Raw genomic sequence first — 71,539 nt, forward strand, 5'->3', positions numbered from 1 at the left:
AACAAAATCCAAAACTAAAACTCAAGTTTTGTCACAAAAGAAGTCAAAGAAGACGATGAAGAAAAAAAGGACAAAAAATTATAAACGAGTGATTAAACGAAACAGACAACAGATTGCCGATTGTGAGGGTTGTCGTCTAAATGTCACCACAACTACTACTGAACCATCAATTGAAGATTTGGATGAACCGACAACTGAAATGGTCGACGATATTGAATTGACGAGTGAAGTCACTGGCGGTGATGATGGCACTGATGGTGTCACTGAAGAACCTGAGGCGCAAACCGAAGAAGAACCAGATGTCAGTACTCAAGAACCAACAGAAGCGTCAGATTTCGATGAAATGGATGAAGATATGACTACTGCTACTACTAGTAGTACAACACCGATGACTACATCGATAGCTACTACAGAAGCACCGGTAGATGAACCGCCTGATAGTGAAGACGAGGAAACTGAAATTCAAAACATTACACAAACGGTGCCAATAAAACAAGTATTCATCTATCAATCACCCGGTCTTCTACACCATTCGCCTCCTTTTCCAATAAATCCATTTCCACTTCAGCAAATCCCTGCCCATCCTTTATCTCCACCACAAGTTGGTCATATCTATCCGTCACCAGTACCACAATCACATTACATTCATTTGCCCCAACCATTACCACCTCAACAACATCCCATTCCCTATATACCTGTGCAGCATCATCCATCACAGATACATATAAATACTTCACCCAATTATCCAATAGTACCGGTACAGACACATCAGCAAACAATACATCCAATTTTAGAGCAATTATATATTAAAAAATTAATTGACAACCGGTTTAATTATGATATGTCTGGTTATCAAATGCCATTGATTAAATTGTTAGCCACACAACCATTTAATTACCAACAAAACCAACAACAGTGCCCATTCATACCAGTGCCACACGACCATCAAAACAATGGATTGTGTAAATTAATTAAATTAATACAATGTCTAAATTATCCCAATAGCCAATGTTAATCTATCACTTAATATAATAGTTTAAATTGTAGCAAATATTGTAATAAAATGTAGTAAATATATAATAATATTAATTTTTTAAAAAAATAAAAGTTAAAATTTTGTAGTATAATATTTATATCGAAAATAATTTTTTTATATAGGTGATAATTATCAATAAAGATTATACTTATAAAAATATTTTTTTTAAAAGTTTTAATTATTATAATTAATTTCTTAAATTGACAGTTTATAATTTTTTTAAAAAATGATACCTAACATGTTTGGATAAAAATGTTTGGATTGAAAACTAAAATATTACCGGTAGATATAAAATTCAAACATTATCTATAATATTAAATTTCATTATACAGTACTCCTAAGTTTAATAAGAGAAACTTTTTTTCATATAATTAGATAATAATCATAATATTTTGATTTAATATACAGTAGTTTTCCTGATTAAAGTGTAATTGAATGAAAAAACTTGATTCCTGTATTAGTTTACAAAATAAAAGGGTTATTATAAAAAAACAAATAAAATTATTTACTGTATTTCAATTGTAATCATTAGTTGATTAGTAAAAGTTTTATTCAAAATGACATTTCATTTCAAAAGTTATTTTATTTGATATATTGTTTTATTTAAAATTATTTAATTTTAATAATATTATTTATAATATTCAATAGTGTATTCAATTTTTTGTAATTATGTTAATTTTTATTATTCAATCAAAATTGAACAAATAAGTTTTAAGTTTTATTGTAATTTACCAATTGTCAACTAAATGTTAATAATTTACACTATGTATTATTTTTATAGAGTATAATTTTATTTTATTAATCAGTTTGTAAATTATAAATTAGTTATTAATAAATAAAAATGCGTTTAATTTTGTTTAATATGCTTTTATATTTATTACTATTATTATGTAGTGTTATTAATAGTAAGCCCATTAGACAAAGTGTTATTAAAAGTAATAATAATAATAAATTAAAGCCGCCATCAATTAAGGCATTTTTATTAAATACATCTAAATATAAATCAAATAACATTATGTTATATGCAATAGTATACCGTAAATATGTTTTTTAATATTACTTCAAATTTGTTTTATATTTATATAACTTATTATTATTATTATTATTATTATTATTATCAATATATTGATTTAATTTATTTTAGCTAAATCACTATCTAATAAAAATGCCAAAAATGATAAAGGTAACATTAATTTATATCATAATTATTTTATTTGCTAACTCTTAAGTAAAAAATAATCAATTAATAAAATTTAATTGTTATTTAAAATTATTACTAATTAATATCTAATTTTGATAAGTTATAGGTAAAAACATTAGAAATATTAATAAAAGGGCTGATAATATGAAAAATAATAATAATACTAAATTGATTAATGATTGCGATGACAATGGATTTGAAATAAGCACTGAACCGGCGATGAAATCAAAGATAAATGTGAGACAAAGTAATACTAATAACAACTGTGAGACCTGTAGTGATGGTAAACAAGTTAGTGAAGAGCAGACAAATAAATCAACAAAAGCTAAACCAAAAGCTTCAAAACAATCAACTGTTGAATACGTCGACAACGACGACGAAGATACTGAACAATCTAATGGTGACAGTGTTGACGATAATGAAGATAATAGTAATAGTGATGAAAACAGTGAAACCAATTCAGAGGAAGAGATAACAGACGATCAATCAACTGAAGAGCAACCAGCAGAAGGTGATGACAACGACGACGATAATGTATCAGATTTTGATAGCTCTGCTGATAGCGATAATGATAGAGAAGATAACGGTTCAGATGAGACAACCGAATTGGATGGCGAAGATCCACAACAAATCACTACAACAGAAGGTACTGTCGATTACGAGACGGTACCGGACGATGAAGTAGAGACTACTACTACAACATCAATACAATCAACCCCTCCATCAGATGATAGCCCAGATGATGAAGAGGATGATGAAGAGGATGATGATGACGATAATGATGATGATAATGAAGATACCACTGATGCAAGAACTACTGAAGTACCTATAATTACAACGGCAACCGAATCGCCTGTTTTTAGATCGCCAGAAATACCTATTGATTTTAGTCCATCACCTGAAATAGTTGGTGTTCCTCGTGTGTACGTACAAACCATACCCACACTAACCGAGTCTTCATATGCAGACACACCTAAATTTGTATCTGACATTCACCCCTTGGTGTCTGCATCCCCAGCACCAGTACCTACAATTGGTGGACCGTTACGTGTGATTACAATTAATGTTTATTTAGTTCATAATTAAAAAGATATATTTTTTGAAAAATAAAATTTAATTTTGATATTTAATTATATGTTTATTAACAACAAAAAAACAAGTTGAGTGCAATTTTTTATTTAATTAATATTTAAAACTAACTTAGTTTTCAATTAGCTATAATTTTCAATACATAAGCCCAGAGTAGGCCACTTTCAGGATTGACTACAGGAAATGTGACCCGAGTTGAGCCAGTTTTGCTGTCCTCACTATAATTCAATGCACCTGTAGTAGTGCCCAGCATTGTAACAGAGCTAACAGTGCTATATTTGACAGAACCTAACACTACTTGTCCAGTTTGAGGCCAATCCAATACAACTGCATAAACAGCTGTTTTGTTGCTATTAGTTGTATACCTAAGTAATAGAAAATCTAAGTTTTATGTCTTAAATTTGATATTATATAATATATAAAGTTTTGGCAAATGGTTTACCAAATATTATGAGTAATAGTATCGTTTTGATGTATCCATATCTTAGAACCGTATATGGCTTCACCGTTAATTGAAAGCCATTGACCCATTTGTTGTAGGCGTTCCTCAAATATGGGTGCTATGCGTCCATCATGTGTTGGACCGACATTTACCAGAATATTTCCACCGCAACTATAATATATTATGGGATAATTAACTAAAATATTTTATTAATAATCACATTATATTGCATTACCTGACTGTCTGGACAATAGTTGCAATCAACTCATGGGGTGTCAAAAAGTCTTGGAGTTGAGCCTCGCGTCTATAGGTCCACGCGTTTCGGTCAATAGTCATAGCGTTTTCCCATTTGCGCGGTTGTAGTGTTCCCGGATTGTAGCGGTCGGCACAACTAAAATAGCCGCCGTGTTTGCAGGATATGCCCGCACCTATATATAATGTATTGTGTAATAATTTTTATTATAATATATCTTAAAATAATGTTATTATTATTATTGAATATTACATACCCCACCTATCATTGGTAACCACTTTATCTTTAATTGGACTAATAAAATAAAAATTATTTTTATCAAAATTTATTATTTTTAAATAGTTTACTGATATATATAAAATACTGTTACCTATCATTATAAAGCCATGCTAAAAAATCTGTACTTTGCCAATAGCTATCGGGTGCCTCCCAGTCCCCATCGGACCAAATAACGTCCGGTTCATACAAGTTCACCAATTCCTTTAATTCAGGCATTGTTTTGTGCTAATTTTTTTTATATATACAAATATTATATATATTATTGTAAATAATTAAAATTATGGTAAATAGATATAAATAGCATTTACAGTAACAAATCTATTTGTTGTCCAATTGTTAGCCTTGTCCTCCAAATACAATGGATTAAACCATTCATACAGTGAATGATAGACACCAAATCTGATGTTAGCTTTTCGTACGGCTATTGCTAAATCACCTAATATTAAGATAACAAAAATATACTGTTGTTTAATAAACTGTATTTAGACGACAAAATAATCATCACTTTTACCCAACAAATCACGATTAGGTCCGACATCTTTGGCGTTCCAATTAAACGACACTTTTGACGGCCATAATGTATATCCTTCGTGATGTTTACTGGTAAGCACCACATATTTGGCACCCGATGCTCTGTTGAGAGAAAGATAGAAAAAAATGCCATAATTTTATACTGTATAACACCATATTAAATGCAATAGCAAAAAATAGGTAGGTGGCACCTACTTGAATATCTGTGCCCAACGGGACGGGTCATAAAACTCGGCGCTAAACTGATGGGCAAAGTCGGCGTACGTAAAGTCTGGCCTATAGTTTTTGGTCATAAAATCAATGAACGCTTGACTTTTGTCGTGTTTCCAACTGTACCTGAATTTGTATATTAAAAAATAGATATTAATACAGATTGTCATTACAATACTATAAAAAAAATGTCAGAATCTATTGTATAATACTAACCAAAACCAGGCATTTATATGTGACGGCACTGAAAATACACCCCAATGTAGGAAAATACCGATTTTCTGGTCGTCAAACCAATCGGGAAGTGGTCGCGAGTCAAGCGATGTCCAGTTGGGCTCATATTTTGTTACGGATAATGTGTTGCTAATAAACAATACATTAACTAAATTAAATAACAAAATTGTTAATAATTTCATATTAGCAAAAAACAAATAAACTATAAATACAATTATGATTAATATTTATAGTTATCAAATACAGTAATATTTATATAATTTTTTTATAGACATAATGTCAAATTAAAATGTTATTTAAGACATTATCAAATTTGATATATTAATGACTAATAAACTATTTATTATATATATCTTAATTAATCAATATTAATATTATTTTGATTCAAGTGTCCTTAAATCCATTATATCTTAGTATAAGTTATATTTATATTGAAATAGATAGAAAATTGAACAATAATTTGTGTAAAACAATAACTACTAAAAAGTTTATTATTTTTAAGTACAAAAGTTTCTGATTACATAAATATATTTTTTATTTATGTATAAAATACAGTATATTAGTAGTAATGATATAAGAAAATAAATATTATTAATTATTTTTATTTAAATACTAAAAATATTATAAAATAATTATTATTACTTAAATACTTTATACACTACATACTATAAAACACGTATACAGTATATTATAATGTATTAAACTTATAGAGCCTCAAGAAACGTTATCTATATTACAATCAACAAATACAACAAATAAATTTTTTGCATAAATATTTATAATTTTATTAATAAAATTTGAGAGCTGATATGTTTATAACCCATGTTTTTTTTTGTAAAAATATATTATTAAAGTTATTGTTAAATTAAATTTTAACTACATATACAGTACATTAATAATTGTAAAATATGCACATCATTTTATAAAAATGTATTGATAACTAAATAAATAATATAAACAAATAATTAAGTTTTTTAGTGCAAATGCTCCCAAAATTATAAAAACGATTATAAATGTTAATAAATACAGATATAAATTTTTCAAAATTCATTATTTATAATAAATTTTGTTTAGATGTTTAAAAATGTCTAAATTTGTGGGAAAAGTAGTTATTATCACCGGTTCGAGCAGTGGTATCGGCACTGGTATTGCTCTTAAATTTTCCAATGCCGGAGCACATGTAGTAGTGCACGGCTTAGAAAAAGACAAAGTGGCCGATGTTGCCAATCAATGCCAACTGTGCTCTCCTACTGGCCTCAGACCACTTGAAGTGGTCTGCGATATAGCACAACCCGATCAATGCCAACGAATAATAGATATGACTATAGAAGCGTTTGGACGGTTAGATATATTGATCAATAATGCCGGCATTGGTATGCTATCGACAATTGAAGACAAAGATATTTTGGATAAATATGACAAAGTTATGGACATAAATCTTAAAGCAATTATTTATTTATCTCATCTAAGTGTTGAACATTTGATCAAAACTAGAGGCAATATAATCAATATATCGAGTGTCGCCAGTCGTAAGATTGTATGAATTATTTTTATTATTTATACGAAATTTTATTTATAGTTTTCTTCGCTATTTTTATTTATTATTTTAGTTCAATAATTGCATGATTTATAATATGTCAAAGTGTGCGGTAGATATGCTAACTAAATGTTTGTCACTGGAGTTGGCCTCCAAACAGATACGGGTTAACTCAGTCAAGTAATTATCATTTTAAATATTTTTATAAATATTTAAAAAGAATAAATCATAGATATTTAATATTTAAAATTTTTTTTAATGCACATACAGTCCGGCATCTGTTAAGACAAACATCGCTATAGCTATGGGTTTACCGAAAGAATATATTGATCGGGCCTTTGATGAAGGCGGCCGTAAACTACCGCTTCAACGGTGCGGTACACCCGAGGACACGGCTAATGCAGTTTTATTTTTGGCTTCTGACCACTTGTGCTCCTTTATTACCGGTTGTAATATGTTTGTTGACGGCGGCGATCAATTGGGATCAGTTAATTAGATATATAATAAATTTATAATAATAAGATTCATAATTATTTACTCAAAGTATAAATATAACTTTAAATATTCAATATTTAAAATTATAATCTTATTTAACCTTATATATATTATATTTAACTGTTTATACAAAAATTATCATGTTATTTGTTTAAAATAAATATATTGTATGCATACTATAAATATATAATATAAATTATTAATAACCTTGGTTAGTGCAAATGTTATCAAAAGTTATCAATTATTATTATTATTTACAATCATTTATTAAAAAGTGCACTTAAAGTGTATTTAAAAAATATTGTATAAAATTGTATAAAAAGCAAAACATATGTTATTTTACTTTACAGCATATATAAAGTTATTATTATTAATTTTAAAATATTTTAGAAAATAATTAAATATGTCGTCTCGTGGATGGAATTACAGCAATAAAGTAGTTTTGGTTAGCGGTTCCAGTAGTGGTATCGGTGCAGTCATTGCAGTAGAGTTTGCCAGAGCAGGTGCTCATGTAGTGATTACCGGTAGAAATGGTGAAAATCTGACAAAAGTAGCCAAAGAGTGTCAACAGGTCTCACCTAATGGTCAGACACCTCTAGTAGTGGTGGCCGACGTCAGCAAAGAGGAGGACTGTCGACGACTTGTTGCCGAAACTATTACGACATTTAAACAGTTAGATGTTTTGGTCAATAATGCCGGGTATGGTCTGAGATGTCCTATCAATGATCCACAGATTCTCAGCAAATATGATCAGCTAATGAATACTAATCTGAAAGCAGTTATCTATTTGTGTCACTTATGTGTCGAACATTTGGAGAAAACTAAAGGCAATATAATTAACATTTCAAGCGTTGCCGGCATTAAACCGGTTTGTATTAATAAATATATCATTATTATTGAAAATATACTAAATTTAACATAATATCTATAATATCTGTATTTTCATATGTCTAATGTTATAGTTTGGTTCATCATTTTTATACTGTATGTCCAAAGCAGCACTCGATATGTTTTCCCGATGTTTGGCACTTGAGTTGGGACCTAAAGGCATAAGAGTTAATATAGTAAAGTAATTGAAATATTTAAATACATTTTTATTGAGCAATAATTTCTAAAAATTATAAAATAAAATTATTAATTTATCTAAATTTTTTGATAGTCCGGCTGCTGTGCGGACAAATTTTTTGCAAATTGTTGGCCTAACCGATGAAGAAGCAAATAAAAGGTATAATGAATTGGCGACAACTTATCCCGTCAGACGAGTCGGTGAATCCATTGATATTGCAAACGCCGTACTATTTTTGGCCTCAAACGAGGCCTCATTTGTTACGGGAATCAACTTTGTGTCCGACGGCGGATCACTAAACGCTTCCAAATAATCTAATTAATATCCTATGAATTAAATGTTATCTTATATTATATTATTACATATATTGTTAAGATAGAAAATTATTTACAATTTAAAAAAAACTTAAATATATTACAATTTTATAACAAATAAAGTATATATATATTTGAATGATTATACAAGTAATAAGTGAAGTAATATATTATAATTTTTAAATATCATGATATAATTTATTAAAAATACATTAAATTAATTAAAATTAATAAATGATTGGCAACAAAGTTAACAGCAAAATATGTAAACTCCAAGTTATTCATTGAAAATATATTAAGACAATAGAAACCAATCTCCGGTTCGGTTAAATGTTCAACAAATAGCAATAATTTATATTTATTTTTCAGTGAATATGAATTCCTAGCAAAAGCCCTGAAAAGTTGAATGTATGGTTTGTGGGCGTAAGTCGATAGCCAAGTGGACATCATATTTATCATAAATAATACGCTAAATAATATAACAAATGCAGCGCTCAATACCAATCGTGACACTGGTGTTGAATTTTCATCAAATATTAAAAATAAAATCAATTCAAAACCAGGAACCGACATATAATACAATATGAATAATACATATTTATAGGTGTGATTATATTTAACAACCAAATTGCATAACATATTATGTTCAATAATTGCTTGGTTTAGATCTTTATAATTATCAGTATTAATAGCGTTAACTATTGTATTGTGAACTTCAATAAATTTATATTTCAAATAACAGCATATCATAAACCAGAGCACAACACCACAGATAGCCAGTGAAGCCAATTGTTGGGCCCAGAAATAGTTGGTTAACATACCAAACATTATGCCTAAAATAGTGAATCCAGATGTGGGATCCATATATGCAATAACCAGTGGATATAACATATAGAAAAAGACCAAAGCTAACTGTGCCCAATAGGTTTGATTCAAATAGTATTTAACTAAAAATACTAAATACATATTAAATTGTTTTTCGTGTTTTTTATTTAAAGCTAATTTCAATTTGCTGTGTTTATAATCGTAAATAAAGTCCAAAATATACCATTGATTTTTCAATTCATGATATTGATAGGTAATACCAATGAGACACATAACCAGAGCACAGTCACTAAATGATGCGGATATAAGTTTAGAATTGCCCAATAAATATGAGCCATCGGCTACCAGTGCCCAGACTTGTGGTCGGTTAGCAATCGATGAAATTAAAAATCTTAAAAATACTACAAATACCATAAATTTGACAAAAATGTTATAAAACTCGCGTAAAACATGTCTTTTATGTTCGACATAATCATCTACTGTCCGATGAATTACACATTGTTTTAATAGAAATATTTCTAAGTTATTAAAAATATATTCAGATGTCATTTTGAGAAATATATTTTTATAATATAATTAATATTAATAAATAGAGATTCAATATTTTTTTTTGTTATTTATATTTAAAATAATTAGTTAACTTCAATAAGTTTAAGCAATTAATTAAAATAATCAGTTGTCTAAAATATCTTATTATAATATAAGATGAAAAATAGTCATATTATTTTATTTGGCAATAATATAAAATAAAATCTAATGAATTATATATTTAAAAATTTTATATTTGAGATAGAATTAATGTTGGGTGCATTTTAATGTTTTTATACATAACAATAAATTTTAATAATTTCATAGATGAATTTAATTAATGATTTTATTTTTATTTATTATTATTTATGACATATTTAAATGACAATATTAATGATTTAATATAAAAAATATATATATGTTATTACTATTTATAGTTACATTGAACTATAATATTAATATATAGTATCATAACACGATAATTATTTGCATAAATACTGTATAGATTACATACATTATTATAATTTATAATCAATATTTTTATTAAAACATTTTTTTAATTTTTATATTAGATTAATGCTTATGTACTACTTTAGAAATTATGATTATATGATTAAATTAAATAAATCAACATTTAGGATAAAACGTTTACTTGTATTGATGTAAACAGTTAACTGTTAACAGTTAATATACAGTACTGTAGAAAGGGATTCAAAGTTTTAATTTCAAATATATTATAATTTTTGATAATATATTGATTTATTATTTCAAAGGTAAACAACAATTTTTGAAATATATCTACAGTACATTTGATGCATATTTATATAATATATGAATAATAATTAAAATATTATTTTATGAATTCATGTCATTAATAGGTAAATAATATCAAAAGTAATTAGAAAATAAAATAAAAATTATTTTTTCAAGTTAATTAAAAACATTGTAGAATATCAATACATCCAATGAATCATTAAATCAAAAATAATTATCTATAATTATATTTTGTTTAATTTAACTTAAACTTTTTTAAAAACAAATAAAATATTAATGAGTTTATGCAATTTATTATAATAATAAATCATTTAAATTATATATATATATTGTATATATATTATATATAAATATTAAAAAATAATTATCTAAATATCTAATAATATTAAAAAATATTATAAATAATTAATAAGCTTTAATAACTTTATTATCTAAATATCGTATAATTACATAATGTTTGATTATATAGTCATAAATGACTCATAATTAAGTAAATATATATATATTTTTATAAATAAATAGATATTTTTAGTAATTTAAATTAAAATATTGATATAAATTATTTTTTAATACATTTTAATTAAATTAAGTTTATATATACAAATAAATATGTTTCTCATTTGATTGTTGAACTAATTTGTTACAAAAATATTGATAGAAAAAGTTGTATTGTAATAGTCTATGATCGGGAATCGGTATGTTTTGAATCGATTGTTTGTATAGATTTAAACGTCTATTCATTTCACTTGTTTTGATACAATCCAACATATATTCAACTAACTGATCGTGTTTTATGAAATAACCAAGATCAATTTCAATTTGATGATATATTGCCAGTATCTCATTGCATGTCAATCTTTTATCGATTGTTATTTTGCACATTGATTTAAATAAATTTTTTAGCATGGGCAATTTTTTTCGTAGTATCAAACTATTTGAACTAAAGAAAAAAACAAACATTGATTATAATTTTTTTTTGTATTATTTTTAAAAAAAATATTTGTAAATCTAATATTGTTTTATTTTGTTTGAATTTTATTATAGATTTATAGTATATTAAATAAATTGATGACTTACTCAAACGGTTTATTAATATCCAATTGAAATATTTCTTGTCCGATAAGAAACAGGCTATAGATATCAGCTTTAGTACTATATCTTCCGCCAACTCTAACTTCGGGTGCCATATACATAACAGTGCCGGTGGCCGCTGAATGATTATGATTGGGACCGTAATGCTCAACAAGTAGCCCAAAATCACAAAGTTTTATTAGTCTATTGTTTGCCAAACTATCGCTAATTAATATATTAAGCGGTTTGAGATCGCGATGGATAACTGGAGGTTTCAGATTATGTAGATATTGGACACATTGTATCAGTTCTTTAAACATATGATACGATATAAAATAGTCGATCAAATATATGCATTCATTTTCCTCTCTTTCCATAAAAATCTCTTTTTTCAAATCAATAATATTTCGTAGACTTTGTGAACATAACTCCATTTGTAGATATAGTCGACTGTTTTCAATCCATGAGTCCACATAATTGACTACAAACTCGGAATTTTTAAACTCATTCATGTACACTAAAAACATAATCTAATTTCGTATCGTAAAAATATTGATATCATTAACTTTAAACTTTAATAACTTTTTTATTTTTTAACTTAAATAAACAAATTTGATATCAAATAATAGAGTAATAAATCACAATTAAATTGATATACTAGATGGTCAAAACAATGGTTTAAATAACAAAATATATCAAGGTAAAGTTATAGGTGTTAATAATTTAGGTACAAAAATTATTTTCGTGTTTTTAAAACGCGCGTGATTTCAGACACATTGTTGGGACCAATTGATTCCAATGCATTGTTATTAATTTGAATACACGTAAATAAACAGTAAATGCAGTGATTATCATAAAAATGGTTAAAATACAAGAATTTTCAGATGCAATTCGCCAACAAATGTATGATATGAGAGTCAGCACCGGAAAGTCATACGCAAAAATAGCGGAACTGTTTACAACAACTGATAATACTGTCCGATCAATTGTAAAGAAAGTCGAAAAGTACGGGACAGTTAGAAATCTCGCAAGAAGTGGTCGAAAAAGATGTACCAGTGCTAAACAGGACAGGATATTGAGTCGAATTGTGGCAAAAAATAAGAAGTTGACCACCGATGAGATTAAGGAAGAGTTGGCCGCCAGAAACATTTTGTGTCACCGAAACACTATTAGACACCGGATTCAAGAAATGGGTTATTACAGTGGTATTGCGCGAAGACGTCCAATGATAAGCCTAACAAATCAGAGAAAACGATTAGACTTTGCACGAAAGTACATCCGGATGCCTATGTCATACTGGAGGAAGGTCTTGTGGTCAGATGAGTCAAAATTTGAGATTATTAGTACTAAACGTCGCCAACGAGTGTTTAAAAAGAGAGGCGAAAGCATTAATCCTGATAATATATGTCCAACTGTGAAGCACTCGAAATCAGTTATGGTATGGGGGTGTATGACAGGCCAGGGAGTTGGCCATTTGGTCGAAATTCCATCAACTATGGACCGCTACATTTACGTTAACGATATTTTGACCCCACATTTGCTTCAGAGTGCCAGAGATCTACAAATAAGCGATGATTTTTTATTTCAAGCGGACAACGACCCAAAGCACACATCAAAATTGGCAAAGAAATGGTTGTCTGACAATCAAATTGAGACACTTGAGTGGCCGCCACAGAGCCCTGACCTCAATATTATTGAACATCTATGGGATGAATTGGACAGACGTGTGCCAAAGAGCGAAAGAAAAAGTTTTTCTGCGTTTAAAGAGTCGTTATTTAATGTCTGGAAAAATATACCTGAAGAAGTCACAGAAAAGCTGATCCAAAGTGTTCCAAGAAGATTGCAGGCTGTGATTGATGCCAACGGAGGCAATACTCGATATTAATATTGTTTTTACTAAATTAATAGCTTTATTTTGTTAATAATATTTAAAGTTTTGATTTCACGAAAATACTTTTTGTACATAACTTTTTTTACCATTTCTTACTTCTTATGCTTTTTTATAGATAATATGATAATTAATGCAATTTTATTTATTGACTTATAAACTTTGAAAAGTGTTCTTTCATTTGATATCAAATTTGTTTATTTAAGTTAAAAAATAAAAAAGTTATTAAAGTTCAAAGTTAATGATATCAATATTTTTGCGATACGAAATTAAATTATGTTTGTAGTTTTACGTATTTGGCATCTGTTGGCAGTTTTGTTGCGTCTGATTATATCATATTATATATGATTTTTTTTATTGAAATAATAATTATAATCAAATTGAATATAATTTAACTAAACAAATAATATTTACCAATTAATTCAATTATCTTAACAGCATATTCTTGTTTAGTCCGTTTGTCCTTAATTTTCAGGACCAACCCAAATGAACCCATACCTAATTTTTCAATTGTTTCAAAGTTTTTGGTAAATTTACTGCTATTATTCATAATATACAACGCTATTCCTATGGATACTGTGAATATGACAATCGATGATATTATTATTATCGATAAATTGTTTTTAATATTCTTTGGAGGTTCAGGTGTTGTTGTTGTTGTTGTTAATACTAAAAAAATAAAAAAAGTTTTTAATTTAAACAAATTATTATTACATTTAGTTGATATCAATTATTAACAAATAGTTGTAAAGTTATTTTAATAAAATTAAACTACATATTAAATGACTATAATTTAAAAAAGAGTATTATAACTTTTAAAATATAAATATAACTAATATTTACATAATTATAATATTTGTATTAAAATATTTATAAATAAAAAATTAAAAAAGTTTTCACCTGACTCAGTAGTAACGGGTATCGTTGGTATACATTTCAAGCCATTAGAATTATCGACCATAAAATTATTTGAACAAGTACAGTTACCTTGATGACACAATCTATTTCTATCATAAGTGCTACATAACGTTCCCTCAACACAATAATCTGGTACAGACACACACTTTCTATTACTGTCATCATAAGTGAATCCATTTTTACATTGACAATAGCCATCCACACATACCATATCACTATCTTTGCAGTCACTATTAGTACGACACCATTGATGATATTTGGATCCACTATAATAGACATCTTCAATACATTTGTTGCCATTTAGTGGATCTTTTTTATAGCCGGTGTCACTACACTGGCAATCATTGCCACCGATAGCGCACTCCAAACGTTTGTCTAATTGTTGGCAATTTTGATCGTTGTATAGACACTGTGAGGAACAGGTTTTCACACCATTACCACCTTTACTGTCCTCTAATACGTGCATACATTTGCATTGGCTATCAATGCATTCAAAACCAGATCCGCTATAGAAAGCCAAACAATCGTCGCGATTAAAGCATTGTATTGTTAGGGAACTGTCTATGGGATGACATAACAATAAAAACAAACAATATATTAAAATAATTATATTAATAGTAATCATAATTTGAATTTTGAAATAATTTTTCTATTAAATTGCTATTTAATATTTTTGCAATTACTATTTATTTATATTATTTAACTAATTAATTGCACTATTCATAAAATAAAAATTAATATTATGAATGTTATCATTATTATCATCAATTTTAACTTATCATCAGTGTACATTTAGTTTATATAAAAATAAATATCTACTAAATGTGACATTAAATTATAGCGTTTGTTTATTTAAGTAAATATTTTGAAAATCTCAATAGAAATGAATTAAAAAAAATTGTTATACTTATTATATAATATATATTTATATAATTTATATCTATATAAACAAAAAGAAATTTTTTGTATTACGGTATTATAATATTAATAGTCATTAACTTAGTTATATTATTTTCATATAAATTTGAAGTAAAATAAGATTATATGATTTCCTGTTTTAATTTAAGTAAAATATTATTTAATCTTAGTTAATTAGGCTAAATCTTAATAAAAGTAAATTATTATTTTAAAGTTATTAGGCGTGGTTCACATATTACGTTCGCACTTGAGGGGAGGGGGGTTAGCCAAAGCGAACTTTTGCGAACGAAGGGGAGAGGAGGGGTAGAGACTCTAAGAACGTTCGCATTTAGATATTTTATTTCTTGTGGATGATGGGGGGGTAGCGGTTAGGGAATTTTTTTTTAATGATTGCATTCGAACAATTGCGAACATAGGGGAGGGAGGGGGTCTAGATTTCTTAAAAAGTGCGAACGTAATATGTGAACAACGCCTTATAGATCTAGAAAACATTCTTTAAACTTAATTAATTTTATTATATTAATATTAATCAATAAAGTAGTATTTTTAATTCAAATATTGATACATAATACTATAATTAGTATTTTATTATTTTCTGTTATTAATAAACTGTTTATTTTATATTTAATAAGTAATGATATATAATTTACAAAAATAATTTATATTATACAACATATTTCTATTATTTATTATAGCTTAGATAAATAACTATAATAAATAGTTTTAAATTAAAAAAGTCACTATTCAAAAAATATAATATATTATGATAATATAAAATATAATTTTCTATTGTCGTATAAATTTAATTGTAATTTTCCATTATATTCACAACATTTTATATGACATAAATCTATATACTAAATAAAAATGATTAATTTGCAAATTATATTGATAAATAATAAAAATAAAATATTAATATTTTATTCAGTAAATTTTATACACAAAAAAACATTTTCATTATTCATATAAGAAATGTTATATTCAAATAAATGTCATAACAAATATATACTTATATAAGTTCTAACAATCTTTAATATTGTAATAATTAAAAAAAATGTATTTTACATAAAATATTATTATATATTAAAAAGATATTAAAAAATTTTTGTAGATTATACAAATATTTTGCTTACAAATATAAAACTTTATACTTGAAAAAATCTTTAGAGTAATTTTTATAAAATTAATTAATTATGATATTAAATGAATTTTGTGTTGAAAGTCAACTATATAATAGCAGTTACAATGATATTAATGATAATAATACCGATTATTCTAATGATTTACTATTGGGAATCTATCCGCAAGAGGTTTAAAGATTTTATTTAAAATTTTAGAAATAAATTTACAAAATTAAAAATAATTTTTTTAATTAATAGGTAATTCATATAAATGCAACTGTGATTGTATTTTGTCAAAGATACACTAAAATCTACCATATGTTACATGATAATTTAAAACTAAAGTATATAATTTTAGTTTATTTATAATTTTAGTAAATTAAACTAATTTTTATTTTTTTTAATTAAAAATTATTTACTTAGAATAAAAGTAAGTATAGCTGATAAAGATATGGGAGGACTATTAATTAATGGTACATGGTATGGTGCCATGGCACTTTTTCAAAATAATGTTGGTAGTATATAAATTTATCAATATAAAACTGTTCATTGATTAATTGGTTGTATTTATTTATTTTTTTATTTATTTTATTTAGCTAGCTGACTTTTTTATGGTACCATTCAAATATGAAACCAAACGGTCTCATCTATTGGATTATGTATTTATTATTCTCAGGGAATCATTAGTCTCAATAGTCAACTGTCCCGCTTATGAGGGTGATCCTAATATAGGGACAATCATCAACACATTCAATACAATTATATGGATTGTCATGTTTGCTGTATTTGCAACGCTATTATTAATTAATTGCTATAAAGTTAACAATAAGTATCAAAAAATGTTTTTATTATTCGATTATTTTGTACTACTATTAGGCAGAGGTATTGTAAATCAATAAATATTTGTAATAATATAATAATATTAATAGATTAATACATAATTTATAATTTTACTAATATATTCAGCTATTGTTGAAAAGTCACGTCATTGGAGATTATTGATTATTATATGGATATATTCATCGACAATACTAGTGATATATTTTCAAAACTCGATGTTTTCATCGATGGTATCCAAACGGTTGCACAATATTGAAACCATTGATCAATTGATAGATGAAAATGATCTGTTAATAAATGTCATACAAGATTCATATTCGCTTCGTGTGCTAAAAAATGTATGAATTATATATAATTTTATTTAAAAAAAAACAATTATCTATTATAAATATTTAATGTTTAATTAAAACTATTCAATAGATGAAACATTTAGATGAATCTAAAATTACTACATTACGTTATATCGATTTTTTCACTGTTAATCTAATAACAAAATTATTGGATCACAAAAATGTATTGATCAGTACCAGTGAAAATGTTGAATGTATTTACGATTATTATAAACAATATGCACTGAAAACTACACAATTAAGTAACAACTATTATGGGGACAGTTATGCGATTAGACGATCATTGGCGGAACCAATCAAAAATAAATTACAAAAATTGTAAAATTATTGTTATTATTTATTATTGTTTTTAAAATATTAAATATGTTTATATTTTTTTAGAATAATATCATTAAATGAATTTGGTTTTCATCAATTATTTCTCAAACAACAAATAATATTTTATAATTTATATCATGAAATACAATATAGAAATATTAATAATCAAATATCTAATAAAAAAGATAATAACAATATTTTTAATACCCATACTGAAAGTAGATTTAAAATGTTACGATTAAATCATTATTATTTTATTTTTAAAACATTAATAGTAATATTTAGTTGTTCATTAATTATTTTGCTAATTGAAATTTTAATTAATGGTAATTATTTAAATAAATTGATAAAATTTTTAAATTATGTTAATCGTTCTTAAAGATTTATAAATACAAATAATTTTAATTTACAATACAATAATTAAATATATTAAACTATAAATAATTAATAAAAATCTTTAAAAAAAATGTATAAATGTGTCTAAAATTTATCATTAAACAATATTTAGATAAACAAAAAAAATTGTAAAACTATTATACTTTTATCTTAGACTTAAATAAAAATTTTATTCAATGTAACAGTTTATTAATACAAAAAATAAATAATTATATTTTTTATACTTTTTATATTTTGTTAAGTCAAATTAGACAATCAAATAGACGGTTAGTTTGTATGACACCTAAGTCAAGACTGTGAAAAATTCTATTTATTTGCTGTAGTTTTAATTTCATAATTATTTTCAAAAATTTTATCATTCAAATAATTTAGTTAAATTTAGTTAATTAGTTTCATAATTACTAGAAAATATTTAGTTTTTAGTCAATTTGCCTAATATATTCAAGTGCTTAATAAATTTAATATTTATTTGTTTTTTTTCCAAATAAAATATTAATAATTAATTAGTTGAACATAAGTTAATATATCAGTATATATATACAGTACACCATTACTTTATTTTATTAAAAACCTTTATATGAGAAATCCCTTTCCTTTTCCCTTATAATCTCTTCCCAATTGTTCATCTTTAGTCCATTCCTCATCCTCTTCCAAAGATGGATGTGCTCTTTTTCCTCCGGATGCCATCGTTGTTGTAGTAGTGGTAGTCGTAGTAGTAGTTGTTGTTGATGTAGTAGTGCTAGTTGTAGTACTGCTGGTGGTAGTGGATTCAGTTGTAGTGGATGCACCTGAACTGGAAGTCGTCATTTGTCCGGGTGCTCCACCAGTTGCGCCTCCTGAGGGAGTAGTAGAACCACCTGGCGGTGTAGGTTGATTACCTGGTGCTCCACCTGTTACACCACCACCAGGTAAGAGCATCATTGGTTGTGATGCAGGAGGTGACAGATTAAGAGCTATTTGTTGCTGTTGATTCATTGATGGTCCGGGTGCTGCACCTCCTCCACCACCACATCCCCCACTACAACATTTACTGCCACATGACTTCTTTTTCTTCTTTTTCGGTGGTGATGACGATCCAGAGCTTCCGTGCTTTTGATGTGACTTTCGGTGTTTCCTTCTGTGCTTTTTCTTAATTTTTTTATTGTCTGACTTTCGGTTCGGGTTTCGAATTGGCTTTTGGTGTTGTTGTCCGACAACTGTTTGCTTTCTTTTACGATGTCTGCGCTTAACTGGAGCTGATCCGTGACCTAAAACGTTATAAATATATATATATATAGAAAAATATTTAACAAAAAAAAGATTATATTTGTTGGGAAAAATAAATACCTTTTTTACGAATAATTCTCTTCTTTTTACTGACTTTTGGATGACTTTGATGTCCCGATGCAGAAGTTTGCGGTCTTTTTCTCTTTACACCAGACGGACGGTTATGTGTCTGAGGTCGTCGCCGACGAACCGGACGTTGACCGCCCTTACGCTTTGGTGCTTTGTTTACGTGTCCGGAATGTCCAACACGTTGCGGTACATGCGCTGCATTTGCATGCGTTACGTGATGTCCAGTACCGGTGTGTTTAGGGACGTGATGTGCCTGTGAATTGGGTCGACGTTTCACTGAATTGTGATGCTTTTTAGGCGATGAGTGTGAATGATGCTTATGTACTCTCTTATCATCCACACTACTGTCCAATTCATTGTGTCCAATTCATTGTCCAATTCATTGTCCAATGTTTTGTCCGACACTATTGCTGCCGGTGTTTGATCTCCGAGAGGTTTTGGCGCTTCGACCACATTATCGACGACAACGCCATCGACATCACAATATGTAATCTCTATATTTAATTAATTAATTAAGTAATGATTTATTTGATTAACAATAAAATATTTTAATTAATTTGCTAACAAACCGATTATAATGGAGACAATAGCCACTAATGATAACAATTTTATGGAAACCATTTTTCCTGAGTGCGGTCGGTTAGGACGTAATACCCGCACCAGAGAATAGTCAGAAAAATAATAAATAAAACTCTAAATGACTAAAAATTTTTATAAATAGTTTTTTATTCTTTTTTATATAAATTATTTTATAAAATTAATGCTTATATTTAGATAATTTTCAAAAAATAAAATAGAGATTATGTCTGATTAATAATTTGCTTATAAAACCATATTTGTCCCACAAAACTAACAGACTAATACCTAAGCATTTTTTTTAAAAAAACACTTGTTTTGACTAAAATTAATTTACAGGTCGATAAACTAAATTTTTCAAAAAAAATCTAAAATTTAGCTGGTTCAAATAATTACTTATGTTTTTGTATTAAATTATTTAAAATAAAAGTATTAATTTTTGTATTTTCAATAAAACATATGATACAATTATGTAATTATGTTTAATGCCATACTTTTAAAAATTATAAAATAAATATAAAAATTTAAGTTTAACAAAAAAGATTGCTAATTATTAATTAGTTTCTAAAACTATATTCATTTATCAGTCAAAATATTATCGGATTAAACAATTTTTTTTAAATATAAAATATTAGCTATGAATTAAAAAACAATTATATTGTGCATTTACAGTATTAATTAAATATTCAATGTATATAAATAGATTATAGATTGTATAATTGTAATATATATGATTATATATATAACTTTAATTGTTTGTACAGTACATAGAGATGGGCAAATAGAAAGTTTCTAATAAATTTCCTTGAGAAAGTTTCTTGAAATTTCTCAAGTATAAATAATAGAAATTTAACTTTAATGTTATACCCAATATTTATATCTATTGTAATACTATATTAATCAGACATAATACATATTTATTATTATATAACGTTAGATAATATTATGCTATATATTATGGTATAATATATTACTATACAAAATGGGATACCTAAATATAAAATTATTATAATTATATAATAATAAAATTGTAAAATTTTATTCATCATTTTTATTATAACTTTATTTATCATAGTTCTTAATCTTGTCATTAAATTTTTACTTTAATCGCATAGATAGAAAATTACTTTTAGAAACTTTCTCGAAATTCCTCTATTATTTTATAAATTTCTCAAAACTATTTTATAAATTTTTGCTAACACCAACAGTACAGTATTATAGATTAAATGTACTGTATTTGTGAATCTATTGAAATATAATATTTCTGATATAACTGATTTTTAAAAAATACAAAAAAATATCAAAATAAATTTTATATTATAAAAGTATAGTATTTATATGACCTTCATTAGTGCTTATTTAGTTGAAATACTTAATTATTATTTTGCTATATTATAGATATGTTTGACAAATGATTAGACAAAATATTTAATGATATTAATATACTATATATAAGTTATTTATTTACTGTATTTTTTAATTGAAATATTTATTAATACTTTAGTTAGTAATATTTATTAGTTACTGAATATTATATTATTGTAATTGTATATTAATATTGTTTAAAATAATTTTAATAATGTCTAAGACTGTGTTTAATTTTAGCGACAAAGTTGTATTGATTACCGGTTCCAGCAGTGGTATGGGTGCCGTCACTGCCATTGAGTTTGCCAGAGCTGGCGCTCGTGTAGTGATTACCGGTAGAAATGCCGAAAATCTGGCAAAAGTAGCCAAAGATTGTCAACAGGTTTCACCCACTGGTCTAACACCTCTGGTAGTGGTGGCCGACATCAACAAAGAGGATGACTGTCGCAGACTTGTTGCTGAAACTATTACGGCATACAAACAGTTAGACATATTAGTCAATAACGCCGGGTTTGCCATCCGATCCCAAATTACTAATACAGATATTCTTGATATTTATGATAAAGTGCTGAATACTAATCTGAAAGCAGTTATCTATTTGTGTCACTTATGTGTCGAACATTTGGAGAAAACTAAAGGCAATATAATTAACATTTCAAGCGTTGCCGGCATTAAACCGGTTTGTATTATATGATTGTGTTTTTTATTTAATTACTTAATAAATTGTTTTTAATTTTATTAAAATATTAATAAAAATCAATTTATATAACATATAGTTAGTGGGAAATCTATTGTATTGTACGGCAAAGTCAGCACTTGATATGTTTAGTAAGTGTTTGGCAATTGAATTGGGACCAAAAGGCATTAGAGTTAACATCATTAAGTAAATAATAAATTATATATTATTTAATACATAATATTATTCAGTTAATTGTTTAACTAATTTATCATTAAATCAATAGTCCGGCTCTTGTGAGGACAAACTTTCATCGAGTGGCCGATCATTTGACTGCTCAACAGGCGGACGAGTTTTATGATAAATACGGAGAAAAATATCCGATCGGAAGAGTCGGTGAATCGATAGACATCGCAAATGCTGTACTATTTTTATCGTCAAATGAGGCCTCGTTTGTGACGGGAATTAATTTTGTGTCCGACGGCGGGTCTCTCAATGCATTGTAACGATTATTTTAATAAAATTAATTACAATTTATGTTTATTTTTTTATGCTAAATAAAGATTATTATTATTATTATTATTATTGATATCTTAATTAAAAATATATATACTAGGTATATAATAATACAGATTATTTTTTATTTTATTAAACTCTCATTATTTTAAAATTGTTTATTTTAAATATATGAAATATTAAGTTTTAGTTATACGATATAATATTTATCAACTCTATTGTATAAAAAAATTGATATTTTTGTTTTTATAATAATTATTATTTATGTTAAACATATTATAAGAATAAAATAAACTTGGATATAAAATAATAATATATTACCAAATATACAGTATATAAATATTTTCATATAATATATAATTATTATTTCAATAGATATCAATATATAAAATGTAAATAATTATTAATCTCTATAAATATCTATTGTAAATTATCTGATATTATAATTTATGTTATTATGTTACCTTACAAAATAAAAAACAATATGTAGTTTATTTTATAGAAATAATGTACAGTATATATAGTATTTTACTAAACATTATATTAATATCAAACAGCATTTGAAAAATAATTAATTTCATGACTTGTATATATTATGTTGATTGTAATACTACCCAATAATTTAAACATAAAATTACTACAATTATATTGTTCAATGTTATAATTAAAATAAATAGATTTTTAGTATATTACAATGTTTTTATAAACTATGAAATAAATAAAATTCAAAACAAATTTTTGTTTAAATTATAAAACTATTATTGCAGACAGTTTTTTATTAATTTTGTCACATTTATATAGTTTAAATAAAATTATCAATATATTAATATTTATATATCTGTAATCATTACTATTATATATGGAATTTTGTATTGAAAGTTCATTGTATAAGTATTATACAAATAATACAACGTTTGATTTGGTAATTGGCATTTATCCTGATGAGGTTAATATTATTATTATTTTTGTAAATAAATTATTTAATATTTTATAAAAATGTTTATTGTTATAATAAATTAATTAGGTGTTAAATCAAACAACAAATATGATAATATTTTGCCAAACATTTTCTAAAATTTATTACATATTAAAGGATAATCTTAAACTCAGGTAATGTTATATTAATAAAATTATATAAAATATCAATTAATAAAATGATAAACTTTATTTTGAATATTTATAACCAGTTTAGCATTGATTGTATCAGATTCTAACCAGGGTGGTAAATTACTTAGAAATGGTTCATGGTCAGGTGCTGTGGGACTTATAAAAAATAACGTAATGAGTAAACTATTAAAAAATATATATATAATTTAAAAGATTTATTAATTATTTTTTAAAAAATAATTTCATTAAAGATGGCTGACTTTTTTATGGTACCATTTAAATTAAATGAAGATCGTTATAATGTCTTAAACTATGTATTTTTGATGCCCAGGGGCTCAATATTAGCCATATTAAACTGTCCTACCTATGAATCAAGTCACAATTTATTGAATTTGCTAAATTGTTTTGATCAATTTATCTGGATGCTAATTGTATTTTCTTATATTATCATAATTTTAATTAATTTTACTTATATAAACAATTGGAAACAAAAATTATTTTTATCAATTGATTATTTCATTATGTTTTTAGGCAGAGGTAAGCTTTTTTAAAAAAAATAATTAAACATTTATATAAATTATTTTATTTGATTACATATTTATATCATATATAAATTATATGCAATACTTATTTGAATACTTCATATTATACTTAGTTGTCAATATTCAAAGTTATTATCGCAAAAATCTTATAATATTACTTATGTTATCATCGCTCACATTGATGAGTATAATTCAAAACAATATGTACTCATCAATGGTATCGAAAAAATTGCATAAAATTGAAACTATTGAACAATTAATTGGCGAAAATCAGATTAATATCATAACTATTAAAAATTCACATTCACATCAAACACTTAGAAATGTAATAAATTATTAAATATTTTTTTTTAAAAATACTACAGTATTTTATAATTAATTTTGCAATTTATAGGAATATCATTTATCGAAAAGCAGGTTTCATACGATAAAATTTAACGATTTTTTCATTTTGGAAACAATACTATTATTATTGGATCACAAAAAAGTTTTAATCAATACCTACGAGAGTATTGAAAATCTATACAATTATTATCATGAATACAGTGTAATGAAAACATCATTAAACAGTAATAACTATTTTGAAAGTTATATATTGAGAAAAACATTGACACCTGTCGTTAGCAACAAAGTTATCAATTTGTAAGTATACATACATTAGTTATTAAAAACAAAAATTATAAATTTAAATAATAATATGATTTCATTTAAGACCAAACAATTGTTAAAAATTAATATCTAATAATAAAATAAATAATTATCATTTTATTCAATAGGATCAAGGCACTTTACTATTATGGCTTTTACTTGCATTTTAGATCACAGGAAATTAAATTTTATAATAAATTTAATACAATTAGATTGGGAACAAACAAAATAAATAATACAATTGTCAATAATCTAGATAATGATAATGAAGTTGCAATTGTATTTGAAACATTGAACCTGGGTCATTTTAATATTACATACATTACATTATTTACAGGCAGTCTATTATCAGTTGTTTGTTTTCTTAGTGAACTGTTTTGCTTTAAAAAATCAAAATAAAACATATAAAAATAATAATACTGTTAATCAATAATACCAATAATCATTATAATAAAATTAATAATAGTTAAAAATGTAAAATAATTGTTTTATTAAATTATAATATTTATTTAAATTATTTATTATTTACAAAATAAATTATATAATATTTTAATTTTAAATGTTAAACATATTAATGTAAAGTTATTTGAAATATACTGAGTATTATACTTGCAATTGATAATTATAAGATTGTGTATACAATTATAATAAAATATTAATACATAAGTTTTTTAATTTGTAAAATAAGTTTCATCTTTTTAGTCTTTTTTACACTATTTGTTTAACTTACTATAAATAAGACTTAACTATTAGTAAATAAATTTATAACTATGTTTATGAGTTACAAATGCAGTATTATCTGATAAAACAAATAAGTGATAAATTTGTTAGTACATAGTAATGCTAATTATACTACAGTTTATATGTATATAAATATATATATTATTATATATTATATATATGGTATATTATTTTTACAGTACATATAAAAACTATTCATTTCGTTTTATTCTATATTTTATAATAAAATATTAACTACAATACACTTTCTCTAATCAGAGATATAAATATACTTTATTTTTTATATAACAGTATTATTATTATAAAAAAATAATGATTTTAATGGATGCACCAGATTATGAACTTATAGTATCATAAATATAAAATATGATTCACTACTATTTAATAATATTAAACTACTGAAATCTACCTCCACTTACAATATTGTTTTTTAAAAAAATGCAACATTTTATAAATTTATTAGTTGATAATAACAAGTACTTTATATGTGTCTATTTACTTTACAATATGGTGACAATTAAAGTTTTTTAAAAAATAATTATTATCTAAAATATTATTAATAATTAATTTGTTTTTTTTGGGATTCTTCCTGAAAATATATAAATTAAAATTATAAATATTTTTGTTATTATTTAAAAATTGTTATTTTATTTTGAGACACAAATGAAACAAAATAGATATTTGGTTCGTGTCCTACAGTTTGCTACCTTTGCATCAGTTATATGGCTATTATGTGTTACGCATACAACTTATTATAATAAAAATGGATCCAATTATGAATATATTTATGGCAAGTTATGTCTTAATTATATAAATTATTTTTTTTAATTTATAACTATTAGTGTAATTGCAAACAAATTAATTTTTTAATATTATATCAGATTTTTAACAATTAAATAAATATTTATATTTCTAAGAATTTATTTACTAAACATTAATTAGCTGTACTTTTAATTTACTTATATTTTTATTATAAAATATCATTAATATATTGTTTTAAAAATTATTTAGTAATAAATATTTAATCTAATTATACACAGTGTTAAAAATTATTTAATAAAGCTTTATTTATTTTTAAAAAAATATTTATTTAATATTTAATATTTTAAGATGTTTTAAATCAATATTTACAAAATAAATATATTATGAATGCCTTAATATGAATGAATAATATCATACTATAAGTAAAATTTAAGTTACAATTATTTATTAGATTATATAATAAATCTATTATAAAAAATAATTTATACAAAGCACTTATTTAATGTTTAATCAATTATAATAACTAAATTTAATATTATAGTTATCGCTAAAAATATTAACATAATATTAATATAAATAATTGTTCAAATAAAGTTATCAAAATATATTAATGATCTCAATTGCTTTTATAATTGTTTTTAATATAAATTAAACAAAATTACAAAAATAATACCCAATGAGTGCAATATTTATTAATATTATCGCTTAAATATTTTTATAATATAGTTTATTAAAATGTTTTATCATAAAAAAATGAAACCTATCTATAAATTAAATTGTACCAATGCTATCATTATACAAATAAGACCAATGTTAAATTATTATGAATTTTATATAGTTTATATAGTAAAATATTTTAACTATAAAATAAAATGAATTATGTTACTATACAATATATTTATGATAGATTTATAATATCTATGATTTTATGCAAATTAATTATTAAAAATAATATACAATTTCTGAAAATCTATTTACACTTTAAAAATTTTAAAAAATAAAATAAAAATTAAACATATGTATTAATGAATCATTTAAAAATTTTACACTTAGATGTCAATAAAAATAGCAAAACATTATCAAAAAACAATAACAACAATAGTAATAGCGCTTATTTAGTCAATACACCGGTGTGTCGGATAATCAGAGGACCGGTATTTGATGACGAGGTTTGGCCACTGTATGAAAATATGAGCGAAAAAACATTTAATTGTGCAAAACATGATAACTTTGGTATTACTATTGAAAGATACAATTTCTCGGGAATCAGGATTACCGACAAATCAGATAACAGTATTGATTGTTATTATAGTGAAATCCGTCGCAAAGATAACAAAGACGAAGCCATCGACTATACGCCTCCCTTACCTATCCGTGTCAATGATGTTACCTATTTTGCCAGCAATGTTAGCACTGTCAACGTTACCTGTTTTCTAGATAAAAGTTAGTTGAAAATAAACAGATATCAATATTTGTTATATAATACACTTTTATATATTTTATAACATATAATATTGTATTTGTATTGTACAGTACTTATAATAGCATTTTATAAGGACATTATTATTTTTTTATCATTGATTATAAATCTCATTGAAAATTGTTTTAGTATTTTTATCCTAATTAATGCTAGATATAATTATTAATATTATTAATATTAATAATTTTTCTTTTTTAAAAAAAGCACACAACGAAAGTTACAGCAAAGTCATAGCTTTAATACCGGATCTCAATATAAATGAAAACACAAATTTGCCTAAAAATTTGCCCAATCTTTTATTTATTGGCATAGACTCCCTGAGCAGGGTTAACTTTGAGCGACACTATCCAAAAACAATACCGTTGTTAGCAAAACACAAGTTTTATACACTGTATGGCTATAATAAAGTGGCTGACAATACTTTTCCCAATTTGACACCACTGTTGACCGGCCAATACCTGGATGACCTGTGGAACGAGGGAATGGCCAAAACAACTTTCCTTGATTTTTTCCCATTAGTTTTCAAAGTAATTATTATTATTTTCTATAACATAATAAATTAACCACAAAAAACACAAATATGATAAAATCTATCTATTTATATCTGTATTATAGTATAATAATCAGCATAATATCACATATTATTTAGGAGTATAGAAATAAAAGCTATAATACATTGCTAATAGAGGACTACCCTAGATTGGCGACATTCAACTTTTTTAGACTTGGTTTTCGGGAACCGCCAACTAATTATTATTTACGACCCTTTAGTTTGGCAATTGAAGATAATATTGAAAACAATTGTTATTTAGATAAACCTGAAATTGAAGTAATATTACTATAAATATGCGATTATTGCATTTAATTACTTAATAATTTTTTTTAATTAAAAATATTAGGTATATTATGATTATGTTTACGATTTTGTAAAAGCAATGACTGTCCGAAAACAACGGTACTTTGCGTTTACATTTATGGCCCGACTTACACACGATTTACTAAATAATGCCGGTTTGGCCGACCCATTGGTTTACCGGTTATTTAGCAAATTGTTTGACGAAAACCTGCTGTCAAATACAATACTCATATTTTTCTCAGATCACGGCATACGGTTTGGCAAAATCAGGGAAACATTATCTGGAAAATGGGAGGAACGGATGCCATTGATGCAGGTGTATGTGCCCGACACTTGGAAATCAGACAACTGGACACTCAATAAGCACCGATTGATCACACCGTTTGATATTCACGCAACACTCAAACATATAATCAATGGACAACCGGACAACAGTCTGAAACACGGAAAGTCGTTGTTGTGGGAAATACCTGAAAACAGGACCTGTAGTAGTATTCCTGTTTTGGAGCACTGGTGTTCGTGTCAGTCCAGTGATCCCATAACTAATCTCTCATCCATTGAACCGTTGGCACAGTTTGTAGTTGAAAGTGTTAACAAGTATTTGTCACAAAACTTCAGCAATAACTGCATTGAACTGACTCTGGATCGGGTTATCAGTGGCTATGCCATCAAGTTTTCCGAAAAAGTGATGCAATTCAAGGACAGTCTAAACGATGTTAACAATAGACATGTGGTATTCAATGATGAAAAGTTTGTTGAAAACTCACGCAATATATTGGTTACGGTTTCGGTTAAACCGAGTGATGCCTTGTTTGAGGCAACAGTTAATGTCAATCAAAATAAAGATAATATGACACTAATCGGTGAAATTTCACGTATTAACAAATATGGCGATCAATCCAATTGTATTGACAACACACAGGCCAAGAGATATTGCTTTTGTAAAAATCATTTACATTGAAATTGATATATATTTTTGTGATAATTAATTGTTAAGTTATTTACTGTATAGATTTATGTTAATTAATAAATTTTATTAATTTATTTTAATTTATTTTAACAACATTTTTTTATTATTAATATTTGATAAAGTGATTGGTTTTTTTTAAAAATAACCCAGTATCTATATAAAATAGTCTTAATTTAAAACTGCTTTTTAAAACATCAAATGAGAGTAGTATTAATATATCAATATTTAGTGTATACTGTATTTATAGTAATAATCATTCAATAATATTAATTATAATACTTTTAAAAAATTTTATTAAAATGATCAATGGCAAATACAATAGTACAGTATTTTTAAAAAATAATAATAATAAGCAATGTACATAGTTTAATTAATCTTATAATTTTTCTTAATGGGTATCTATTAAATTATCCATTACAATAAATACAATAAAACAATAAGTAAAATTTGTGTGAATCTCGTGATTTACAGTATAAAAAAATTAATTGATTTACTATATACATGTATATTCTGTTATAATAAAAAATTAATAAATAAATTAATAAATTTACATAGCTTTCAATATATACAGTAATCAATAAGACATTATTTGTAAATAATATTTTATTAATATATCATAAACTATGTATATGTCATATAAATCATTGACATTGTATCTAAAATACGTGTGTGTTTTAATGATAATAAATTTTTCTATGGCTTGTGTTGTTTTGTAAATTTATTATGCTATAGATAAAGGGGTCAATTTTTTATATTACCTGACAATTTGCTTGACAACTAAATATTATATTAATTAATGTGTTAAATGTATTTTATATTATATTTAGTATTATATATTATTTTTAAAAAAATTGTGGAATAAAAAATCTTAGAAATTTTCAAATCAAATAATGAAATCAAATGTATATTTTGTAAGAGTCCTACAATTAGGCACATTTGCATCGGTTATATGGCTATTATGTGTCACACATTCAACATATTATTATAGACATGAACTCTACAAATTGAATTCATTTCAATCATCTACAGGTAATCATATACAGTATTAATACTAATTTTAGATTATATTAAACTAAATTTAAAATTTTGTAAATTATAATATATAAAAAAATATATAGATTAAATTAATATTTATTTGTTGTAAAATTTATTATTTAGTAAAATATTTATGGTGATTTTTTATCAGTAAAAAAATTGTTTAATATATTATTTGTTTTCTTAATTTTATTTTGATTTGTTATTTATAGAGAAAAAATTAATATAATGAATATTTCCATTTTTTTATATACCGTGTATTATTTTTTTTTAATTTTATACATTTATTGTTTAATTAATAATAACAATTAGTTTATTTAAATTTAATCTAAATATTTTTATTTAAATATATACTATATTTTTTATTCATTAATATTGTAAAAATAATATTTTATTTATATTTGTATTTTTTAAATAAAAATATATCATAAAGTATTTAATATTTCAATTAATTAAGTAATGAATTTATAAGATTTTATGATAATACTAAACGAGAGTTAATTTATTTATTGTTAGATAAAAATAGCATTTATATGGCTTTTCTCTGTAAGTATTTTACGTCACTATTTGTAGGTATAAATCAGTTTTTTGGTAAATTCCTTATAATATAAATTTATAACTATATATTATAAAATTAAGCCCTACTTTATTACAAATTATAAAAATTGTTTTAATTTTTTTTATGTATAGATAAAAATAAAGTCACCACAAACTTATATAATAATAATAATAATACTAATAGCAATAATAGCGCTTATTTGGTCAATACACCGGTTTGTCGGATAGTTAAGGGACCGGTATTTGATGACCAGATTTGGCCACTATATGAAAATATGACTAAAAAATCTATCAACTGTGCAAAACGTCAAAACTATGTCATAACTATTGAAAGATTTAATTTTTCAGGCGTTAGGATTACCAATAAGTCTACTAATAGTATTAAGTGTTTTTATAGTGTAATTCAACGAAAAGACAATAAAGACAAAGCACTGGTATATACGCCTACCGTTTCCATTGGTGTCAATGATGTTACATATTTTCCCATTAATGTTAGCCTTATTAATGTTACCTGTTATGTGGATAAATGTAATTATTATTATTATTATATATATCAGAAATTTTCATTAATTATTTAGAAATATTATACATTTTAAGGGCATAATAAAATTTACAGTAAAGTTATTGCATTGATACCGGACCTCAATATAACAGATAATACAAAACAAATGCCAAATATTTTATTTGTTGGCTTAGACTCTATTTCGCGGATCAACTTTGAGAGACATTTCCCTAAAACTAAACCGTTGTTAACGAAACACAATTTCTATACATTGTATGGCTATAATAAAGTGGCCGACAATACGTTTCCCAATTTGATGCCACTGTTAACTGGCAAATACATAAGCGAAATAATTAAAAACAAATTAAGTTACTTTGATTATTATCCGTTTATTTGGAAAGTATGTTATTTTTAAAAAAGATAAAAATAGAAAAAAAATTTCAATTAAATAAATGTAGAAATATATAAATACATTATTTATTAACTATAGGAGTATAGAAATAAAAGTTACAATACATTGTTTATAGAAGACTTACCGAAGTATCAAATGTTTAATTATTTGCGAAAAGGGTTTCTCAAACCGCCAACCGATTACTATTTACGGCCCTTTAGTTTGGCCATTGAGTCAAATATTCGCAACTATTGTTATTTTGATAAATCAGAAGTAGAGGTAAATTATTTATTTAGTTATCTTTTAGTTTAAAAAAAAATAATTTATACATTTAATAATTATAAAAATATAGACATACTATGATTACATTTATGATTTTGTAAAAGCAATGACTGTCCGAAAACAACGATACTTTGCATTCACTTTTCTGGCCCGACTCACACACGATGTGTTCAATAATGCCGGTTTGGCCGACCCATTGGTTTACCGGTTATTTAGAAAATTGTTTGACGAAAACCTATTGTCCAATACAATACTCATATTTTTCTCAGATCACGGCATACGGTTCGGCAAAATCAGGGAAACCCAGTCAGGAAAATGGGAAGAACGTATGCCTATGATGCACATACATGTGCCCGATAGATATCGATCGGAAAACTGGACACTCAATAAGCACCGATTGGTTACACCATTTGATATACACGCCACACTCAAACACATAGTCAATGGACAACCGGACAACAGTCTGAAACACGGAAAGTCGTTATTATGGGAAATACCTGAGAACAGGACCTGCAGTAGTATTCCTATTCTCGAGCACTGGTGTTCGTGTCAGTCAAGTCAACCGATTGACAATCTTAAGGACGTCCAACCGGTCGCACAGTTTATTGTCAACAGTGTTAACCAATATTTGAGCAAAAACTTTAGCCAAATGTGTGCTAAACTATCCCTAAACCGTACGATCAGTGCATATCGGATAAAGTTTTCGGAAAAAGTTATTGAATATCAACAAAATGTTAATAAGAAAAATAGGAAAAATAAACAAAACATGAAAAAGTTGATCAATAATAATATGTCTCACAATATATTGGTTACGGTTTCGGTTAAACCGAGTGATGCCTTGTTTGAGGCAACAGTTAATGTCAACCAAAATAGCAATAAAATGACATTAATCGGTGAAGTTTCACGTATTAACAAATATGGCAATCAATCGACGTGTATAACCTCTGCTGAAGCACAAAGATATTGTTTTTGTAAAAATTTATTAAAATTAGATTAAATTAATTTTTATTAAATATCATTTCACCTAATTTGTGCATATTTTTTAAGGCAATATCTTAATATCATTATTAATTATATCATAAAATTTTATAATCTTTTACCTAATTTTATAAATAATAAAACTAATTTTAATGTTTTAAAATTATTTAAATGACTATTTTATTTGAAGTATTTTTAAGAACATGTTGTTTATTAAAATTAGTATTATTATTAAAGTTATTATTAAAACATATTTTGTATTTAATTTTGTGTAACTATCAATTATTAAGGGGTTTTAATTTTCTGTAATAGTTTATATCATACTTTATTGTCATTTTAATATTTAATATAAATTACTGTCAATTAGTAATCAATAGTTTGTTAAATATCTCAGTTTATCGCTAATATTTAACAAAGAAAGTGATATACAAAACATTGTTAAGCATTTTTTTTATTAATTAAGTATTTATAGCCAGTTTATAACTTATTAAGTTAGTTAGATTAACTTATTTTTTTAGTTTTTAATTTTTAATAATATTGGTTAGATTGAGTTAAAAGTGTTACTTTAAAAGATATCATCATTATTGTATGTAAAAAAAGTATTTATTACATTATATCGTATTTAATATAATTAACTTTTATAAATACTTAAATAAAAATAAAAATATATTATAAATTATTACTTATTATTATTATTATTTATATTTTTAATATTTATTACAACAAAAATATAAATTTAAATATATAATAATTAAGATATTTATAAGATATTAAGTTTTGAAATCAGTTTTGTAGTATATTTAGTGTGATATACTGTAATACCTTTACAATATTTTGCAATATGTTTATAAAATTTTTACAATTAATTCAATAAACATTTGATGATTTTTACAATATTGTTTACAAAATACTAAATTTTATTGTATTATTATAATAAATTATTTTTTTTTAAATGTTGCGAAACCAAGTATATGCCGTCAAACACACAATGATAACAATATTAACAAAAGATATTAAACAAATCATAAAGATTTTATTTAATCATTGATAACAAACTATTTATTAAAAGTTTAGAAAAATAATTTAATATATTTTTTTTACACCGACTGTTACTATGTTTATAAAATAATTCAATTCAATTTAAGCCAATCATATGATAGTATCAATTTTAATTGAGTTATAAGTATAATAAAAAAAATGATAATTATCAGTCATCATGATATTAAAACAACAAAAATGTTTGAAACAATTATTAATATTTATAAATTATATAATATAATCTTAACATTTAATTAAATGTTTTATCAATGAAAATATTTAGATAAAACCTGATTTAGCTATAATTTAATTATACATTAATTAGACAAAACTAAATATAATTATTTTATTTTTGCTAGTTAGTTAATTAAAAAAAATTAACTTTTTATTAGACATAATAAAATTACTGTAATTATAAACTATTTATTAAATTTTATTAGTACTTATGTTATTACAAAAAAGTAAATATATTTTTAGTAAATATATTTTTAATAGAAATGTATCAGGATTAATTTGTATTGGAAAATTTTTATTTTGTTTCTTAAAATAACTTTTAAAAACATAGTTTTATTATTTATTGCATATTATACTTAAATTACATTATTTTATATAAAGATAATACAATTTTTCATTGTAAATACAGTATAATATTTGATGCAATAGTTGGAAATTTTTATAACTAATAAACAAGATATCCGTTATATTAAAAAACAAGTTTAGTTTAGTTCAATGTTAATGACGATAGGAAACAATAAATATTATTATTATTATTATATTATATTTGTATTGTTTGTCTCACACTTTTAATTATTAAACATTCAGCTGACGCTGATATAAATCTGGACTCAATTACATCACATTGTATTTTATACAGTCATTAATATTTATGTTTGTTTTTTTTACTAAATTTTATTTAAGATAATATTTGTAAAAATTGTTTAAATAGTCAATAAAAAAATTATTATATCCATACATGTACACTATATTTATATTTATATTATTGTATAGATAGAGTATAAATAAATAGTTTAAAACAAATTTACATATTATTATTTACTTTAATATACTTAAGTTAATAACAATTAGTATTGACTGTATTAATAATACATAACAGTATAGTACAGTAGTTATATAACATAAGCTTTAAGTACCGAAATACAGTATTATACTTACGTTATACTATTATATAGATATTTATTAAATAAAATCATATGTATTGTATAATAATAAAGATATAGTAATAAACCAAACATGTATAGTAGTAGTGTATAGTTAGTATAATAATATAAAAATCTGGACGTCAAATGTCATTAATTAATTAAACTTTTTTTTATAGTTATCTTTATAATATTTGATATAATAAAATACATGTAATATAATACAGTAATTGTTTTCAATACTTTTCGGTATATATTTTTTAATAATAAAAATTTATCTTATTTTCTCTCAAAAGACATATAAATAGGAGAAACAAATTTAGAAAAAAAATTATTTCTCTTGAGATCACAACCACTGGAAATGTTAATAAATTATGTCATCAGTGAAACAGATTTCAACAAAAGGTTCAGACGTTCAGAAGTTTTTCAACGCATCAAATGATTTACTTAAAGATGTGAAGACAGTGTTTGTCTTCAATGATATCAACAATAAGATGAACGCATTTCTTGTCACTAACGACGACAAGACCTATACATTTGGCGGCAACTTCTTCGGTGTTCTGGGTTTGGGACACAAGAATCCTATCGATAAGTTGGTGTTAAACAAGAAGTTAAGTCAAATAAGTTTATGTGACTTTCGGTATTCATACCAACACTGTGTTGGCCGCACAGCCGACGGCAAAGTTTACTCCTGGGGTTACAACAAGTTTGGTGTCTTTGGTGACAACAGACGTAACGATAGTCTACACAAACCGAAACTCAATAAGTATTTGAAACACGAGTTTGTTGTCGACATTAGCACCGGATTCTGGCACACACTGGCACTGACCTGTGAGGGACGGGTATATCAATTTGGTGACAATACATTGTGTCAGATGGCGTCCGGAATTGACAGCAAGTCTATCAGTTTAAAACCAAAGTTATTGGACGCTTTTGATGGCGAACGAGTGGTCAGCATATCGTCGGGTGCTTTCCATTCACTTGCACTAACAGAGTCTGGCCACGTATACAGTTGGGGAAGCAATGATTGTGGCCAACTGGGTATCGGTAAAGTACCGGCAATTAGAAAGCCTACACCTGTTATTGTTATGGGGCTTAAAGTGGCAAAAATCAGCACCGGTTTTGATCATAATTTGCTGCTCTCACGGGAGGGCTATATCTATACTTTCGGGTGCAATGAATGCGGCGAATTGGGACAGACTACTAAAACCACGGAACAATATTTACCGATAAGACTCAATCATTCGGAGCGCTTTGTGGACATCGAGTCGGACAACTCGTACCCATTTTCGGCCGCATTGTCCGAATCGGGCGACTATTACGTGTGGGGAATGTCGCGACAGCACGACATCCATGAGCTCAACACAAAGCCCAAGCATTGCAAAGCGTACGAGTCGTTTATTGAGCTGTTCCTCGAAGAGCATCGGATAACTCAAAGGGCTGTCCATAACTTCAATGGCAATAAAAATCTTCATAAAAGGCTTTCTGTCCAATTAAGTCATCAAATAAATATCAGTGCCGACAATGTTATCACTAAATGACATATTTTCTTATATTTATTATTTATTTATTTAATCATTTTACTTTTTTTTATTAATATTATTATAATAAAAGTTTTGATAATTACATATTTGATAATTAAATTTATTTATCATTCTAAATATAAATATATTAGTATCATATTATATTATTAAATTATTATGAAAGATATAAATAACTTTATCTCAAAAAAAATTATTAGATTAATATTATTATAAAATTATAATTTTAATTATATTTCTTTAGTATAAAACTAGATTTCATATTTTTTGATAATCAAGAATAAAATTATTTTATTTATATATGATGTCATATTTTTAAAAATATTCTGTATTTTTTTAAATATCTAAATAGATAATGATTTGATTGTTTAAAAAAATAATGTTTTGCTTACACTAAATATTACTAAAAAATAAAATTGCAAAATAAAATAAATTATAAATATTAATAATGCTGTCAACTAATAAAAGGAAAATCTTGAAAAAAAATAAAATTATTAATATTTTTTCAATAATGTTTTGAAGTATTAACAATAATAATAATATTAATAATGATTATTATTATTATTATGATTACCGTATTAATATAAACAGTATTGTACTCAATAACAATTGATTCAATTAAATATTTAGAAAAAATTGCGAAAATATTATAAATTACAATAATTATTTGAGCTAAATATATATAATTATAATTCAAAACACTATGTGTATTATACAGTATAATAAATTATATACTAGGTACATTCAACTTCAAATTTCAACTTATCAAATATTTTAATAATAATAATAATCTTTAAGTATTATTATTATTATTATTTAATAGACTTATGTGGTATATATTTATATTCGCGTTTACGGGTCGGTTGACTTAATATGCCGTGCAATAGGAAATCTTCGACCACTTTCTTGAATGTTGCCGAATATCGCTGATGTAAGTCATGGCTACCATTGGCAAACCGGTGCAACTCAGCGGTCGACACCCTTTTCATAATATACTCCGAGTGCTCGGCACTAGTTATATGGTCCTATCAATCATATCGATGTATAAAAAACTACTTAACCAAAAAAAAATAAATAATAAAATAGCACTTACTTTATCTCCCTGTATGACCAAAACGGGACATTTTATCGATTTATATTTTTCTTCATTGGGATCGTTGGGTAGGTATGTGCGCATATGTTCCATGAATCTGATCTGTCTGTCCCACATTCGCTGAATCTCTACTGTATCCTTATAGGACCGCAAATAACATTTGACGCGATCCTGGTGCCAACGATCCACCGTTTGATTAGATTTCAATACAGACAGTGTCTTATTATCGGCAAAAGCAAATATATTGGTCACCACCAGCTTTGTAACCGCTTCGGGATATTTGCAGACCAGTGTGATTGCCGATCTCGCGCCATCTGACCAACCAATTACGTGAAATGTATCAAATCCTAAGTGCTTATAAATTACATAATATTTATAAAATTAAATAAAAAACTATTTTATAAAATTAAAGTATTTTCTGAACATTGCATTTAAAATACTTGTATTTAAATTAGTATTTTTAAAAAATAATAATAATATCACTTACTTTCATGAGCTGATAGCAACATTCGGCATCAGTATCGTAGACATTGCTATCGTATCGTCTATTAGGTGGTCGGGAACGTCCATAACCAGGCGGTTCTACAGCTATTATAGTTAACTGATCGAAGTCTAGTATATCGTCGCCTTCTAGTTGTTCATAAAAATCTGTTTGACCGGTTCCTTCATAGCAAACATAATATACATTTTTATAAATTTCACTTTAGTATATAATAAACATACCTATCCCTCCAGGTATCATAAGTAATGGTTGTGGACCGGTACCATACTTGTCGTACCAAATTGGCCAGTCATTAATTTGTACAAAATCACTAGTCATTATTTATTTATTAATTATTAATTTGTTTATTTATTTTAATTATTTTAATATCAATTGTTTAAACAAACTAACAAATAATTAACATTAAATATTAATTGAATTTTTAGAAATATGAAATTACTAATAAATTTCTTATTGGAAATTATTGATAATAAGTTGCATATAAAAAAAATTTTATTACAAATTTACGTTTCAGCAATAATTTCAAGAATAGAAAAACAAATTATAAATGTAAAAAATAAAAGCAAAATATTTTTAATAACTTAAGCATCTAAGCTACTACTGAATAAATAATTATAATTATTATTTTATTATTATTATTATCAAATTATTAAAATATTATTTAATAAAAACTTGACTTTAATGTCATTTTATTATTCATTTACACTATAACTGGTAAATGGTTGTATCATAATTAAAAATAAAACTTATTTAGATATTTAGAAAAAAGTGGATTTTAAAGTTTGGAAAGTTTTATTGCGATTAAAAATTTGTATTGATGTAGAAAAAAAATCAAGTTTTCCCACTGAAACTGTGTTATAATGCTGTAATAATATTGTTTATCTCACTATACAATCAAATAAATTAAAAAATTATATATATATAATACAGGTATTTATAATATATATTTTCAATATTTTGATTTATGCCTTAATGTATTTTAATTGAATGGCATGTTGTTTGTGTTTTTATTTATTACACAGTATTTATTAATGATGTCAATTGAAAAAGAAAATTGATTTTTTTTTTCATTAGTATTTTTTGACTCTTTATCCCATACTATATGTTTTATACTATACACTATTGTATTATAAAGTACTTTTTAAAAAAAGTTAATAGCATTTAATAGTTTCACTTTTAAAAATAGGAAATTAATAACTAGTATTAATTGGCTAAAACAGTATATATTTTAATAATTTATATATAATAATAATTATTTCAATAATTGCTATAATAGTTTTAACATAATTATGTCAACAAAATAAGGAACGCATAACTATTATCTCATTTACAAATCTATTAAAACCTTATTTATAATACTAATAACAATATTATACAATAATTGTAATGCATTTAGCATTTAGACAATATTATACAATTAAATAAATTTTATATATGCATTATTTATTATTATAACACACAAGCAATTTATTTTGCAATATTTTAAAGTTATTGTTACATCAATTTTCAAATTATTGTATTAAAGAGTTAAAAATTTAAGTAATACACATAATAATTGTATAATTTTACTTTTTTTTAAAAAAAACTCGTTTCACTAATTTGATAATTTATCAAGCTTATAATTTTTTTTAAGAAACTCATATTATTTGTGTATTTTGTTTATTTAAGCCAATCACGCACTTTGGTCTCATTTGATCCATTGGGTGATTCACTAACTTTTGCTTCCAAACGAAATGGTTTATTACTGAGGATGAACTCTTCGACCAATTGTTTATAGACCTGTGAGTATCGCTGATGAAAGTCGTGACCACCGTTTGGGAACCGTTTGACAACAGATGTCTTCACATTAATGCGAATGTGTTCCGAGTGCTCGACCGGACTGATCGGGTCTTTATCTCCTTGTATGACAAGCACCGGGAACTTAATTTTATCGTATTTGCCGGCGAGTGGATCGGTAGGAAAGTATGTTTTCATGTGCTCGAAATAAGTCATCCGTTTTTCCCACAATTGTTGAACCTCTTGACGGGAACCGTATGCTCTCAAATAGATGTTGATTCGCGACTGCGGCCAGTCTTCTACTTTACCTAACTTTTTGAACGTCGCTAGTGTTCGGTGATCGGGATATGCAATAATTCCCGACATAACCATTTTGGTTATCAGTTGCGGATATTTACAGGCCATCCATAGGGCAGCGGTCGCGCCCTCTGACCACGCAATGACCACAAACTTTTCGTAGCCCAAGTACTTTGAAGTTAAAAAAAATTAATTAAATATTTAAAAAAAAATAGTATTATTAATAATACAGTAATACTGTAAATACATACTTGCATTAGTAGTCGCATACATTCGGAATCGATATCGTATACCATAGTCCCGTACCGTCGGGCTGGTGGTCGGGATCGGCCACATCCCGGCAGTTCTATGGCTATTATAGTGAAGCGCTTATCGTCCAGTATGTCGTCGCCCTCTAATTGTTCATAAAAATCTGTTTTTCCGGTGCCTTAATATATATATTATATACACCAAAATAATAGATTTAATTTTAGTAGAAATAATAGTTTCTTTAATTTTAAATCATATACCAATAGCTCCGGGAACCAATAGCACCGGTATGTCACCTGAACCATAAATATCATACCAAATGGGCCAATCATTTAATTCAACGCAATGGCTGCTCATTATTATATAAATTGGTTGTATTAATTTTGTAGACAAAATTTAACTAAAAACAATTTATTAAAGAAAACTTAACACAACTATAAATATTTTTATGTTTCTTAACAAACATATATACTATTATATGTACAATGAGTTGCCATTTGTTTAACAATACTCAATATAAAGTGAAGGTTAACTATTTGGAGATAACTGTGCTTTTCTCTTAAATTACATAAGCAATAATAATAATAATAATAATATAAAATAATAATTTTTTAAAATATTTAAATAAATAAAAATTATTTTTTAAACTATGATAAATCAACAGTTCTTGTTTTATTTTTTTTATTAACTTTATTTATATTACTATAAAATGCTTTTAAATATTACGAATATTAAATAAACAAAAAAAAACTATCAATTTTTATTAACTTTTTAAAGTAATATTTGTATGTGTTATTTAATAAACTGCTATGTATTAAGTATTGTATAAATATTACTACAAAGTAAAATAATTTTTTATATATAATTATATAATGATGTATCACTAATGTGATAAATTTAATGAATTAATACTAAATAATTAAATTTTTTTAAATAAAATTTAATTGTAATTGCGAGCATTGAATTAACTCTTTGTTATTATAATTATTATTAATTTTTAAAAAGAAATTTATTTTCAATTTAGAGTTAATAATTGATTTCAAAATTGTTTATAACAATTGTATATTATAAAAAATTGAAATATTACTATTAGTTTGTAAAATCTTTTTTTTATTCAAAAAAGATTTATGAAAAATATATTTTATTAATACAACAAAACAACAAAATTAAGACATTATGTCATGAAATCTCCGATAACATCCTCATTATTGCCATTTTTCGTACCAATATTTGGACTTTTATTTAGTAGAAAATCCTCGACAAGTCGGCAATAAATAGTTGAATATCGCTGATGGAGATCGTGGTCACCGTTGGACAGTCGGTGCAGATAAGCAGTGGCCATACGTTTGAGCAAATAATTGCAATGATCTAATGTGCTAATGGTGTCCTAATTAAATTTTGTAATAATTTATAAAATGACACAAACAAAAAATATTAAATAATATTTATGATTGTGATGTTTTTTTCAACAAAAAAAATTGACCCACAATTTATTTTGTAAAATGTAAAACAAAACAAAAATAAAATAACTAATACTATATTTATTTATTTTTTTGCTACAATACCTTATCTCCGTGTATGATAAGCACTGGAAAATCAATGTGACGGTAGTTGTCTTCATTGACATCATTGGGAAAGTATGTGCGGATGTGTTCATAAAACATAAGTTGTTTATCCCATAGTTTTGCAATTTCCTCATCACTGGTATATGCTTTCCGATAGTTATCCAATCGTTTTCGTGGCCATTGTTTGACTGATCCAATAGCTCTTAATTCAGTCAACACTTTGGTGTCGGGATATGCTATGACACCACTGATGATCATTTTGGTTATCACTTTCGGATATTTACAGGCCATCCATAGGGCAGCGGTTGCTCCCTCTGACCAACCGATAACTGCAAAACTTTCGTAACCCAAATGCTTTACAAATAATAATCATAAGTAAAATAATATGTTTTATATTTTATTTAGATTTTATGAAAAATTCAAATGTATTTACTATCATAAGTTGATAAAAACATTGGGCATCGATATCATAGAGATTACTGCCATATTTGCGAACTGGTGGACGAGACCTACCAGAGCCGGGAGGGTCTACAGCTATGATAGTAAACTTGTCCTCATCCAGTATATCGTCTCCTTCTAACTGTTCATAAAAGTCAGTCCTTGCCGTACCTTTTTTTGCCATAAAATAATAATAATAATTTAGTTTAATATCAATTTATATGAATATTTTTAAATTTAAAAAACATAGTCTAACCTATATTATAATTTTAGTAAGAATAACACCAAAATGTGATAAATGAATATTTATTATATCAGTACTATTTTTTTTAGTATTATAAATGATATTTATATTTAAATATTATTCTAATAAATTTAAATATATCTTTATCTATTAATAATTTATTATTAATGAAAAATTTTAAATTATTTAAATTTTTAACACATACCTATAGCACCAGGAATCATAAGGACAGGTATATCTCCGGATCCATGCTTATCGTACCAAATGGTCCAACCATTAAACTCGACACTAGCACTGGTAGTAGTCATACTTTTGGCACAAAAAATATTTTTTAAATATATATATAGTAATGTAGACAACAGTTTCAATTTCAACTTTCAAAACAATATTTAACACAAAAACAACAACAATAATACTAATAATCTGATTGAGGTTTTACGTGAAAGTTTTGTTAACCCTATGATATATACTGTATATACTGTACAATACAAACAACTGTTGTGTTGTTAAACTGGTATCACATCCACTCTTTGCACAGTTTTTTGTTTGTTTAACTATCTGTGCGTCAAAATTATTATTATTATTATTATTTATTAATTATTAGGTTTATCACTGATGTCTACATTAGGATGTTATAAGTCGATACTTAGTTGTAAATATATTTTTTCAAAATTTCAAAAATTTTTTTTTTAATGATATCATTACAGCGTTGAGGAGTTTTCAATAAAATGGTGAAAACTATTTTTTTCTCAATAATTTATATTTTTTTGTGTGTAAATAATTACCTACAAAGACCTGTTGGTGCTGTTAATGTCTAGTCTATGATTGATCAGTCAATTGTATTGCATTTTTATATTCAATCACTTTGAATATATTAAATTAAATAAAATATTATACTATACATGTACATTACATCCCTATAATCATAATGAGGCACTGGGATATGCAATGTTGAACCAATATATTAATTATAATAATAATAATATTAAATTATTTTTTAATGTTAATAATAGAGCCAAGAAATTTTAATACATGTTATAAAAATAAAAATATTTTAAATAAAATTTTCCGATACTTTTAAGTCGAAAATATTTAAGTTTTATTCGTAAAAACTAGTTTAAAAATTTTTTCAATAATAATGATAATAATATATATATTTTTAATAGTAATTACTATATTACTGTAAAATAAAGGCAATTATTTGATTATATTATAAGTTATTTTTAATTTAATTGCATTATTTTTCTTATAAAATTTTCTGAATGTCTCGATTAATTGAATAATAAATAAAAAGTAAAAGTAATATAAAATATATATATAATTGATTTTATTGATTTACCTTGAAAATACAAATTATTATTTTTATTCTACTGTAAATTAATAATTGACTTAAATATTGATATAAATTTTTTTAATGGTGTGTAAATGTTATAACAATATCTTTTGTTAATATTAAATAAAATAGTTATAAAGTATATATTATATACTATATAATATAAATGATAAAGCATGTGTATAATTTTTTTTATTTAACAATGTATAAAATACTTAATATAAAAAACTGTCAAAAAAACATAAAAGATTTGTGAGTTGATTTACAACAATAAATTTTAATATAAATAAAATACTAGTATAAATAAGTATTAATAATTTAAATTTTAAACAAATATAGGAAAATATTTAGTATTATTACAGTATTTGTTTAAAAATTATTTTAGTAATGCATTTTAGTGTAGGGTTTGAGAAATATTTAACAATAATTTTTTTTGAGTAAACAAAATTAATTTATAATAATTAAGTTTAGACTTTCATGTCATGCCATTTGCCAGACAATCAATTTCACTCAACTGATTGTAAACACTTTTCTCTGCGCTGGCACTCAATATGTCTCTGATTAGGTAATCCTCGACAACTTTCTTGAATATCGGTGCGTATCGCTCATGTAGATTGTGTTCACCATTTTGAAAACGTTGTAAATCAGCAGTTTTTATACGTTTGATGACATACTGTGCGTGATCTATGGAGCTAATGGTGTCCTATATTTATAAATAATATAAATTATTAATAATTAAATATTTACATTATTCAATAATAAATATATATATATTTCCTAAATACCTTATCTCCATGTAAAACAAGTACAGGAAAGTCAATGAGTTTGTATTTAGTTTCGTTGGGATCAATGGGAAAGTATGTTTTCTGATGTTCATAAAACATGAGATGTTTGTCCCATAGCTTCTGTATCTCTTCTCGACTCGAATACGATCGCAAATACTTTTCGACAGTCCTTTTAGGCCAACCCTCGACTTTGCGTATAGTGTTCAACGCGGACACTGTTTTGGGATCTGTGAAGGCTATGACACCACTGATAATCATTTTGGTGATAACTTTCGGGTATTTACAGGCCAGCCATAGGGCAGCAGTCGCTCCCTCTGACCAACCGATCACTGCATAAGTTTCGTAACCCAAATGCTATTATTAAAAAAAACGAGAATAAATTAATTAAACAACAAATCTAATTATACAATATCATAATAAAGTTAAAATATTTTTTTATTATAAAAATAATAATATTTATTATTTAAGTTTTACTTTCATGAGTTGATAAAAACATTGAGCGTCCGTATCATAGACAGCACTGCCATACTTTCGTATCGGTGGACGGGATCGTCCACTACCTGGTGGATCAACTGCTATAATAGTAAACTCGTCTTCATCTAAAATGTCGTCCCCCTCTAATTGTTCATAGAAATCAGTTTTGCTGCTACCTGTGCCATATATAACAAATATATATATATACAGTCTTTACAACAAATTAGATAAATATTGTTATATAATATACAAAATAAATATACATTATTACGATTGTTGGGGTAATTATTTATTTATAATTATAATTTATATTAAAATATATAAATGTCAAACAGTTAATCATACCAATAGCTCCAGGAATCATGAGGACAGGCATCTCACCCGTGCCATACTGTTCATACCAAAGTTTCCAGCCATTAATTTCAATACTTGGCATTGTTAATGATTGTCACATAAATAATCCTTTAGTATTAATAATTGTTTTTTAGACAATAAGATGATTATATGTTTTGTTTTTAAATAACTAATACAAATGTATTGTAAATATAATTTTTAAAAAATATAACTTTTTATTAAATTAAATTAATACAAGTTTAAAGTCGTGTTATGTTTAAGTTGTTTAAGGTTTTGACTTTTGTAATTGAATGTTAAAAAATCAGTTATTATAAATTATGATTTTGGTTATATTAGTTGACCCAATAGATAAACGATTATAATATTAAACTGTTTTTTTTTGTTTTTTTGTTGTTGGGTTTTGCAATATTTTAAAATTTTCAAATAAATTTTCCTAATTTATTTTACATAAAATATATCTAATAAAAAATTGTATTATTATTAGATGTAAAACTTGTATTTAGCACACATAAAATCGCATAAAAATAAGTCAATAATTATTAAGCCTATGAATTACTATAACTTATGCGCCAAATAGATTGCGTTAAAATTGATTTATTTTTCCTATATATTGTACAAAAAAAAAACATTAGCAATTTTTTCATGTCTTGATATTTGAAAATTTATTACAATAAAATAATTTTTGTTGTTTTAATAATTAAGTAATTACAATTAATTACTAGAAAAAAAACTGGAACTTATCATTATAACTAATTTATTTTATTATAAAAATAATAATTATATAATCATATTATGAGATATTTATCAATTATTACAAACAAACAAAAAATGATTAACATATTATTATTAAGTTAGTTATTGTTTTAAATGTAAATTTATGCTTACCTTTAAAAATGAATTTTATTTAATTTTTGAAAACTTTTTTGACACTTATATGAAATATTTATATAAACATTCAAATACTACTAGTATATGACAAATTAAATAAAAATACTTTTTTAAATTATAAAAACTTTTTAAACATTATTCAGCAATAGTCAATAACTTATTGACAATTATCTCAATGTATTAACAATATATATTTTTTGTATTGTATTGTATTGTAACTAAATAATCATATACTGTATGTCAAATAAGTATAAGTAAATAATAAAATAAAATAAATTGTTAGTACATAAGCTTATTTTAATTAGCCAATATATAATTATTTAAAGTAAACGATTCAATTGTTAACTATAAGATACTGTATATGTCTAGAGTTGATTTTTTGGCATTGAATACATTTTAATTATTTATATACATAATAATTGGGAATTTTTTTTGGAAAGTTTTCATTTTAAAATATTATAAACTGCAAACTGATTTTTTTTAATGTCATAGTATTCACGATTTTATTTTAATTGTTTAACAAACTGTTTCTATTTGATGGCAATAGGATATACCAAAAAATAAAAATTTATGTGATTGCTTTAAATGATTTATTTAATTATTTTTTTTAAAAAAAAACATGTTTTGCAACTCCATTAAAATATTAATAAAACTTTACTTTTAAGTTTTTTATATGGTAAAATTTATTAAAATAAATTTACATTAATTAACTTATTTTTTTCTATTTTTCATTACTTCTAGATTTATACACATTTATAATTAATAAATTAAATCTTATGCAAAATATTATATATATATATATATAATATATTGAGAGTTAAATTTTTAAACCATTTTGAAACTCAAATAAAATATAGCAAAATGTAAACTATATTATATGGTTAAAACAAACAATATAAATACATTTATATTTTAAATAAAAGTTGATATAAGACTGATATAACAACTAAATTTTAAAAAGCAATTATTATATAATAAATATTAATTAATTATATATTAATGTAATTTTTTTATTAATATTTTTTAGTAAATTAAATAAACTATTTGTTAACGAATTATTTGCCATCTGTTGTTCAAAAATATAAATAAGTTTAACTAAAATAAAAATAAATTTTTTAGCTTTAAATATAATTAAATAAATAAAATACAGCTTATATTTAATATTTATTTATTTATTAATTAATCATCCACAATAATTATTTTGATCTGCAAAATATACTTATTATATCAATTATAATAACTTATGTCGTATTATATTATATTAAAATGATATTTACAAAATAATATATAGTAATTAATAAATATTTTAAAAATGTAATTTATATAATTTATAAATAATACTAATATGAAAATTTATTAGATATATATATAAATAGATATAAATAAACATAAATATTATATATTATTGATTGAATATACAATAACAAGCCTTGAATATTATTTATTTAATGTAATACCTATAAATAAATATTTTAGTTAAATAAATATTAAACTAATTACATTTTTGTAGTTCATTTTTATATATTTTTATTTGTATTATTAAATTAAAAATATATTATTTTTTATACTAATAATTTTGTATAAAAAAATTTAATAAAGTGATTATTGATCAAGACAAAGCACAAATATCCAAACAGGATAGGCATAAAATTTGAGTCAAAAAAACTGTTGGTTCATAAACAGGACAGTCATACCAACCCTAAACCCCTTATCTATTTAAAATCATAATTTTACTAAAATACTTGTACAATATTAATATATTTCAATACAACTAGAGTTCACAACTACAGTACATTTAGTACATTTAAATTAAATTATTAAAACATCAAACTAATTGCATTTTTATTATTTTTTTTAAAAAAAAGTACTATTAATGTTACATCAATTAATGTGATATAATATACATTTAGAACAGTAAATACTGTATAGATAGCACATGTAGTTTTGGATACCTGTATGTATAGTATGTCTAGTTATTTAATGAGTAATTCATTCAATGTGTTGTTATATAAATTTAAAATATATAACAGTTTTCCTGTTTGTATTACTAACTAACTTAAGCAATCAACTGATGATCATTAAAAAAAATAAAAATAAAATATGTATCAGATTTGTATAAATTATTTATAATAAAAAAAATAAATTATTATAAGGATTAGTAAATTTATTTTAAACAGTTATTAGATTTTTTGTTATCTGATTAGCTCTAATTGTAATACATATAATTATTAGTACATATAATATAATACAATTATCAAACACTTAAGGGAAAAAACAGTAAAACTGTTTTTTTAAAAAAACATAATTTTATACAAATAAAAAATGCACAATTTTTTGAAAAAAATTTCTATATATTTTTTGTATATTTAAAATTGTATAAAAATATCTATCTAAATCCATTAAAACTAATTATTAATACTGTAAATATATGTAGACTATTTGAATTTGAATTATCCAGCATTACCACTGGTTATACAATCAAAATCACAGGTTATGGGAACCATATCTTGTTGACAACCTTTTGGCAATACATTGTTTACCAAAAAATCTTCTACTGTTGTCTTAAACATCGGTGAATATCGTTGATGTAAATCGTGTCCACCGTTTGGCAACCGATACATAACTGCCGATTTGATACGGTTTAGCACATACTCCGAATGAGACATTGAAGTAATGTTATCCTAAAATAGTTAATTATAGTTAATAACAAATTAAACTAAACCTACACTTAGATCCCATACCTTATCTCCACGAAGTATAAGCACTGGAAAATTGATGAATTTATAAACAGATTCATTAGTATCACTTGCAAAGTATGTTTTGATGTGTTCATAAAACATGAGATACTTGTCCCACAATTTTTGTAATTCCTCTTTACTGGTATACGAGCGTAAATAGTTGTCCAGTCGCTGTTTGGGCCATTTGTCAACAGAGCCCATAGCTTTCAATGCACTTAACACTTTGGTGTCGGGATAGGCAACGACACTACTGATTACCATTTTGGTGATGGCTTTCGGATATTTACAGGCCATCCATAGAGCGGCTGTCGCTCCATCTGACCAACCGATTACTGCAAAACTTTCGTAACCCAAATGCTGAAAACAGTTACATTAATAACAATTAATTATATAAAATTTAAAATAAAACTATTTATCAAAAATTTATACTTTATAAAACTGTTTATATTTTATAAAAAAAACACTTACAGTCATCAATTGATAAAGACATTGGGCATCGATATCATAGAGATTACTGCCATATTTTCGGACCGGTGGTCGTGATCTACCACAACCTGGTGGGTCCACAGCAATGATAGTAAACTTATCCTCATCGAGTATATCATCGCCATCAAGTTGTTCATAATAATCACTTTTAGCTGTTCCTATAAATTATATAATATAAAATAAATAATTAGTTGCGCACAAAAACAAAACATCAAAAAATTTAATACCTATGGCACCTGGTATTAGTAGCACTGGTAGGCTACCTGATCCATATTCATCGTACCATATGTTCCATTTATCAATTTGAACATGAGGCATTTTCTATGTAACTTGCACAATTATGTATTAATCAATATGTAGACAAACAAACAAACACACAAATTAAGACAACTTTCAACTTATTTATCAAATTATAACCATATAATTGATACTACTGTACGATATGCACAGTTAGGACACTAAAAGATGTTTGATTTTTCATATATTTTCATTAAATTGTATGTCTATGTTATTACACAATGTTATAATAAGCTTTTGATAATAGTTTTTGTCTGACTTAATTGTCCAATGATTACTATAAAATAATCATTAAATAAATTTTGTTTTTTAATTTCAACACAAAATTTTTGTTACTGTTGTTGTTGTTGTTGTTTGTGTTGTTATGATATTCAATGATTTTAATAAAAATCAACAACAAAAACATTAATGATTACTTGATTGCATTTTCTTTATCTAAACACTCATAAACCTACATAATATGTAAAAATCAAATATCAAATACTGTTGGCTAAATTGATAAGAAAAAAAAATTTAATAAAAATATTTTTTTTACTCCTAATCAGTGGTTTTACGAGATTATTCATTAGTGATATGTAGTACACATTTTGTGTATGCCATAGAAAATTGTTAATTACAAATTTGACGTTTGTATTAATTTATTTTTTTTTTGATAATTTTTTGTTAAGCCTTTGGCATATTATATAATATCAGTTAAACGATTTGCATATATTAAACATTGAAAATGCATTAGTAAAATTATTGTGACTATTGTGTTATAGAAAGCTAAACTAACATTACTTGTTTAAAACAATATTAATTATGTTGTCAATTTTTATGAAACAATATTTTTAATAAATTAAACTCACTCTTTCATAATTGTTTGTATATATATATACTCTCCCTTTTTTAATGTATGTGTATGTGTATGTGTATGTGTATGTGTATGTGTATGTGTATGTGTATGTGTATGTGTATGTGTATGTGTATGTGTATGTGTATGTGTATGTGTATGTGTATGTGTATGTGTATGTGTATGTGTATGTGTATGTGTATGTGTATGTGTATGTGTATGTGTATGTGTATGTGTATGTGTATGTGTATGTGTATGTGTATGTGTATGTGTATGTGTATGTGTATGTGTATGTGTATGTGTATGTGTATGTGTATGTGTATGTGTATGTGTATGTGTATGTGTATGTGTATGTGTATGTGTATGTGTATGTGTATGTGTATGTGTATGTGTATGTGTATGTGTATGTGTATGTGTATGTGTATGTGTATGTGTATGTGTATGTGTATGTGTATGTGTATGTGTATGTGTATGTGTATGTGTATGTGTATGTGTATGTGTATGTGTATGTGTATGTGTATGTGTATGTGTATGTGTATGTGTATGTGTATGTGTATGTGTATGTGTATGTGTATGTGTATGTGTATGTGTATGTGTATGTGTATGTGTATGTGTATGTGTATGTGTATGTGTATGTGTATGTGTATGTGTATGTGTATGTGTATGTGTATGTGTATGTGTATGTGTATGTGTATGTGTATGTGTATGTGTATGTGTATGTGTATGTGTATGTGTATGTGTATGTTTGTTTAAGTTTGTTAATATTAAATTTATTACAGATATTTCCTTTTTTATGATAAATTGATTTTTAGTCGACTTATATATATATATATATATATATATATATATAATATTAAAATATAATAATTATTTTTCATTTTTGTTGTCTCTGTCTATAATAAATTATCTTATTTTAAATTATTGCTTAGAGTTTACATAAAAATATGGTCGTAAATAATATTAAAATTATTACCAATACTTGTAAAACCTTATGTAATAGTTTGTCGTTCAAAACGTTGTCTTTAATATTATATAAAATATAGTTAGGCATAAAATAAAATAATAAAATTTGTATATAATAAATAATATAGTAAAAGATTATAAAATAATTATAAAATAATTATAATAATAATGATTTTATACCCGTATTATACTATCTAAATAATTGATTTACATAATTTTATAATAGTATTTAAATTTATTTTTCATAGTATCCAAGGTTTATTCTAAAATTCATTTTATTTGTTTGTTATTCTTTAATTTAACAACAATTTTTTAGAAATATTAAAATATTTTGTAATAATATTAAATATTCTAATACTTATACTTCTAATACTTTTTATAAATAACTTAATTTAGATCTTAAACATAATTTACTAAAATGAATAAAAAATAAATAACTAAAGTATGAAAGCATTTAATTATTTTTAAATAAAATTATAACATTCAATTAATAACTTATTTGTTATTAACTGTCTTATTATAAATTATCATATTATTTAGATTTTATAGTTATATATATATATATACAAGTAAAACAAAAAATATTTTTTAAAACTTATATTATATTTATATTTAATATACAACAACACATAGTTAGAAATGTTATGAAATAGAAAAAACATTATTGAATATATATATATATATATATATATATATCCTCTAATTAATGATTAATTTTTTAGAAATGCTTAAAAAAATAGATAAATGTTTTGTGTTAATTAATAAATATAAATAACATTTTTTTATTATTACTATTTTTGTTTTATTTAATTGGTGCAAAATTAATTTATAACTGAATTATAATTAATACTTTTTTTGAAAAAATATCTATCTATTATACAGATATAAATAGTTTTTAATTTAATTATAATATATTTTATTTTTTATATTACTTATGATAGTTTCAAAATATAAATTATAATTACTAAAAATTTATTAATAATTTAAATACTACTATACTTGTAAAATAAACTCATCATTTAATTTTAGTTATGATTTATAAATATATACAGTATTTATATAATATAGATATATATTTATATTTACAGTATATATCACATAAACATATATCATATGGCATTACAACAGTCGCAATACTATTGCTAAGTTGAAAACATTATTGTGTAAAAAATAATGTAATAAAATATATCTTTAATTAATGAATTTTTTTAATAATAATAAAAATAAAATTATAATTAATTTGTTTTTAAAAATAATTTTCATTAATTATTTTTCTTTCAAAAAATTTAGTAAAATCTCAATATATTAGTTGTTATAATAGCAATCAAAAAAATAATTTTATTATACTTTAATTATAAATCATTATAATTGTTATAAAAATACTATATATATATTAAATGAAATTGATTTTTTAGTTTTAATAAATACAATAAAGAGAAATTTTATTATTTTATTAAAAATTTTTTTTAGCTAAGATAAATATGAAACCGTAACTTAAGTTTAAAATAACACACAAAAATAAAAAACATAAAAAAATTATAATTTTATTAATAGTTATTTTATATTAAATATTTTATATCATATTAATTATTAGGATATTTATAAACACAAAAAACTATAAATAAATGTTAAATAAAATAATTATAATAAACTTATGTTTGTTGTTGTATTTCAACACAAATGTCTGGTCGACCATTGAAATGGATGACTATCCGAACATAACTGTCTCTCAGTGTGGTATCGGTCGACAATCATTGCTGGCAAACGGCAAATGTTTTCAATGGTTATCCAAATCCAATCAAAGTCTAATACCACCTCATGAACTGAATAATGGACGCAATGCCGGATCAGGTGAAGTGCCGTTTGCCGTATGGATAGTACGCACGGAGTAAATACAGACACAAAAAATATTTTTTGCAATAATAATAATAATAATAGATATAATTTTTAATAAAAATTATTTTAATATTTACTATATTTCATATAAAACTAATTTAGTAGAAGTTATGGATCGGGTGTTATAATAAATAAACGTTGGATACTGACTGCCGCTCACGTAGTTTAGTAAATATAATCGTAATTTTAAGTATAGATAATATATTTATATATATATATATATAATTTATTTTATCAATCTATTATCTCTAATAATATAATCAATTATAATCAATTTATTTCTTATTAAATATATTATATATATAATAATATAAAATATTTATTTGCATTAATATTTTGCATTAATTAGCCGTGAAGAAATAAGTCCATTACCAGTGAGTGATATAAAAATCTACCCGAGCAAATTATTTATCAATATTAACGATTATGATAACAATGATGATGGTTATGATGTTGAAAAAACAGTTATCCATCCTATTTATGCATCTAATCGGCACCGGGCTACTGATCTGGCACTGGTCAAACTAACAGCTAACTTACCGCTTATCGATACAAACGTTGGACTACTACTGCATCCATATCGGGCGCTAAACGGTATTTGTTTGCCAATGGCTAACCAACACAATGATAGGGATGAGTTGGCATTGATGGCCGGTTACGGTGCAGTAACCGCTACTACTAGAAGCGATAGACTACGTATAGGCTATATTAGGATTAGGGCAGCCGTACGTAATCAGACAGACTATTGGCGTATAGCTATACTCGGCCAACGATATCCTCAATATAACGGCACCTTTACATGTCCGGTATGTGTATATGTGTATATGTGTATATGTGTATATGTGTATATGTGTATATGTGTATATGTGTATATGTGTATATGTGTATATGTGTATATGTGTATATGTGTATATGTGTATATGTGTATATGTGTATATGTGTATATGTGTATATGTGTATATGTGTATATGTGTATATGTGTATATGTGTATATGTGTATATGTGTATATGTGTATATGTGTATATGTGTATATGTGTATATGTGTATATGTGTATATGTGTATATGTGTATATGTGTATATGTGTATATGTGTATATGTGTATATGTGTATATGTGTATATGTGTATATGTGTATATGTGTATATGTGTATATGTGTATATGTGTATATGTGTATATGTGTATATGTGTATATGTGTATATGTGTATTTATTTAATCATTTATCTATCTAAACCTAATTAGGGTGATTCTGGTGCTCCATTGTATCAGTATGTAAACGGTAGGGCCGTATTGATTGGCATAAATCATGGGACTAATATCCGTAATGAGAAGTGTCATGTAATCAATGATCGTGTTTTTGGTGTATTTCCTAGGGTTTCATATTTTACTGAATGGATTACTGATACTATTAATAAAAATTAATTATTGATTAGTTAAATTATTTTTTTTAGTTAGGCATAAAATAAAATAATAAAATTTGTATATAATAAATAATATAGTAAAAAATTATAAAATAATTATAAAATAATTATAATCATAATGATTTTATACCCGTATTATATTATCCAATTAATTGATTTACATAATTTTATAATAGTATTTAAATTTATTTTTCTTAGTTTTCAAGGTTTATTCTAATATTAATTTTATTTGTTTGTTATTCTTTAATTTAACAATTTTTTTATAAAAATTAAAATATTATGTAATAATATTAAATATTCTAATACTTATACTTATAATACTTTTTATAAATAAGTTAATTTAGATCTTAAACATAATTTACTATAATGAATAAAATATAAATAACTAAAGTATATAAAAGCATTTAATTATTTTTAAATAAAATTATAACATTCAATTAATAACTTATTTGTTATTAACTGTCTTATTATAAATTATCATATTATTTAGATTTTTTTTTGGTATAATTATAAAATGTTTAATGCATACTTAGTAAGTAATATATTATGTCAATTGATACTAATAAGTTTTAATGAAAAACATTTTCAATTATTTGAATGTATTATGCTGTCCATATCTAGAACAGGTATTATAAACCCTAATTTGGACATAATTGGGTCGCATCTACTCTACTATGAATCTACCGGTTCATCTCAACTAACAATACAATAGCTGTCAAATTATATATCATATTGCGATCTCCGGATGTATGGATGCATTCAATAGTGTTTTTTAAATCAAACATTGTTTTTATTGTTGAAACAAAATAAATATATATTTATTTTCACTATATATCCTATTTATTAATCAATCAATCAATTAGACATTATTTTATTAATAAAAACAATTAGATAATAATCAATTAATGCATTAGTTCATGTATGATACCAGTAATTCAATTTTATAAAATTAAAATTTATATATATATAAATGTTATTAAATATTATATCACACACTTTTTTATAAATAAATTTAATTGTTTTTAAATTGAAACAAATTCATAATTTAATCCATTATATAATGATATTATTTCCGCTATTATATAATGATATAATTCAATTGTATGATTATGTTGTGTGTGTAGTTATGAATAAAATATCACTCATGTTTTTTATATAAATTATTATTTGAACAAAACATATTTCAATTTGTAATATAATATTTCATGAAATATTAGAAATTAAAAACTTTAAAATTTATTATTACATACAAAAATTATAATTCAATTGTAACTAATAAATGAATCATTTATTAAATTACCGCATCGTTTAATTTGTTACCAAAATATATATATACTGTATAATACATAAATATACTACAAGTACTGTATAATATATTGATGATTATTATACAATGAATTAATAAAAGAAATAATTATATTTTATTTTTTGAGTGATTAGTGGCAGCAATATAATGGACAGTTGTTTATTGTACAGTATATGTGATTTATCATTATATTTTAGGATAACGGGATGTTTAATAACTTGTATATCAGCTAAATTCAAGTAGCAATAAGTTTTAGTAATAACTTATTATAAATATATAAGATATATTGTTTTATATATTATTAATGTAATAATAAAAAAATCTATTTAAACTGTTCATAAAATATTATGGAAAAATAAATAAAAATTATAAACAATTACTAAATATATTTTATTTATATAAAATGTTAAAAATATATAACAATTTAGACACAAGTGTTATGTATTATAATTACTATATAAAAAACTTTATAATTAATTTTGGCATTTCGTGTCTAAAACATTAAATGTAAATTATATTTTTAACTTTATATATATAATATTAATAATTATATATAAATCTGTTTATAAATGTAATTAAATTTAATCTTTTGAAATAAATATAAATTTTAAGTAAATTATTGTCGATAAATTAAAAATCAAAATATATTATCTGTAATTTGTTTATCAGCTTTTATTAGTATTTAAATGTTGATTAAAATATTTTGAGGTTAAGTGTAGCTAAAAATTTTTATAAAAAATAAAAATTTTATTATAAAACTGAAGTAAATCATTTATTTGTTTAAATGAAATATATGGGAATTGATTTAATCAAATAATATTCATAAAGATATATCTATAATACGCTACCAAAAAAAATTAAGTCAATGGGTCATTGAATTTATTTTTATGCTTTTCGGCAATTTTTATTTATTTATTTTTTTGAAAAATATGTTTTTTTTAATATGTTTTGCATAAGATTTATTTATCAGTTTTTATATATAAAATCTAATGAAATGGCAGTAATGTTCGCCAAATAATATGTAACAAAAATAGCAAAATAGAAAAAACAACAAAAAAATCTTGATTTTAATCTCAATTAGATTTTTTTTATGAATTTCATTATCAATTTATATGGATCTATAGAGTTAATACAGTATTAAATTCTATATTTTTCTGAAATATTTCATAAATTATAACATATTATTAACATTTTTAGTTTTATTTTAATTTGTTTATAAAAAAATAGTTAAAAATTTTGATAAAAAATATTTTTTTAAAATTTGTTTATATATAAGTAAAAATTACAGTTATAGATTTTTGTATTAATCATTATTATAATATTAATATTAGATTTTTAATTATTTTTTTAATTGCTTAATTTGTTTAGCTATTATTATATGTATAAAATAGACCTCAAATAAAAAAATTATATTGTATAATATACAGTACTTAATTAACATTAGTAATGGTAGATAATTACTTTAAATTAAAAGTTTTTAAAATAGATATTTTATTTGATGGGTTTTTAAAATACAGTATTAATATTATATTATTCACACATCATTAAAAAATTAATATAATAAAAGATTATTTATAGACTTAATATAAAATATATTTGTATGCCAAATAACAAAATTAGCAATTAATTAATTTTTTTTAAAAATTCAATTGAAATAAAAATTAATTAACTAGTTTATTATTAATTAAGCTATACAAAAACAATTTTAAAAAGTTACACCCAATTAGCATTTTTTCATTTGAATTACAAATCTTACAAAAATGGTAATTTAATATATCTTTTATATGTAAAAATCAAATAAAAGTTTAAAAATAATCTATAATATATTTTAAATAATTTCATTAAATAACACAAAATTAACATAAAAACATCAAAATGTTAATTAAGTTTTAAACTATTTTTTTCTCACTCTACTCAATATTAACATAAGTTAATTAACTGATTGGAATTTTTATTATAAAAATAAATTGTATTATATTATTGTCAATAATAAAAAGCTATTAATTAACATATAAAAAATAATATTGTTATTAATAAAACATTAATCTAACTGATGCTATTAAAGTTTAAATTTTTAAAAATAAAAAATTTGTTATTTTTATAATTAAACAATACACTAAACAATCACGAAATTAGAACTATAAAAATAATTTAATACCTATTTATATATATATTGCATATTATATTTTCTCATAACATTAAATTAATTGAAAATTAATTGAAAACTATTGTATAGTATTGTTTATAATTCAATCATCACATTGGGTTATATATTGTTTTACTAAATAATACAAACCATTAATAAGTGAAAATTAAATATAAGTTATAATGTTTTTTAGACTTTATATCTAATGTACATAAAAATACATCAACTGTTTGAAAGTTTAAAAATGTTTTTTTTAATTAAATCTACTATTTTGTTGTTTGTTTGCTGTTATTGTGGAAACACATATTTTCACGATTCACTTAATAGCCCCAAAGGCTTCCCTATAAATATAATAGATATAACTTTTATTTATAAATAAAACATTTTTTATTATTATTTATATTAAGAGAGCGTACGTTTGTGTGTGAGAAAACATCATCAAAACTATCAAAATTTTAATAATAATAATAATAATAGATATTTTTAAATACTTATCTACTGGTTATAAATTATAAACAACTTTTAATGTTATATAAATTTTATATGTTTGTTTATAGTACATGTATTTTTTTGTTTGAAATATAATTTAGTTTTTTTTAAATATAAATATTTTTAATCCAAATACAAATATTACTACTACTACAACAACTATTATTATTATTATTATTATTATTATTAAAATAATAATAGGCATCAAAAATATTAAAAAAGAAAAAACATATTTAATAGCCATTCACTCATTCAATATGTTTTATGTTATACTAAAAATTAATGTATTATGACTTTTAAAATCACATAATATAAGCCTATTGGTTATATAGCATATAATTGATGTACTATTTTTAAATATACAGTATATATAGTTATAAATTGCATAATTATCAAATACACTGTTTTATATCATATCTGGTTATAATAATAATAAAAAACCGATAATAATATATTGATGTTATGATAGGTTGTAATGCCGGAGAAAATTGATCCCAATTTAATTATACAATTAAACACTTATTCAATAAAATAATAAAACAACAAAAATAATGAATATTTATGAAAGGGTTTAAATAGGAGAGAGAAAAAAAAGCAAAAATAATTTTTTTAAAGTGAAACACATGTATTATTGACTGATTTTCGTGGTATTAATGTATTACAGGATATATAGGATTTTGATTTTATTTTTGTTGTTGTAAACTAATAAATGAGTGAAATAAACGGTATTAGCATTTAAGTAAGTATTTCTTGCCGTTTTAAATACCTTATTATACTTATAAGTGTTTATTTTTATTAATACTGTATAAATAGTTGTATTTTAAGCCCATTTATATATATATATACAGGCTTTTTGTAGACAAACATAAAGTCACGCTATAGTTTGTAATTTAAATGAGTAAAACAAAATAATAATAATAATAATAATTTTATATGTGTTTTAATACTGTATTATATACTATAAATGATGGCTAAATTTTTGTGCAAATCGTCGAATATTTTAATAATGTATAATAAACGGTATAAAAACTTAAGGAAACGCATAACTAATTTATAATAAATAAAATAAAATACTTTATTTTTACAAATTTAATAAAATAAATACAATTTTAATTGTTTGTGTTATACATTTTAATTGAGAGACACAATATCCTTATTTTTTTTATCCATTTTATTATTTTACTGATGAGTTCGTACTATTTTTTTAAAAAAATAAATATTATTTATATTTATTTATTTATACAAATGTTATGCTATATGTTTGTCAGTTATATATGGCCTTCTAATAAGCCATAAAGCAATTAAACCATAAATAATTAATTTACATCAATTTAGGTATTGTTAACCTTATATTTTATATAAAAAATATATATATGATCTCATTAGATGTCCCATTAAATATAGTTTTATTGTTAAAAAAAAATAAAACATAGTCTAATTCATGATTAACACATATTGTTTATTAAATAAATGTAGATTTGATTATTTAATAAATTTTTGTTTAGGTTTTTTTTTGTATATTTAATATATTGTAGTATATATATAAAAAAAAGTAAAAACATTTTTGTATAATATATAATTAAAAAATATTTATATTAATATCAATTTATCAAATTACTTATACCTATTAAAACAATATTAGTATTCAATAGTAATTTATCAAAAAATAAATCTTAATAATTATTAATATGTATTATAATTTTATTTGTTTATAAATAAAATACGAAAGTTTAAATTATTAAATCTTTAGAAATTATTTTATTAATATAAGAAAAAAAACAAATTTTAATCATTACTATTAAACTAATAATAAATTTTGAAATAATATCCTATTGTTAGTATTGTATGAAATTATTTTCATAACAATAATGATAATAAAAATTAGTTAAATACTTAAACATTTCTAACATTACTATCAATAAAGATATTTATGTATATATGATATAAAAAGATTAAAAACGATAGACACCAACATAAATAAAAAAAAATTGTTTACTATTATTATACAAACTATTTGACAGACAAAAAACTTTTTTTCTGAAAAAAATATTTACAAATAAAACATTGAAAAAGATAACAAATCTCTATAGAAATCATAAATTATTTGATATTTTAAAGATAAGATACACAAAGTCATGAAAAGATAGTCATAATTCACTAAAACATTTGTATTAAATATAGTTAAATAAGAAAAAAACAAATGTTTATTTGTGAGCAAATAATCTTAAGATTTATATAACATTTTTACTTTTTTTAACTACAGATGTTTAATAGTTTGGTTGCGTTTTATATATAATTTATTAAATATTGTACTTTATTTAGAGTTTGTATTTATATATTAAGTATTTTTTGCGAAATGAGTTTAACCATTATTAAGATATTAATAGTAATAATTTTTATTGTGATTTATTGCCATTTTCTACAATTAAATTATTATAAATAATATTATTGTTTTTTACTTGTGTTATATAATAGACTCTCACTCTGATTTTTAATAGATAATAATAATTATGTTTAAATATTTCAAACTTTTATTTTTTTATTTTTTATTTTTGTTTTTTCATACAAAAATTTTATATCATAATAATTAAGAAAATTATACTCTTATAGAGTTAAATACGAGTTATATAAGTATACATAAATCACTATAATATACTATAAAACAGTATAAAATACTATATATATATAAGCAATGTAAAAGTTTTGTGATTTAATTTTTTTTCATATAATAAATTATTTTTAGCTAATAATAATTTTTCCGTGTATTCATAGCGCATAACATTTGTGTATTAGTTAGTCATTGCATTAGGAAAATATATGTATAATATTATATTATTTACAGTATGTTAACAATCGTGACATTTATGTTAACAAAAATCATAGTTTTTATGCATATACTATATGATTATTATTTTTCATTTTTAAACATTATGTTTTGATGTGATTATAATATGTATAAATACTTTTTTAATAATTTAATAGCTTATATATATATATATATATATATATATGATTTCTGGTTAAAATTAAAAATAAAAATATAAGGAAAAGTTAAAAGAATTAATATAAAAAATTTTATTTGTTTTTACATTTCATACATACAAACAAAGACACACTTATATTGTAAAATATAGAGAAATAAAAACTTTATATATAAATTAATTTCTTAATTTTTATAGTGCTATATGAATAAAATATATATTGTATTTATTTTCTATTTCAATAATAAATAATTTATGTATTTTTTTCACTAATCTTAATTGCCATTCATCACATGATTTTTTAAATACACAAATAGATAGTATACAATATATTTTACATAATAATATTTTGCATAATATTTAAATCAATTGCAAAACATACACACATATATATATATATATATATAACTAAATATAATTTTTTTTAAAAATAAAATATTTAAAATAATTTTACAAATGATGTGATAGATAAATGTAAATCACAAACAAGACATTTGACTAATTTATGTTTATTTGATAATCACATTCACTGTTAATGCAATGAGAAATATATATAAAAATAATAATTTCTATTTTTATATGACTTTAATACTTTGTATGAAATTTATTCAGCAATTATTTCAATCTAATTCATGTCCGCATTTATCATAATTATAGTCCATATAATTATTATTAAATATTTTAATTTGCAATTTAATGAATGAAATGAATTTTGTTTTGTTTTGTTGTGAAAACAAAACAAAAGTCTCTTATGAAAAGCAATATTATATAAATTAATATAAAGTATATTTAAAAATGTATTATTTTGTTATTTTTTAAAAGATATACTTAAATATATATTTAAATTAGTTTTTAACTTAGTTAAAACAATGTTTAATAATAGTATTCATAAATACAATTAAATAATAAAAAACAACAATAGTTTTCATAATCATATAAAACATTATTCAAAGTTTATTCATCAAATGTATCTCAAAAAAATAGTTCATATTAAAAATGTTTATACATTATATAAATGAGTTAATAATTATATAACAATATTATAAGACAAATAATAATTATAATAATAATAATAAAATAATAATAAAATAATAATAATAATAATAAAACAATTAAAAAATAGACTAAATAGAAAAAAGTGACAGAAAAATGGATGATTATATTAAAATAATAATAATATATAAAATAATAATAATTATTATTATTATCAGTATTTTTATGACAATCACTTTAAAAGCATTTTCTCAAATATTTTCTGTTTGACTTTGAATTGTTGTGAAAAAATACATTTAGTTTTGGGACACAAAAAATATTTTTATTCAATTTATGGCCTAACCTTATGGTCTAATGTTGGAAACGGCATATTCATCGGCAGCCATCTGCAGGTCGTCCACATCAGTGTTCTGTACTTTAGCTGATTGTTGATAATTGTTGGTCAGTATATAGGTTTTCATTGGTTGAGAGGCCAGTGGTCTGACAATACTACCAGTGCCTGCAATGTTAGAGCTCTGCGGTGATGACTGGGATAAACCGGATGACAACGGTATAAATGTTGGTCCGGCGGCTGATAACGGAGCCGACAAATACTCATCGGCCGCATCGCTATCGGCAAAAAATGATTTGGTTGCCAGTGGTTGGGCACCGGTATTATAATCAAAATCAATTGCTACCGGTTTATTTGATTGGCTAACTTTGGCGAACAACGGTAACTGTCCACTGATCAATGGTTCAATTTTCGAGAATCCACGAGTGGACAGATATTTATCGTTGACAGCGCTCTGAGCCGTATTCAAGGTCTGAGCTGTTAGGGGCTGATTGTTGAAAGTGATTGGATTAAACAAAGACTCTGGTAGTCGTGAGGAGGACGAGGAGGAAGAGGATGAATGAGATATAGGTTCTGATGATTGTGAGTATGTATATTGTGGTGCAGTTTGTGACAAAAACAGTTGGTTTGATGATGTCGGTGAAGTGGCCAATGATGATGACGAGGAGGACTTGTATGTTGTGCTGAAACCGGGTACAGTCTTTTTAGTGAATGCATTATCTCCCGAATTACCGGATGATGTCTGGAAATACTGATTTGTCGGCGTCTTAGAGTTGGTAGCCTTTGCTCCGGTATCCTTAGCGCCAGTAAGTCCTCCGATATTAATCGGATGTCTTTCCTTACTCGTTGCCATCAAGTTTTTCAAAGTATTGATCAGTTGTTTATCGTACGGGTCTTTTGCATAACCGGCCAACGGGTCATTATTGTCGAGATTTGCGTCCTGTTCTTCCACTTCGCCATTAGACTTGTGGATAACGTCACCCAAATATACCGATTTATGATTGACCACCGGTTCTGTGTTATAGGAAACCGATTGTTGGTCTTTTAGCGGCGGGAAAAAGTGACTGATTGGTGGTGACGGCACTGTACTCTTTGCCTCAGTATTGCTAAAGTCGGTCCATTTGAATGGCAATGGCTTAGCACTGGTAGTTTCATAAGTTTCCTCATTAGTGTTTTTATTATAGTTAAAATTATTGTTAAAGTTGTTGTTAAAGTTATTGTCATTATTATTATTATCGTTATTATTATCATTATTATTGCTATTATATGTTTCAAGTGGTGGTGATTGAATAGCGCTATGCGATTGTGGATCAGACATATCTTTTAGATAACGGGCCGGTATTTTTGATGCACCCGACGATGATGGCGATGACGACGCCGACGATTCATCTACCTGTGTGTTAGCATTATAGACATGTTTGACAATTGTTGGCACTTTTATCGTTTGCTTTAATGGTTGTGGTGTCGGCAATGATTCACTATTATAATCATAATCCTTGTCCACTGTACCGCCTATTATTGGCTGAGGAACCGGTAGTCTATCTAAATTTCCATTATTATTATTATTATTATTGTTAAAGTTTTCATCATTGAATCGATTATTATTTGTATTATAATTGTTGAGTTGATTTCTAGTATTTCTTTCGTTATTAATAAGTTGATGAAACCTATCCTCACCATTATTATTATTATTATTCCAGTTGTTTACATCCCTGTCCTTATTATTAAAATACTGTATTGGTCTAATAGATTTCTTATTAAAGTTATTATGTTTTTTATTATAGCCACCAAAGTCCAGCTTTGGTGCCGGTATTACTTTGAGTCCATGGGTTGGATACATAGGTTTGGGTGAATAGTCCTAAAAATTATTGTTATTTTTTAAAATTTTATTTTATATTATTTACTACATTTACATAGCGTTTACTAATTTATCAAAAAAAAAAACAAACAAATAATTAATTAATTACTTTTTTATGTGAATCCCTATCAAAGCGAAACGCGCGTCCATCTTATGAAAACAATATTACAATTAATGTATTCATAATAACATAATGTTTTTGTTTGTTTGTTTTAAATACAAAAAAAATAGTTAATTCATTCATAAATAGTTTTAAATACAAAAGATATGCAAATAATAATATTTTTTTAAAATTTATAAAATTATTAAAGTATTTACTTATCCATCCTTTCTTTTCAAACTTAATTTTGCCGCCTTTAAGATCCTTAGCCCGGATTAACAGTATAGGTATCCTAAGCGGTGCGTCGCCCTTACGATTAGGGTTGGGCCCCATATGCAGCTTATTGAATGGTATGGCACCGTTGATGGCAGCCGTGGCTATCGCTGCCACGATATCATCCATCGGAAAGTTTGACTAATAAAATTCAAAATTGTTTGAAAAAATAAATGTTTTGAGTCTAAAATTTATAATAAACTCAATGAGCTTATAATAAACTTTTTTCAATATTTAAATATGTAATATTATGTATTGAAGAAATTCAAAAATTTTTAACATTTTATTTTATCTAAAATTAAAAAAAAATACTTTTTACAATATTAATTTTTGTTTTATAATAATTTAATATCAAATATTACAGTATGTTATAAGTTATACAGTATTATTGTAAAAGCTATTTATAAACACTTAAATTTCTATGCATGTGTTTAATAACATACTGTATATTACATATATTTAAAGTTTATATGTTTTTATGAACAAAAAAATATTGTCTTTTTTTTATTTTATATACACTTTTACAATCATATTATTTTGATGTGTTTACTATTCACTCAACTTTTTTATTTATTTCATTATTTTTCTTATTATTAAAATCACAATTTTATCAAAAGATTTTTATTTGTGATTGTATTTCAGTGGTTTTGATTATTCATAGCAAACATACAAATATATAAATATATTTATGTAAAAAGTGATCACAAAATTGCATTCAATTTCCTATTATTATTATTGTTGTTATAAAAATTTAAAAATATTTTATAGTTTATACAATAAATACAATATAATTATAGATTTTTTCATAGAAAGTCAAATATTTATTAGATTTCTAGAAAAAATATTTTTATAAAATTTGTTGTCTCTATTATTTTCATTTATTTTTTATTACATTTATTTGTATAAAATTGTTGTTTTTTTTATCGAAAATCAATATGTTTTAAAATAATCAAAATGTTTATATTGTTGATAATATTTGTTTTTTAATATTTTTATAAATAAATGTTTATTTATATAAGTTTATAAATTATAATATTTATAATTTTTTAAAATAAAATTTTTAGATATTAAAATTTTATATAATTGAATAAAAATGCAATCATTGAATATAAACAAATAATTAATTACTTTAAATTTTAAAAACTATTTAATTATTATTTAGTTTTTTTAGTTTTGCTAAACTCAATAAAAAATAAATATAACTATATTATAATATATTTATTTAATTATTTTTTAAACAATAAATGAAATATTAACAATAAAAACTATTTTATATTATTTGAAATATCTGTTTATAACTTGAGCAAAATAATGTGAATTTTTATATAAACTTTTATAATAATATATTTTTTTAATCATATAATGTACAAATATACTTTAATACTAAAATATACTAATAAAATGATATCTATATAACTATTTTATTGTTTTTTTAATTAGAATCTAGTTTTATTTTAATATACAAATTACAGGTATATTATTAAATAACTATAATTATTAATTAGTGTATAAACATTATATTACATATTATAATATACAAATCTAACTTTTATAAATATGAAATATACAAATTTTATATATCAATCAAATAATGTTAATAAATATAACAATTTTTATATACACTTATTTTATAGTTTAGTGCTCCATATAATTTATATATATACACTTTTATATATAGTATATTGATGTATAGATCATGGCTTATATTTTTATTGATTATTGTTATTATTTAATAATAAAGTAATAATAATAATAATAAATTTATATTATAGTTATACTCCTCTTATGTTTAGCTTAAGGCTTATAAAAATTATTGTTATAATAAGAAAAATATATAGTTTTTAATTTTATATATCATGTTTTCGATATACTTTTTATAAAAATCTTTTAATACAATTTCATGACTATTGACTTTCAAGATATTGCAAAAATAAATTGTTTGTTTCTATTAATAAAGTAATATATTTTCGTTTTTATTTCCCTTTTATTTTTCACTTTATAATACTTTGTATTTCTAATAAACCTATAATCTGATAGAAACATGAAATTAATTATATATATAGTTTAACATAAATTTTATTATTTTTAATTATAAGTCAATTAATAAACTATTTTATTATCTCATAAAATTAATTTAATAACTTTATACTACTACTAATAATAATAAATTAGTTTGTATAATTTATATTGTTTTTATCTATTTGTCAATTATTAACAATAATAAAAATGAAATAATAAATTATACTAAAATTATTTTTTTAGTAGTGTCAAATTTAATTAATAAAAATAAAAAATAAAAACATTTCACACTATTATTATTGAATACATTAGTTTTAATTGATTATTTATTTTTTTTATTTACTATAATAATGCAAACTTTTTGTATATTATTAAAATAAAATAAATATTGTTTCAGCACCCGGATATAAAAATGGTAATTAAAACTATTTTAAAATCATTATTATTAATATGATCAACAATTTAATAGTTTTAAATTTAATTATAAAAATAGACAATTAATGTATATCATTAGAGATAATTTAGCATTAATAATAAATACAATAAATTAGCGATAAAAAAAATAAAATAGAAAAATTCAAAATACAACATAATTAACACCAAAACTAAAAAATAAAAATAAAGACAGATTTTTCTTTTAAAAAATAAAATCTTATAATAAACACTACATATGTATTACACGGGGAACAGGATGTATGAGTCTGTGGTTAGCCCGCTATTATGCAATCAGCTATTGTTATGTATGGAGTGTATAACAGTATATATATATATATATAATTTTGTGAGACATCTTTCTAACTGTAGGGAGAAATTAGTTCATTCACACTGTGATAATAAAAATTATATTTACACTAAATATACAGTATATATATCTATTGATGTTTTTTTCTTCTTAAAGCTACCTAAGCTAAAAAACAAGATTTATATACTGTATATACACTATAATACTGTACATAGTTTATGTTTGTGTGTGGTTTCCACTATTCATCAATTATTATTTATTATATAAAAAAAATATTTTTCATTCAAAATTTGTCTTCATCTTAATAAATGTATGTATGTATGTGTGTGTGTGTGTGTGTGTGTGTGTGTGTGTGTGTGTGTGTGTGTGTGTGTGTGTGTGTGTGTGTGTGTGTGTGTGTGTGTGTGTGTGTGTGTGTGGATATGTATTTGTATATATTACACCATAACTTGCAAGTATTTCATTAATAATAAAATTGTATATATTTTTATCATTAAAATAATTTTTTTTGTTGCTTAACAAAAGCACTAAAAATATATTATTGAGTCAAAACTCATTATTTTTTATGAATGTAATACACATAACATTTAAATGACAATTAAATAAAAGTAGTAGTATTAATACAGTACACACTGGATAATGTATTTATATTCATTAATAAAATGATAACAAAATTAATAGTTTTTTATATAATATATACAGTACAGTATGTTTTTAAAATGAGAAAAAATCAATGAATATATAACAAATTTTGTATTGTTTAAAACTATGTTAAAAATGTTATATTTTTATGTTTAATTCAAAAAAATATTATATTTTTTTATAAAAATAAAAAATAACATTAACCCGATTATAGTAAACTAACTAATTGGGTAATATATGATTTGATTGTCACGTTAAATGTAAAAATATAAAGTTATATTTAAAACATTGCCATGATTTTTTTTATTAAATAAATGATATAAAATATTAAATACATGAATAAAATATTATAAATACATATATTAATATTTATACATTGTAATACATTATAATAATTTATAGTAAAATAAATCATTTTATTTTTATTATTGTTTAATGTCATTAAATCAGTTCAAAGACATTAAACAGTAAAAAAATTTAAAATAAAGATTTATTTCAAAATTTGTTATTAAATGTTATCTTAATACTCTATAATTATATTAATAAGTTTGAAATATTTTATCAATAAGTAGTAAATCATATATTATTAAATAATAAATTGTCATTGAAATACTATTTTGAAAATAAAATTATAACAAAAAATAAATTTTATTTATTATTTTTAATTTTAATTTGTTTGTAACAGTATATTTAAACTAAGCCACATGTTTATATAATCGACATAAATAAATGAGTATATCATAATGTTTTAATTAAATTATAAAATCAAATTAATTTATCGATTAAATCTTAATGATAAAACTATTATAATATATTTATCTAATGCCCCTAATTGTTAGTTTCAATTTTTTTTAATTAATATTTTGTTTATCTAAGCGTTACCTTTATAATTATATGTTGATTTATATCATATTAAGTGTAATATCAACAAATAGTTAAATAAATAAATAATTAAATAATCAATTATTTTATGACTTTATTAGTGTGATCAATTAGATTTGATATTTTTAGTTATATTGTTTATACATTTAAATAAATACAAAATTAATTGTATTTTAAAGCAATCAATTGTAAATATAATAAACTGTATATTAAATGCAATAAAACTAACAAAATAGTTTTTTTGTGATAAAACCAGTATAAAAAAGTAAAAAAGTAAAAAAAGGTATATTTAACACAAAATCTTTACGAAATATCAAAACTTTTACATATCTTTTCTCAATCAAAGTATTATAAAATTTAAATTATTTTATATATTATGTTAAATACAGTACGTAATACATTAAAGTTATTTTTGGGTTACTATATCTATTATATATTGAATTGTTTTATATATTA

At 23.5% G+C, this 71,539-nt stretch overlaps 13 protein-coding genes across 13 annotated transcripts in view; 6 read left to right on the forward strand and 7 right to left on the reverse strand.

Annotated features, from left to right (window-relative positions):
- Positions 1-3,406: 3,406 nt before the first annotated feature.
- LOC128954878 (alpha-L-fucosidase-like) lies at positions 3,407-5,457 on the reverse strand. Its single transcript, XM_054300483.1, has 9 exons — positions 5,258-5,457; positions 5,027-5,167; positions 4,812-4,933; positions 4,609-4,736; positions 4,392-4,525; positions 4,278-4,315; positions 4,004-4,196; positions 3,769-3,939; positions 3,407-3,691 (listed from the first exon to the last, which is right to left on the reverse strand). Exons 1-9 carry the CDS (start codon positions 5,455-5,457, stop codon positions 3,445-3,447), a joined length of 1,374 nt encoding a protein of 457 aa, XP_054156458.1. The 3' UTR covers positions 3,407-3,444.
- Positions 5,458-6,359: 902 nt separating this feature from the next.
- LOC128955762 (3-oxoacyl-[acyl-carrier-protein] reductase FabG-like) lies at positions 6,360-7,308 on the forward strand. Its single transcript, XM_054301437.1, has 3 exons — positions 6,360-6,812; positions 6,919-6,992; positions 7,083-7,308. The coding sequence occupies exons 1-3, from the start codon at positions 6,360-6,362 to the stop codon at positions 7,306-7,308; spliced, it is 753 nt and encodes a 250-aa protein (XP_054157412.1).
- A 350-nt stretch (positions 7,309-7,658) lies between these two features.
- Positions 7,659-8,703, forward strand: LOC128955445 (L-xylulose reductase-like). The gene is made up of 3 exons (XM_054301117.1): positions 7,659-8,175; positions 8,270-8,376; positions 8,467-8,703. Exons 1-3 carry the CDS (start codon positions 7,711-7,713, stop codon positions 8,684-8,686), a joined length of 792 nt encoding a protein of 263 aa, XP_054157092.1. The 5' UTR covers positions 7,659-7,710; the 3' UTR covers positions 8,687-8,703.
- A 5,344-nt stretch (positions 8,704-14,047) lies between these two features.
- LOC128955763 (tenascin-like) lies at positions 14,048-18,449 on the reverse strand. The gene is made up of 4 exons (XM_054301438.1): positions 18,446-18,449; positions 14,674-15,252; positions 14,188-14,442; positions 14,048-14,097 (listed from the first exon to the last, which is right to left on the reverse strand). Exons 1-4 carry the CDS (start codon positions 18,447-18,449, stop codon positions 14,048-14,050), a joined length of 888 nt encoding a protein of 295 aa, XP_054157413.1.
- Positions 18,450-22,124: 3,675 nt separating this feature from the next.
- LOC128955764 (L-xylulose reductase-like) lies at positions 22,125-23,092 on the forward strand. Its single transcript, XM_054301439.1, has 3 exons — positions 22,125-22,589; positions 22,687-22,793; positions 22,873-23,092. Exons 1-3 carry the CDS (start codon positions 22,125-22,127, stop codon positions 23,090-23,092), a joined length of 792 nt encoding a protein of 263 aa, XP_054157414.1.
- Positions 23,093-27,964: 4,872 nt separating this feature from the next.
- LOC128955765 (uncharacterized) lies at positions 27,965-30,199 on the forward strand. The gene is made up of 4 exons (XM_054301440.1): positions 27,965-28,345; positions 28,587-28,909; positions 29,032-29,211; positions 29,282-30,199. Exons 1-4 carry the CDS (start codon positions 28,093-28,095, stop codon positions 30,197-30,199), a joined length of 1,674 nt encoding a protein of 557 aa, XP_054157415.1. The 5' UTR covers positions 27,965-28,092.
- A 1,877-nt stretch (positions 30,200-32,076) lies between these two features.
- On the forward strand, positions 32,077-35,873 carry LOC128955766 (uncharacterized). The gene is made up of 6 exons (XM_054301441.1): positions 32,077-32,329; positions 32,399-32,703; positions 32,794-32,973; positions 33,047-33,709; positions 33,752-33,941; positions 35,815-35,873. The coding sequence occupies exons 1-6, from the start codon at positions 32,077-32,079 to the stop codon at positions 35,871-35,873; spliced, it is 1,650 nt and encodes a 549-aa protein (XP_054157416.1).
- A 607-nt stretch (positions 35,874-36,480) lies between these two features.
- On the forward strand, positions 36,481-37,690 carry LOC128955767 (RCC1 and BTB domain-containing protein 2-like). The gene has a single exon (XM_054301442.1). The coding sequence runs from the start codon at positions 36,524-36,526 to the stop codon at positions 37,688-37,690; it is 1,167 nt and encodes a 388-aa protein (XP_054157417.1). The 5' UTR covers positions 36,481-36,523.
- A 719-nt stretch (positions 37,691-38,409) lies between these two features.
- On the reverse strand, positions 38,410-39,640 carry LOC128955392 (valacyclovir hydrolase-like). The gene is made up of 4 exons (XM_054301060.1): positions 39,507-39,640; positions 39,271-39,446; positions 38,784-39,137; positions 38,410-38,715 (listed from the first exon to the last, which is right to left on the reverse strand). The coding sequence occupies exons 1-4, from the start codon at positions 39,601-39,603 to the stop codon at positions 38,503-38,505; spliced, it is 840 nt and encodes a 279-aa protein (XP_054157035.1). The 5' UTR covers positions 39,604-39,640; the 3' UTR covers positions 38,410-38,502.
- Positions 39,641-40,878: 1,238 nt separating this feature from the next.
- On the reverse strand, positions 40,879-47,144 carry LOC128955768 (uncharacterized). The gene is made up of 11 exons (XM_054301444.1): positions 46,792-47,144; positions 46,447-46,622; positions 45,973-46,326; positions 45,664-45,890; positions 44,060-44,163; positions 43,606-43,781; positions 43,173-43,526; positions 42,806-42,994; positions 41,868-41,994; positions 41,610-41,785; positions 40,879-41,529 (listed from the first exon to the last, which is right to left on the reverse strand). Exons 1-11 carry the CDS (start codon positions 46,880-46,882, stop codon positions 40,945-40,947), a joined length of 2,559 nt encoding a protein of 852 aa, XP_054157419.1. The 5' UTR covers positions 46,883-47,144; the 3' UTR covers positions 40,879-40,944.
- On the reverse strand, positions 42,756-44,380 carry LOC128956370 (valacyclovir hydrolase-like). The gene is made up of 4 exons (XM_054302103.1): positions 44,060-44,380; positions 43,606-43,781; positions 43,173-43,526; positions 42,756-42,994 (listed from the first exon to the last, which is right to left on the reverse strand). Exons 1-4 carry the CDS (start codon positions 44,160-44,162, stop codon positions 42,782-42,784), a joined length of 846 nt encoding a protein of 281 aa, XP_054158078.1. The 5' UTR covers positions 44,163-44,380; the 3' UTR covers positions 42,756-42,781.
- A 2,994-nt stretch (positions 47,145-50,138) lies between the features above and the next one.
- LOC128955769 (valacyclovir hydrolase-like) lies at positions 50,139-51,230 on the reverse strand. The gene is made up of 4 exons (XM_054301445.1): positions 51,140-51,230; positions 50,895-51,070; positions 50,430-50,783; positions 50,139-50,369 (listed from the first exon to the last, which is right to left on the reverse strand). Exons 1-4 carry the CDS (start codon positions 51,228-51,230, stop codon positions 50,139-50,141), a joined length of 852 nt encoding a protein of 283 aa, XP_054157420.1.
- A 13,320-nt stretch (positions 51,231-64,550) lies between these two features.
- The window catches only part of LOC128955318 (phosphatidylinositol 3-kinase 3-like), a 9,065-nt gene continuing 2,076 nt past the window's right edge, over positions 64,551-71,539 (reverse strand). The window contains exons 3-5 of the mRNA XM_054300980.1: positions 66,744-66,939; positions 66,535-66,575; positions 64,551-66,425 (exon numbers count right to left, since the gene is read on the reverse strand). Coding sequence (XP_054156955.1) covers positions 64,581-66,425; positions 66,535-66,575; positions 66,744-66,927 — 2,070 coding nt within the window. The 5' untranslated portion in view covers positions 66,928-66,939 and the 3' untranslated portion in view covers positions 64,551-64,580. The remainder of the gene's footprint in view (positions 66,426-66,534; positions 66,576-66,743; positions 66,940-71,539) is intronic.

The sequence above is a fragment of the Oppia nitens genome, unplaced genomic scaffold (genome assembly GCF_028296485.1).
Source record: "Oppia nitens isolate AA-2021 unplaced genomic scaffold, nextdenovo-longstitch-racon4-pilon3 scaffold2_pilon_pilon_pilon, whole genome shotgun sequence".
Lineage (NCBI taxonomy): Eukaryota > Metazoa > Arthropoda > Arachnida > Sarcoptiformes > Oppiidae > Oppia > Oppia nitens.

Excerpts from the sequence above, each read along its gene's own strand:
- LOC128954878 (XM_054300483.1), bottom strand. The coding sequence starts at position 5,457 with ATGAAATTATTAACAATTTTGTTATTTAATTTAGTTAATGTATTGTTT. Across the intron at positions 4,737-4,811 it reads ACCTAATCGTGATTTGTTGG|GTGATTTAGCAATAGCCGTA; the intron begins GTAAAAGTGATG and ends TCTTAATATTAG. Across the intron at positions 4,316-4,391 it reads GCATGGCTTTATAATGATAG|TCCAATTAAAGATAAAGTGG; the intron begins GTAACAGTATTT and ends TTATTTTATTAG.
- LOC128955762 (XM_054301437.1), top strand. The coding sequence starts at position 6,360 with ATGTCTAAATTTGTGGGAAAAGTAGTTATTATCACCGGTTCGAGCAGT. Across the intron at positions 6,813-6,918 it reads GTGTCGCCAGTCGTAAGATT|TGTGCGGTAGATATGCTAAC; the intron begins GTATGAATTATT and ends AATATGTCAAAG. Across the intron at positions 6,993-7,082 it reads ATACGGGTTAACTCAGTCAA|TCCGGCATCTGTTAAGACAA; the intron begins GTAATTATCATT and ends ATGCACATACAG.
- LOC128955445 (XM_054301117.1), top strand. The coding sequence starts at position 7,711 with ATGTCGTCTCGTGGATGGAATTACAGCAATAAAGTAGTTTTGGTTAGC. Across the intron at positions 8,176-8,269 it reads GCGTTGCCGGCATTAAACCG|TTTGGTTCATCATTTTTATA; the intron begins GTTTGTATTAAT and ends CTAATGTTATAG. Across the intron at positions 8,377-8,466 it reads ATAAGAGTTAATATAGTAAA|TCCGGCTGCTGTGCGGACAA; the intron begins GTAATTGAAATA and ends ATTTTTTGATAG.
- LOC128955763 (XM_054301438.1), bottom strand. Across the intron at positions 14,443-14,673 it reads ACCCGTTACTACTGAGTCAG|TATTAACAACAACAACAACA; the intron begins GTGAAAACTTTT and ends TTATTTTTTTAG. Across the intron at positions 14,098-14,187 it reads TAAGATAATTGAATTAATTG|ACGCAACAAAACTGCCAACA; the intron begins GTAAATATTATT and ends TGATATAATCAG.
- LOC128955764 (XM_054301439.1), top strand. The coding sequence starts at position 22,125 with ATGTCTAAGACTGTGTTTAATTTTAGCGACAAAGTTGTATTGATTACC. Across the intron at positions 22,590-22,686 it reads GCGTTGCCGGCATTAAACCG|TTAGTGGGAAATCTATTGTA; the intron begins GTTTGTATTATA and ends TATAACATATAG. Across the intron at positions 22,794-22,872 it reads ATTAGAGTTAACATCATTAA|TCCGGCTCTTGTGAGGACAA; the intron begins GTAAATAATAAA and ends TTAAATCAATAG.
- LOC128955765 (XM_054301440.1), top strand. The coding sequence starts at position 28,093 with ATGAGCGAAAAAACATTTAATTGTGCAAAACATGATAACTTTGGTATT. Across the intron at positions 28,346-28,586 it reads TACCTGTTTTCTAGATAAAA|CACACAACGAAAGTTACAGC; the intron begins GTTAGTTGAAAA and ends TTTTAAAAAAAG. Across the intron at positions 29,212-29,281 it reads TAGATAAACCTGAAATTGAA|GTATATTATGATTATGTTTA; the intron begins GTAATATTACTA and ends TAAAAATATTAG.
- LOC128955766 (XM_054301441.1), top strand. The coding sequence starts at position 32,077 with ATGACTAAAAAATCTATCAACTGTGCAAAACGTCAAAACTATGTCATA. Across the intron at positions 32,330-32,398 it reads TACCTGTTATGTGGATAAAT|GGCATAATAAAATTTACAGT; the intron begins GTAATTATTATT and ends ATACATTTTAAG. Across the intron at positions 32,704-32,793 it reads ATTATCCGTTTATTTGGAAA|GAGTATAGAAATAAAAGTTA; the intron begins GTATGTTATTTT and ends TATTAACTATAG.
- LOC128955767 (XM_054301442.1), top strand. The coding sequence starts at position 36,524 with ATGTCATCAGTGAAACAGATTTCAACAAAAGGTTCAGACGTTCAGAAG.
- LOC128955392 (XM_054301060.1), bottom strand. The coding sequence starts at position 39,603 with ATGACTAGTGATTTTGTACAAATTAATGACTGGCCAATTTGGTACGAC. Across the intron at positions 39,447-39,506 it reads TATGATACCTGGAGGGATAG|GAACCGGTCAAACAGATTTT; the intron begins GTATGTTTATTA and ends TTTGCTATGAAG. Across the intron at positions 38,716-38,783 it reads TGGTCATACAGGGAGATAAA|GACCATATAACTAGTGCCGA; the intron begins GTAAGTGCTATT and ends TATGATTGATAG.
- LOC128956370 (XM_054302103.1), bottom strand. The coding sequence starts at position 44,162 with ATGACTACTACCAGTGCTAGTGTCGAGTTTAATGGTTGGACCATTTGG. Across the intron at positions 43,782-44,059 it reads TATGATTCCTGGTGCTATAG|GTACGGCAAGGACTGACTTT; the intron begins GTATGTGTTAAA and ends TGGCAAAAAAAG. Across the intron at positions 42,995-43,172 it reads TTATCATACACGGAGATAAG|GACACCATTAGCACATTAGA; the intron begins GTATTGTAGCAA and ends AAATTTAATTAG.
- LOC128955768 (XM_054301444.1), bottom strand. The coding sequence starts at position 46,882 with ATGCCAAGTATTGAAATTAATGGCTGGAAACTTTGGTATGAACAGTAT. Across the intron at positions 46,327-46,446 it reads GTTTTTATCAACTCATGAAA|CATTTGGGTTACGAAACTTA; the intron begins GTAAAACTTAAA and ends TTTTAATAATAG. Across the intron at positions 42,995-43,172 it reads TTATCATACACGGAGATAAG|GACACCATTAGCACATTAGA; the intron begins GTATTGTAGCAA and ends AAATTTAATTAG.
- LOC128955769 (XM_054301445.1), bottom strand. The coding sequence starts at position 51,230 with ATGCCTCATGTTCAAATTGATAAATGGAACATATGGTACGATGAATAT. Across the intron at positions 51,071-51,139 it reads ACTAATACCAGGTGCCATAG|GAACAGCTAAAAGTGATTAT; the intron begins GTATTAAATTTT and ends TATAATTTATAG. Across the intron at positions 50,784-50,894 it reads GTCTTTATCAATTGATGACT|CATTTGGGTTACGAAAGTTT; the intron begins GTAAGTGTTTTT and ends AACTGTTTTCAG.